At 47.7% G+C, this 64,577-nt stretch overlaps 1 protein-coding gene across 1 annotated transcript; it reads left to right on the top strand.

Annotated features, from left to right (window-relative positions):
* Positions 1–3,964: 3,964 nt before the first annotated feature.
* On the top strand, positions 3,965–54,054 carry LOC107107739 (uncharacterized protein K02A2.6-like). The gene is made up of 6 exons (XM_015408057.1): positions 3,965–4,246; positions 16,648–17,193; positions 17,323–17,762; positions 17,922–18,789; positions 18,886–19,113; positions 53,833–54,054. Exons 1-6 carry the CDS (start codon positions 3,965–3,967, stop codon positions 54,052–54,054), a joined length of 2,586 nt encoding a protein of 861 aa, XP_015263543.1.
* The last annotated feature ends 10,523 nt before the right edge of the window (positions 54,055–64,577 follow it).

Below are 64,577 nucleotides of genomic sequence, written 5' to 3'. Positions count from 1 at the left end.
TGAAGGTCGAGCGAGTGCAGGTCCACGGTGTGGATCGGCTCCATCTGGTGGCTGGACTTCCTGGGCTGCTGTTGGCGGCTGCGGCAGACCCTCGCGATGTGGCCCTGCTTATTGCAGGACCGGCAGACGGCGTCCCGGAAACGGCAGTTCCGGCGCTCATGCGCCTCTCCGCAGCTGGCACATGGTGGGGCTGGCTCTGATGTCCTCGTTTGCGGGGTGCCTCTCAAACGGTGCGGTTGCGAGGGTTTGTGGTGGATCTTAGGACCTCGTCGTCCTCGGAGTCGGCCAAGTCTGAGACGGTTCGGGTGCGATGGACCTGGTGTCCGCTGCGTCCCGGGTGCGCTTTTTCAAAAGCCGCCACGTCCTTTAAAGCCTGTGCCAGTGTGAGGTCGCCTCCTCAATTTTGCCTCTCAAAGGCCCACCAAGAACTGGTTGAGCAGTGTGTCTTCCAGGCTGGGAAAGGCGCACTGCGTGGCGGCCTTCCGAAGGCTGGCCAGGAAATCGGCAGCCTTCTCCTCCGGACCTTGGACTTTTGCGAAAAAGTCCATGTGCTCCGCCAACTTTGTGGGCTTCGGGGCGAGGTGAGCGGTGAGGGCCGCGATGATGTCATCAAAAGTCTCCCCTTCTACTTCCTTGGGTGAAATCAGGTCCTGCAGGAGAAGGAGGGTCTCCATTCCACAAAGGCGTATGAACTGAGACCTCTTCATACCCGCGTCGGTGACCCGTAAACATGCGAGGTAGTTTTTTAGGATCATCACCCAAGTGGTCCATCGCTCGGGGTGCGCCAGGTCGAAGGGAGTGATGCCCTCGTGAGAGGTTCTGACGAAGGCGGCGGCAGCTGCGGCACCCGAAGGAGCGGATGACGTGGAGGAGGAGGAGCCTGTTTCCGACATCTTGGCGTGTGCGCTAGGTCGCGGTTGCGCTTGGCGGGAAACGGGCCGTCGGCGAGGTGAGCTGACGAGGCGCAGCTGGCGAAGTTCGGCGAGGCTGCGAGGCGTGCTGTGGGGGACCGTCAAGGCTAGCGAAGAGACGAGGCGCAGGCTGGCTTAGGCGAGGAGCGTGGCGTGGCGAGATGAGATGCGGCCGAGCGGCTGATGCTCAACGAAGCGACGTGACTAGGCGAGGCGTGGTGCAGGGAGGCTCAAGCTGGCCCTGAGCTTGTGAGCGCGGCGTGGCGAGATGCCGGTGGTTATGGAGCGAGATGTTGTGCGAAGGAGCATTGATCTCCGGCGCCGGTGGCGGACTGCGGCGGTGGCGCGATCGGTGCTCGGTGCTGCTGGGTCTCCTCCGGGTCTGTTTAGGAAAGGTAAAATCCCATCCTCGTCGCCAGTGAAAAGTACTCAGAAACGTGGAGTGATTTCAGCAAGAGTACTTTATTCAATCAGGAACAAGACAAAGACAGCCGGCTCGCAGGCCGGTATATATGCCCAGAAAACCCACCACCAAAACACGCCCCTATTCACCCTATAGGTTATTTACAGTAGCCGAGAGTCTCATAGGCTCTCGGCTGCGGACCTGGCCCTCTGATTGGTGCAGGCTAGGATCCGCTTGGCTATTGTTCTAATTGAACGAAGCTAAAGGCTTGTGCTTGACCGCATGGTCCAACGGTCGCGCACGTGGTAATGGCGGATACATTACATTACTAATTCCCGATGCTTTTGTTAAAAGCATAATAGTAGGCCAGACTGGGTTTTTCTGGCCAGTTGGGTACCCTTCTCCACACAGAATTTGTCCCCCCCCCCCCTGTATATTATGTGAATGGAAGTGAAGACAAAATGAAATTAAGGACTTCAGCTCCTTCCAGGAGTTTGGAACACGTGGACACAGTAGTTAGAGTGTCAAACCAGGACCTGGTAGATCCAGGTTTGAATCCTCACTCAGCCACAGAAGGTCACTATGACCTTGGGCCGGTCATTCTCAACCCAGCCTACCTCACAGGGTTGTTGTGATGATGAAATGGAGAGGAACGCTGGAAACCAGTTTAGGTCCCCACTGGGGAGGCAAACAAGTAAATAATTTTCTTTTCTGGTGGTGGCCACAGAGAGATTGTGGAGCTTCATCTCTTTCCACTCCTCACCCCCCTCATAGTACTAGTTGCTAAGCAACACAGAGACAGTGTCCTCTTCCAGCAATGGTTGCTAGAAGATTATTAAATTATTCATTTTATTAATCTTAATAACAACCCTAATATTATTGCAAAATATTTTTGGTATGCAAGATATTTTATGGTGGATAAAGATATCCATTAAAAAAGAATAATTGCTATGTTCTGGAAGCACACTCACTACATTCCTGTCACACATATTGAATCCCCTGCAGGGTGGAATTTGAGGGAAACTGATTCTCCACCCGTGTAGGCAGACTACATGTGGACAGACTGGCACTTGTGGTGGCACCATGAGCCTGAACTGTCCTTGCAAAAGGACTTAGCTTGGGATGCATAATAGATCGCTCGGATCCTAGAATGGACCAGTAGGGAGACAGGGATCCTGGAGTAAACTAATTGGGAAACAATAGTGTGTATATAGCCTATCGTTGGGAGTGAGGTGTGTATTGGGTGTAACCCTTTTCAGGCATAAATACCTGGCTTCAGCCAGGGATAGCCAGTCTTCTTTCTCTTGCTGAATCAATAATAAACTATGAGCTGATCATTTCTATGTGTCTGAACCCAGTATATTTCACTGGCGACGAGGATGGGATCTCGATGAGCGAGCCTGACCCAGCCTCCAGTAGCGCACTGCAAAACAATCTCCAGGACTCCACGCATCGCATTGCTCTACAGGTCATGGCTGCCACTCCAGGAATCATTCTTGTGTTTGACCCCACTCACCCTGAGCTGTGGGAAGTGTGGGTGGAGCAACTGAAGTACTTGTTTGATTCCAAGGCATAGACGACATCGACAAGAAAAAATCGCTCCTGATCAGCACATGTGGTATCACCACACTACGCCTCGGCCAGGGCTTCATCGCTCCTAAAACCCTTGAAGAAGCCATGTACGATGAACTCATCAAGGCCCTCACCGGCCATTTCGCGCCTCAACCAACCAAGATGACAAAGCGCATGGACTTCTTGGTGCACCACCAAAAGTCCAGTGAAGTGGCCACCGACTTCATGGCTGATCTCCACAGGCTGGCCATAAACTGCAAGTTCCCAGATCTCGAGGACACCCTCTTAACACAGTTCGTCTGGGGCGTCTGTGAACAGAAACTCCGCCGCAAACTCATCGGTACAGACAAACTCAAACTGTACAAGGGACTACGCATGGCCACAGCTTTTGAAAAGGCACAACGGGATTGCCAGGGCCACTCCACGCATCAGGCCTCCACATCCCCAGTCTCCAATGCCTCGGACGAGGAAGAAATACTCCAGGTACGCTGGCCGGCTCACCAGGACTCACGCCCACCATCTGCGACCGCCCCGCAGCCCATGAAGACTATTGCTCAAGCGCCTTGCGTCAGTTGCGGTGAAGAGCACAAATGCCGTTCTTGCCATTTCTGTGACGCAATCTGCCGAACCTGTGGAAAACAAGGCCACATTGCATGAGCCTGCTGCTCCTGAGGAAACCGGCATCATCCAACTGCTCACCAGGAATCAGCAGAGCTCCACAATACAGCCGTCCACCAACACCAGGTATTACACTTGCCCTAGGACACTCCTGACAAAATTAAAGTAACCGTGTTAATAGAGGGGGGCCCCTTGGGAAATGGAGTTGGACACAGGGTCCTCCATCTCCATCATATCAGAAGAGACTCTCAGGAGGCTCTGCCCGCAAGGGGGTCCTCGCCTAAAACCCGCTGGCTTCACCCTCAGAGACTTCCAAAAGAACCCGGTGGCCATTAAAGGGTGGGGCAAGTTCCATGTGTAGTATAAGAACCCTGAAGGACTTTTGGATTTGTTGGTGGTGGAAGGGCAGCTTACTAGTTTACTGGGTCTGTCATGGTTTGCTCCCCTGGGGTTTGGGGTGATGGGAGTGCATCACGTGCAGCCTACAAACTTCAGCAACGTGTGCAACGAGTTCCCGGTCATTTTCAATGGGACGCTTGGTCACTACACCAGTCTGTCAGTCTCCCTAGACCTCGACCCTGCTGTACACGTCATCTATATGAAGTCCATGCACGTCCCATTTGCATTGCGTCCCAAGATAGATGAAGAGCTGGACCACCTGGTAGCACAGGGGGTTCTAGAGCCAGTGGCACATGCCGTCTGGGAGACCCCCATCGTCATCCCAGTGAAGCCCAATAGGGACGTCCATATCTGCATGGACTATAAGTGCACCATAAACAAGGCCCTACAGGACCACACTTATCCTGTTCCAGTAGTCAGCCATGCTTTGGCATCCTTGGTGGGTGCGAAGGTTTTCAGCAAATTGGCCCAGGCCTACCAGCAGCTTCCCATAGACAATGCCACTGCAGAGGCCCAGACAATCGTGATGCACAGAGTGTCAGCTATGCTGCCATAAGGATTGGGGGTGGGGTGCTTGCTTGCCCTGTGTACCAAGTACTGCTGCATTCCTTCTGTGCTTCTGTAACGTTTGCTTATCTTTGGCCTTGCAGGTGGTGTGTAGGGTCTGGGGTTCAGGGAACCGTGGGAGCACTTCCGGTTCTCAAGCTTCGGCTCTAACGGCCTGTGGCTCCTTCTCCTGTGCACGGGAATATGGCTAATTGCACACAACTTCTCCAGCGGCCCAGCCTGGGTCCTCGCCCAGGTTATCAGGGTGACTGGGCTTCTATCATATGAGGTATCCACAGAAAATGGCCAGAGGCTCCACAGGCACATAGACCAGCACATAGACCAGCTCCGTAGCTGTCTCCCCAACACTGAACCTGGGATACACACCAGAAGACAGTGACAAGCATCTGCTAAGACCAGAGGAGCCGGAGCCTGAAGAGAACATGCCCACCAGCAGCGCCCAGCCGGAAATCAACGGATAGCCTTCGGAGGCCACCAGTGGAATGCCAGTGCCAGCCGCCACTGGTGGCCCCAACAATGTCCCGGCACCACCACCCTCTCCCAGTCCGGCGGCAGGTCCGGCCCCCGACACGGTTCCTGAACCTGCAACCCCGTCAGCGGAACCCCACCACTCGAACCATGAGCGGCATCAACCCGCGTACTTAAAGGACTTTGTCAGTTGAAGAGGCTCTGAACTTTGGGGGGAGGGGTGTTATGTATTGAGCCTGAGCTGTCCTTGCAAAATTACTTAGCTTGGGATGCATAACAATAGATCGCTAGGATCCTAGAATGGACCAGTAGGGAGATAGGGATCCTAGAGTAAACCAGTTGGGAAACAATAGTGTGTAACTAGCCTATCGTTGAGAGTGGGGTGTCTTTTGGGTGTAACCCTTTTCAGGCATAAATACCCGGCTTCGGCCAGGGATAGCCAGTCTTCTTTCTTTTGCTGAATCACTAATAAACTATGAGCTGATCACTTCTACGCGTCTGAACCCAGTATATTTTATAGATCAAATCAATCCTGAACTGTCTCTACAAGCTAAAATGAGCAAACTGAGGCTATCGTACTATGGTCCCATTCTGAGAAGACATGAGTCATTGGAAAAGACAATAATGCTAGGAAAAGTTGAAGGCGGCAGGAAAAGAGGAAACCGAATGTGAGATGGATTGACTCCATCAAGGAAGCCACGGCCTGAGTAAGGCCTGTTAATGACAGGAGGTTCTGGAGATGATTAATTCATAGGATTGCCATAGGTCAGAAGTGACTTGAAGGCGCTTAACACACACTCACACACACACGGGCCCCACCTGGAAGATTGAAGTTTGGGAAAGGTTGGAGAAAATACAGGGAGACCCCAGAATGTGCACAAAGGCACCACAATGCTGTGAGGGGGTGGGGAACGTTTCCCAACAGGACAAACAACAGGTGTAGAAATGGAGCGTCACATTTGTTTACATTTACTTTATTGGTTAAAAGACTGATAACCAAATGATTAAAGATTTTTTAGCCAATGGTCACGGTTATAAAGTATCACTATGACTCCCATTTTACATACAGGGCCGAAAGGAACTTGTCCAACCATCCATCACAAAGCGAGGACTCGCTCTACTGTAGCAATCTCACTCTACTGATAGAAATCGCTTCTTTCAGCGGAAATGTAGGCTGATTTCGCATTAGAGCTGCCTCGATGTTGCACCGTCGTTGACCCCAATACTATTGTTCAATTTCACACCCGAAGCTGCGGGGCTGCATTTGACCTGCGGCTTCGCCCGATTTCCTCCGCAGTTTCGTGATACTCAAAAAACAGGATCACAAAACTGTGGGGGAAATCGGGCGAAGCCGCGAGTCAAAATGCAGCCCCGCAGCTTTGGGTGTGAAATTGACCAATAGTATCGGTGCAAACGGCGGCACAACATCGAGGCAGCTCTAGTGCGAAAGCAACCGTACTGTGGGATCCAAGCCACATATATAATATCTAGGTAGCACTCTTTAGTCTTCTGAGCATTATTATGCCAACCTTCTCCTAGTTTTTGTCCTCATGACAACCCTGTGAGGTAGGTTAGGGTAAGAGTATGTAAAGGATTCAAATCTGGGTCTCCCAGGTCTCCCAGATCCTAGCCTGACACTCTAATTGCTTCACTGCAAAGCAGAGGCCATGTAAAAAGCTTCCCCTTTGGCATCCCATTTTCACATTCATTGGTCTTAAGTGATCCAGCAGTTGGCACTCAGATGTCAACCAGCCAGTCCTGAGTGTGGGAGCAACTCTCTCCTGAAGGCCACCAAGAGAGTCTGATCTCAGCCAGTGACTTTGTCCTCTGGTTGTCAGAGTCCCACAGCACTCAGGCTCAACAATGTTCCTTAGAAGGATCAAGTTTATTGAGTTCAGTAGCAGCAGGTCATCTGTACATACATCCTGTGCAAAAGCTAATCCACCAGGCGGGAGGGGAAAAGATATACTACGTTCAAAGCGGGGTCTTCTGTTGGAGTTAAGCCAATCAGAGGTGCTAGCCTTACACGTGCAAAGAAATGACTACAGGTCCCCAGGGAAGGAGAGAGCGTGAAGCATCAAGGTCAGGAAACTGGATAAGGGCCATGAGTGAAGAGAAAGCTAACATTCCTGGACAGGAAGATGTTCACCCAGCAGACTCCCTTCCTCCCCTCCCTCACTATGGCAGTGTAGCTGACACTGGTATCCTTTTTCTGGCCCTAGCCCCAAACCTATGTAGGGTCAGACCTGGTTAGTTCTTGGAGACCACCAAGGAAGTCAGGGGTTGCTACACAGGGGCATGCAGTGGCAAACCACCTCTGCTCATCTCTTCCCTTGAATACCCTATGGGGGGGGTCACCATGTCAGCTGTGACTTGACAGCACTTTACACAGACATAATCCTTTCTCCAAACATCAGGCAAAATGCAGCCCATTCAGGCGTTGGGACAAGTGCAGCTTTCCTCACAAACGCAAACGGCCTTGCTGTATTGTTCCCTTCTCTCCTCCCCGGGTCCATTACGGCTCTCTACAAACTCACTCTGACCCAATCTCATCTTGTTCCACTTGCAATCCCAACAAGCCATCACAGGCTGCAAAGCGACATCATTTTCGTGAGCCAGAGCTGACAGAGGCCATGATTGCTTTTGCTTCCTTTTATTCATCCACAGGCGGGCGAAATGCCTCCCATGCCATCCGAGAACCCTGATAGCGACAGATTCCCTCCCTGTCTTGTTTGGAGGCCAATTTCATGCAGATAGCACTGCTTTCAGGAAGCGAGGAAAGAGAAAAGTACATTGAAGTTAAGGGGAAAGTTGAGGGCTCCATGGACAGAAGGTATAAATCAGGATGTGGTCCGAAGAGATATTTTATCCCCCATCTGTCAATAGAGGGGTGTGCTGGAGATGAAAGAGCTATTTCTTCACATGCACAAAAAGATACAACCGCCTCTTTTATTCCAAATATTGTCAAAAACAATTGCATATTTGGAGAACCTTTACACTGGAGCGATGCTCCAGTATGAGAGCTCTCAATGACCTTGCAGAGTGTAACAAGTACAGGGCAAAATTATGGGGGTAAAGCTCAGGTAGGCCAAGCTATTTCTGACCCAATCTGGACACTAGATTGTAGACAGCAGTCTTTGCTGGGACGTACAGACTGCTTGAAAGACCCAGAAGCAAACTGGACACAGTGACAGGGATGGAAAAAACAGAGACATGATCTCACGCCCTCAAAGCCATGTATGAAAGTCAGAGCAGTGTCTCTGAAACAGATCATATCTAGGTTGGCCTTTTGGTAAGAAATCTCAACAGATAAGGATGCAAAGGAGGCTGAAGATCAGTTGTAATTCTGGGGGATCTCCAGGCTCCACCTGGAGTGAGATATAATGCCATACAGTCGACCCATCAAAGCAGCCATTTCCCCCAGAGGAATTGATCTCTGGAGATCAGCAAGGGAGGCTGCTAGAATGGGATCTGCAGGGCTCATGACTGGAGGAAAAACACTTGGACCGATTTCCCACAAGCAGCTGCGCCGCCCTCGCTCTTCCCTTTCCCCTGATTGTATTCGTCAATTTCCCACTACTTGCTGCACAGCCACATTTTGACCCACAGCATCCCCCAATTTTGTCCCGTGTCTTCTAGATCCTTGTTTTTTGAGATTGACAAGATAAGGGGGAAACTACCATGCAGCAGGTAGTGGGAAATTGATGAATACAATCGGGGGAAGGGAAGAGCGAGGACAGTGCAGCTGCTTGTGGGAAATTGGACTTGGTAAACATCTGCCTCCCCCTTTGCTTTCTAGGCCATTTCCATTCAAGATGCATCACTGAAACCCAGTACATGTGTTACCGTGAACGCACGTACCTCCTAATATGTACATCTGTTTGTAAGAAAGAAGCAAAGTTTTTTGCCTGATGTTCGGAGAAAGGATTACATCAGTGTAAAGTGCTGTCAAGTCACAGCCGACTTATGGTGACCCCCATAGGGTGTTCAAGGGAAGAGATGAACAGAGGTGGTTTGCCCTGTAGCAGCCCTGGACTTCTTTGGTGGTCTCAGGACTGGCTGGTTGACATCTGCGTGCAACTGTTGGACCACTGAAGACCAATGAATGTGCAAATGGGATGCCAAAGAGGAGGCTTTTTACATGGCCTCTGATGGCATGCTTTGAAGTGATCAGAGTGTCGGGCTAGGATTTGGGGGACCCAGATTTGAATCCCTGCTCTGTCAAGAAAGCCTTCGGATTGGCCTTGGGCCAGTTTACAAATGAAACCAGGGACTGGTACCTGGGAAAATGTGGGGTCTCAATCAAAGTTTCACTGTGCATGCATTCACTGGAAGATGAGACTTGTTCAGCATGCATATAAGGAAGAATCAAGTGTACATTGTACACTAATTATATGTCCATTTACTGTATCTTGTGCACAAGGCCAGTGAGAGGTGAGTAGGAGCAGGGAATGCCTGCCATGGAGCCCACCCCAGTTCCCATTCAGCTGGCAGAAAGAGGTTCCTAGTCTTCCCTTAAGGAACAAGTTGGGGGAGAGGATGGAAACAAAATGGCTGCCTTAGCCCAAGCAATCTGAGGGAATTAAATGAATTTCCATGCCTCTCAAGAGTGGCGTGAGAGGAAGGCACCTGGAAGAGTCATTCCCTGGTATCTTCATCAGCATAGTTGGCCTCTGCACTGTCCAGGATCCGTACCTGAGCAGGGCCAAGCATGCAATGTTCCCTGTCAGACTTTTGTCATTTTGGAGACTAATTAGCTAGTGAGAGTAAAGGTCAGAGTCAAAAGGGAGAATCTTGCTTACGTCTATTGTCTGCCCTGTCAAAGAGAGGCCATTACCTTCAGGCATCCCCCCCCCCCCATACGCTTTAATTTTCTCCCATCTCTCAGACCTCTTTCTCCTTCCTCTCTTTCTTGTCTGAGGACAACACTCAGGCTGTTTTGGCATCCAGTTGCCAGCAGCATCTTGAAACTGTTCTCTCTGAAGATAGCCAAGCCAATTATTTTATTTCAGGAAAAGGGGGAAAACAAATTGATGAAATAAATTGCAAGGGACTTGTCCAGAGGAAAGCAGGTGCTTCTTCACATCCAGGCCCATGAGCAGAGCTTCAGAATTGCCCCTAATGAACTGTTTCAATCAGCCTCTCTACAGATTCTTCCCCAGGAAGACGGGGAAGGCGGCAGGCCGCTTTGCTGAAGCACAAGCCAGAACTTTCTATTTAGTGACAGCTCTTTGCCCCAGAAATATGGGGACGGTATCTTGCGCCCAAGCGGATTACTTCAGGTTTGAAAGGGCCTAGGGTTGCCAAGTCTGGTTTGGAAAATACCTGGATACTTTGGGGGTGGAGCCAGGAGAGGGCGGGGTTTGGGGAGGGGAAGGGCCTCAGCACAGTACAATGCCATTGAGTTCACCCTCCAAAGCAGCCATTTTCTCCAGGGGAGCTGATCTCTTTCGGCTGGGGATCAGTTGTAAAAGCGGGAGATCCCCAGGCCCCACCTGGAGGCTAGCAACTCTAAAAGGGCCGCAGGTATGCCATTTAAGAAATGAAGCAAAGTGTTTACCAAACAGGAGCCACTGGTCCAAGAAGAGGATGGCAGAAGCAGCGGGCAAGGCCAGAATCTGGCATCAAGCAGGCCAGTCCATTTTGGCCAGGTGAGTGCCCATTTGCTCGCCATTACACAGTTTACTTCTTTGTTTAGCTATGCCTCGCTTTTCTCCCCAACGTGGCTTACAACATCATCCTTCCCTCCTCTGTTTTACCCTCCCAACAACAACCGTGAGGTAGGTTAGGCTAAGAAAGAATGATTAAGCCCAAAGTCACCCAGCAAGCTTCCATGGTAAAATGGGAATTCAGATTTGGGTTTCCCAGATCCTAGAGTGGCACTGGATTGAAGCCACTGGGCTCCACTGGGCTCTGCCCTCAGAGAAGTAGGAAGTCTGTGATGGGATGGAGGAGGAGAGGATGGAGCCAGAGAAGCTTGTATAAGTGTTGTATCAGTGGTAAATGCGAAATAAAGGGGATGGGATGCTTGGGGGAAGGGGGCCAGAGACAGTGAGAATGAGGAGGAATGCTATGGCTATACAGTGATGCTAGAGACTCGGGTTCAAATTCCTACTTAGTAATACAGCTCAGTAGGTCACTGTGACAGAAACCCCTAAAATTTAGTATAACTAAAGACAGGTGGCTCAGTGGTTAAGACGCTGAACTTAAGACAGGAAAGTCGGTAGTTCAGCAGTTCGAGACCTGTGCTGCATGATGGAGTGAGCTCCCGTCTATGGTCCCAGCTCCTGCCCACGTAGCAGTTCGAAAGCAAGAAATTGCAGGCAGATAAATAGGTGCCACTTCGGTGGGAAGGTAACAACATTCCGTGTGCCTCAGCATCTAGTCATGCCGACCACATGACCACGGAAACGTCTTTGGACAGTGCTGACTCTTCGGCTTGGAAACAGAAATGAGCACTGTGCCCTAGAATCAGATTCGACTGGCTTTTGAGCAAGGGAAACCTTTACCTTTACCTTAAAGACAGGTGCTTAGAGTGCCTGGGATCTTGCCCCCCCTGGGGCTTTCATTAGTATAACTCATTCGTTCCCATTCCACATTAGACCACCTTGCCAAACAGAATCCTCTTTAGACAAAGGAAAATCAGTGTTGATGGGACCAACAGTTTGTCATGATCATTCAGAGTCATTAACTGCTACTCGATGGGAGAGACTATCATTTTGGTAATTTACTGATTGGTAATATTAGCCCCTGACATTAGAGGTGGGGTTTTTACTTGGACTGGCTAAAACAGCTAATCAGCCTTATAAAGAAGGCTGGCTTAGGTCAGATTCCACTACCCATAAATATGGGGTTGTCTGTTTTTGTCTCCATTGGAACCATGCAAATCTGATGACCACAGAGTGGTAGGCAGGGGTTAAAGACCCCTCCAATATTACTGCAAGAAAATCTGCACATGCTGTTAAGAAATCTACCACAGTCTAATTAGTGTGACTAGCTAAGTTAGACCAAATGTATTGCTTTTTATTTGAAAGTCTGTGTGCTGTGACATGGTTTGCACTGCTTTTTCCCCCCTCCCCCTTTCTCTGCCTTTTAAATCCAACCCTTTCTCTGCCTTTTAAATATAAAGACTATTTTTAGGCTTTATTTAGTACAGTATATGTCTCTGAGATATTTCTGCTAATCTCTTCCCTGCATGGTAGACTGCATGGACACAATTTTCTATAAGGTGTTCTCCAGGGTTTACACCCTGTTATTTCTGAATGGGCCTAGTACTGCACGAGAAAGAAATCTTCTCAGAGGGTCAGTCTAGAAGTTCTCTGGAGGTCTCTGAGAGGTGACAGCCTTTAACATGTTCTTTCCAGGGAGCCCTTCATCTAACGGAGTTTCCCAACAAGGAAAGTCACTTCTGTAGAGAAAGTAATAGGAAAACAGGAAATGTGCTCAGTGTCTGAAAGCGACGAAAGAGACTGTGGCCTAACCACAGGGTCTGGGGGGACTACAGAAATAACCTAACAGGATTGTAACACTGCCCTTCTCCGCCCAGGGGAGGGAGAAAGGGTGGTCGGGACCAGCCATGTTAGGATAAAAATAGTGACTCAAAGGACTGCCCTTGGAGAAGCTTGGATGATTGCTCATTATGCAACTTACTTCTCCACTTTATTTGAATAAAAGCTTTCATAAATTCTTTCACTGTTGTCCTGCATTGGAGTAATTCAGGTAACAGGGGTCTGATGTGTTCCAGACCCTGGGAATGATCTCAACACTTCCGTCACAGTGACTTTGGGCCAGTCATTCTCTAGCAGCCTAACCTACTTCACAAGATTGTTGTGGTGGAGGAGCAGGGTGGCCAGCTCTGGGTTGGGAAATACCTGGAGATTTGGGGGGGTGGCGCCTGGAAAGGGTGAGGTTTGGGGAGAGGGGGGCTGGAGCATATTGCCATAAAGTCTACCCTCTGAAGCTGCCATTTTCTCTAGGGGAACCAATCTCTGTAGCTTGGAGATCAGATGTAATTCTAGGAAATCTCCAGGCACCACCTGGAGGTTGGCAACCTTAGCAAAGAGTGTAAGCTACCCTGAGCTCTTTGGAGGAAGTGAGAGTTTCAGTTGCATTGTGGGAATATGTAGCAAACTCTTGGCCTGAAACATTACAAAACTCTTTGCTACTCATAAAAATTTTTATTCGGGGGGGGTGGGGGACAACACCACTGACAAAGATACTTACAAGTCTGGAAGTGCCATCAAGTTGCAGCCCGCTTAGGCACCAGTTTGTCCTCCTCTGCAGAGCCTTGGTCCTCCATCCAAGTACTGATTGTGCGTAGCTTCTGAGATCTGACAAGATCGGGCTATAATGTGGTGCCTTCCCTCCCTTACTAGTTTACAGTAAATACAAAAATAAACGGGCGTCTCATGGCTCTGACAAGTTTTTTACTTGTACATGGACCACAGCCCACTTTGTCAATCAGACGGATGCTTCTTCTGAAAGAAAAGCTTCTGGGAGCCACAAGACTGTCATTGGTGTTTGCAGCAGCCAGCGAACACAGAGACCCCTCTGGAGTGAATACAACACCCCTGTAATTGTGTCCTGTTGTTACCGCCAATGGCCTGCCTTGTTGTTTGGGGAAATTACCTATGAGGCAGGATAGGCCAGAGGGCTACAGGAATCACAGACCACTTGTATACTGAGCTCCGGCACACTAGGAAGGCTCCAGATTTGAAGAGTAAATTAAATAGGTTTTATTAAAGTAGGTCTCTAATTACAAGCACACTAAACATTCAAAAAGAGCAAGCGATACAGAACTAATACAGAACTATGAAAGCAGAGGTGATTGATAGTGAATAGAGGGGTCAGTTGTTGTTGTTGTTAATTAATTAAACTTTTATCCCGCCCTCCCGGCCGAGGCTGGCTTAGGGCAGCTTATAGCAGATAGAATACCCAAATATATAGGTAATAAATACAACATTAAAATACTATATTAAAACCAGGTATAATAATAAAATGCTAATCTTATGCGCCGGTACCGCTGGTCTGCTTTAGCTATCGTACCGCTGGTCTGCTTTAGATGTCCTAAGAAGGTACTTCAGATGTCATAAAAGGGGGGAATCAGCAGTTATTGGGGTCCCGTGGATCAGGGCTGTTCGCCATACTTTGTCAGTTGGCATCCCTGGTGGTAATAGTAGTGGGGGGGGGGGGCCCTCCAAAAGCCTGGCAGAAGAGCTTCATTTTACAGGCCCTGCAGAACTGTAAAAGGTCCCACAGGGGCCTGGTCTCCTCTGGGAGCTCATTCCACCAGAGTGGAGCCGCCACCAAAAAAGCCCTGGCCGTTGCCAGCCTGGCCTCCTTAATGCTCGGGAGGACCAGATGATTCTGGATCCCCGGTCACAGTGCTTTCTGGGGTACATATGGGGAAAGGCGGTCCCTCAGGTATGTAGGTCCTCGGCAGCCAGTGCAATGCCTTTAGTGCAGACTGAATGTGCTCCCGGTTAGGGAGTTCCATCAACAGCCTGGCCGCGGCATTTTACACCAGCTGAAGCTTCCAGATCTGCGACAAGGGCAGCCCCATGTAGAGGGCATTACAGTAATCCAATCTCGAGGTGACCATTGCATGGATCACTGTTGCCAAGTCACTGCGTTCAAGGAAGGGATCCAACTGAAGTTGAGCTACACTTTGTCCCGTGGGCGGGAAGGAATAACCGATGCAGCTGAGCTGGGAAAGGAAACCAGTCACACAGTTGATTAATATGAAGACATTACAACTAGACAAGTGGTACAAGGTTACAGATAACAGGAGAGGCAAGCAGGGAAAGGAATGTGGCACCCAGTCGTACACAGGTCAGGCGGGTGCCCCCCCCCAGTCCACAAAACCATATGGCAGCGTAGCGGACAGGCATAATTGCTCTGTTTTCTAGCATGTGTTTGAATGCACATTTCCCTACTAAAATTTAAAAAAATGGGAATAAAACAGAATCCACATCTTGCCTTTTTTTAAAAAAAACAAAACCTTGCCCTTTCTCCAGAGATCACAGCAGCATTCATGGCTCTCCTCCATTCTATCCCCACAAGAACCCTGTGGGCTAGGCTGACTGGTCCCAGGTATTCCAATGAGCTTCAAGGCAGAATGGAGATTTGAACCTGGGCCTTTCCATGCCTACTCCATGTTCAAACCACTTCCCAGTTTCCAGAAAAATCAAAAATTGCATTTTGAGTGCCCATCTGAAATCAATAAGAGAGCGACTAAGAATCGAAATGCCTTCTCAACTAAGTGCTTGTTCTAGGAGATTTTGGAAACTGAGACAGAAAGCTCTTGGTTTGCTCTCTGTTGCAGCCAGTGTGGTGTAGTGGTTAGAGTGTCAAACTAGGTGCTGGGAGACCAGATTTAAATCCCCAGTCTGCCATGGAAGCTTGTTGGGCAATCTTGGACCAATCACACACTCTCACCTACTTCACAGGGTTGTAGTGAGGACAAATTGGAGCAGAGGAGAACAATGTACCCCACTTCGAGTCCCCCAGTGGGGAGAAAGGCAGGGACAGGGTATAAATAAAGTACATAAAATAGTGTGTAAGTATTCAGAAAAGCTTCCAATTCTTTCCACTCACAGCCTGAACAAACAAGGTAGCTAAAATGAATAATGTATAAGTATGTAGGGAGGTCTCCAATTCTTTCTGCCTGTGGCCTGAACCAAGAAGGTACCTATTTTAGATTCACTCCAGATGAGTCAAAGAACAACTGCCATTCCTCCATGGTGTCAGACTTCCTGGAGAGATGTGCCAGTTACCCAACGCAGCATGTGTTATCCCAGACTGAGAAAAGAAACTCCCTCAGGGAGGCAGATTCTGGGAGGGCTGGCCAGTAGAGTGAAGGCTGCCTGAGCACAGCGTGTGCATGTTTGTGAGTTCCATGGCTCAGCTAGTGAGCAATTGTCCCCAGAGAGGAGCCTGTGAACTTGATAGGAAGCCCAGAGAAATGAGCATATACACCTGAGACTTGACCCACGAGCAGAATATGAAAGTCATGAGCAGTCACGCAGGCTTGGGCTTTGTTTGGTCTCAAGATGAAGGCCAAGGGGTCAAGCTAGCAACTCCACAACAGATGTCTTCATCCGCTCCAAGTTTTGACTGGTGTTGTGTCCACTGACCACCACCGGAGGTCAGCGCATATCCCTGAGCTTCAGTCCTGGACAACAATGGGGACTAGGATTCTAGTCCCTCCACTGGGGAACCAATGGGAACCTTGGCGGGAGATTCAAACCCTCCAATGGTGACCAGGGGTGTGTCCCCAGGTGTGTATATAGTTAGCCTGCCGGCCGTTTGCCGGCATGTCTTGTTGTGTACCTAATAAAGCGTGCTATGCACCACGTCGTTGTCCGTCGTCTTTCCATGCGGCTTCCCACTACATAACAGTGGCGACGAAGGTGGGATTTAGCCGCATTTGAGCCGGGCTGTCGCGAGGGACCAGGAGGACGCTAAGTTGCCGTGCCGATGAGCGAAGAACCGAACAGCTCGACCGCTCCTCCCGCAACCCCACCGACGCGCACAATGGCTACCGCTCCCAGGCTAGGGCTGCTTCCGCCCTTCGACATAGCCCACCCGCAAGACTGGGCTTCCTGGGTCAAGCCCAAGATAGATGCGGAACTGGACCGCCTTGTGGCGCAGGGCGTCCTAGAGCCCGTCTCCCACGCCGCTTGGGAGACACCCATCGTTGTAGTAAAGAAACCGAATGGGTCAGTCCGCATCTGCGCGGACTATAAATGTACTTTGAACAGGGCGCTACAGGACCACGCGTACCCGGTCCCTGTAGTCAGCCACGTTCTGGCCACCTTGGGCGGGGCAAAGATCTTTGGGAAACTAGATCTTGCCCAAGCATACCAGCAGTTGCCTGTTGACGAGGCAACTGCGGAAGCGCAGACCATAGTTACCCACCGGGGGGCATTCCGTGTTAAGCGCTTGAGTTTTGGAGTGAGCGTGGCGCCGGGACTATTTCAGCAATTGATGGACTCTCTTCTCAAAGGGATCCCTGGCGTCACGCCCTTCTTCGACGATGTATTGATCGCCGCTGCCACGCCCGCCGACTTCGCGACCCGCCTCCGCACCGTGCTCGGCCGTTTCCAGGACGCCGGGCTGAAGGTCAAGCTGGACAAGTGCCGCCTGGGGGTTCCGTCGGTGGATTTTTTAGGCTTCACAGTGGACCGGGAGGGCCTCCACCCGACGCGGGAAAAAGTAAAGGCTATCGTGGAAGCGCCGCCGCCCAAGTCCAAGGCGGAGCTGCAGGCTTTCCTCGGCATAGTGAACTTTTATCACGCCTTCCTCCCCCACAAGGCGGCGGTAGCGGAACCCCTCCACCGCTTGCTGGACAAAACGGCCCCTTGGCTGTGGGGCCCCCGGCAGGCCGCAGCCTTCAAGTCCGTCAAGGAACTTTTAATTTCTAACTCTGTGTTGGCCCACTTCGATGAGTCGCTGCCGGTGGTGCTGGCGTGCGACGCATCACCCTACGGAGTGGGCGCAGTGCTGGCACATCGCCTCCCCGACGGCCGGGAGGTCCCGGTCGCATACTACTCGCGAACCCTATCTGCGGCAGAGAGGAACTACGCCCAGATAGATCGCGAGGGTCTAGCTATCGTGGCCGGGGTCAAGAAGTTCCACGACTTCGTCTACGGCCGACCCTTCACGATCGCCACCGACCACCGACCGCTCCTCGGCCTGTTCGCACCGGACCGCAGAACACCCCAGGTCATCTCCCCGCGCGTCCTGCGTTGGACCATCTTTCTGGCGGCCTACGATTACAGCATCGTGCACCGTCCCGGGAAGGCCATGGGCCACGCTGACGCCCTCAGCCGCCTTCCCCTGCCAGACATCGTGGTGGACCCGGCCCCCGTCCATCGGATCCTCCAGGTGGAGGATCTCCCCGACGCTCCCCTCCAAGCAGCTGATGTCGCCCGCCGCACGGCCCGGGACCCCATCATATCCCGGGTGCTGAGCTGGGTGGTGAGGGGGTGGCCTACAGGGGTGGATGGGCCGGAGTTCGCTGCTTTCAAGGCCCGCCGAGAGGAACTGTCGGCTCACAAGGGCTGCCTACTATGGGGAGACCGGGTCGTGGTCCCTAGCGCCCTACGCCAGGGAGTCCTACGGGCGCTACACGAGGCACATCCGGGCATCGTACGAATGAAAGGACTGGCCAGAAGCTACGTCTGGTGGCCCGGCATTGACGCTGAGGTAGAGGCATGGGTGAAGCGGTGCCAGACCTGCCAAGCCGTGCGTCCCAGCCCGCCGGGGGCGCCGCACTCCTCGTGGGAATCCACCCGCACCCCATGGTCACGGCTGCACATTGATTTCGCCGGGCCATTCCATGGACTGTTGTTTCTGGTGACGGTGGATTCCTACACCAAATGGTTGGAAATCAGCCCCGTCTCCGCGACGTCCACCAAGGCGACCATCCGTGCCCTCAGGAAGATCTTTGCCACCCACGGTCTGCCAGACACCATCGTCTCAGACAACGGGACGGCGTTCACCTCCGAGGAGTTCCGGCAATTCCTCAGCGGCAACCTGATCCAGCACATCAGGACGGCACCCTTCCACCCGGCAACCAACGGCCAAGCCGAGCGTATGGTCCGGACGGCGAAGGAGGCCCTCAGCCGCCTATCGGAGGGGGACTGGGAATGCCGCATCGCCAGGTTCCTCCTAGCGCAGCGGACTACGCCGAACCCGGTAAGCGGCCGCTGCCCCGCCGAGCTGTTGATGGGCCGGAGGCCCACGATCCTGCTGGACCGCTTACACCCCGATCGGGCTCCGGGACAGCGGAACCCCACAGAGCAGAGGGAAGCGCCACGCGGGTTCTTTCCTGAGGAGCCCGTGTTCGCCCGGAACTTTGGCAGGGGACCGGAGTGGCTCGCGGGCCGCATCATCCGACCAACGGGCACCGTCATGTATGAGGTGTCCACTGAGTGCGGCCAGGTCCTCCGGAGGCACATCGACCAGCTCCGGCGGCGAATGCTCCCCGAGCACGAACCATCGGAAGTACCATCGGAAGCAGAGGACCCCATCGAGGCCCCTGAGCAAACCACGCCCGCGCCCGAGGACGCACTCAGAGACAGGCCGCCCCAGGCAGCAGAGGCGGGGGCCCCAGAGCCCGAACTGGCAGCTGCGGAAGCCCCAGCTCCACCACAGACGTCCACCCCGGAGGTCAGAACCCCGGTGGCCCCAGCACAGGGCCCCAGACGATCCACTAGGGTACGACAGCCCCCAGCGTACCTAAAAGACTATGTTACCTAGGGGAGGGTCCGGACTATGGGGGGAGGGGTGTTGTGTCCACTGACCACCACCGGAGGTCAGCGCATATCCCTGAGCTTCAGTCCTGGACAACAATGGGGACTAGGATTCTAGTCCCTCCACTGGGGAACCAATGGGAACCTTGGCGGGAGATTCAAACCCTCCAATGGTGACCAGGGGTGTGTCCCCAGGTGTGTATATAGTTAGCCTGCCGGCCGTTTGCCGGCATGTCTTGTTGTGTACCTAATAAAGCGTGCTATGCACCACGTCGTTGTCCGTCGTCTTTCCATGCGGCTTCCCACTACATAACAACTGGATATTGTTTTAACTGGCCTCTGTAACATCCCTCACCAGCACTGTTCCCTTTGCGTTGTCTGCGGCTCTAACTGTAAATACTTCTGTCTAATGGATGAACCTACCAGGGCAACTGAGGAAATGAGCTCTGACTCACAAAAACTTCTGCTGGAATAAATTTTGGTTAGTCTTTCAGGTGCCAATGGTAGGATTGCCAGCTGTGGGCTGTGGAATTTCCAGAGACTTGGGGAGTGGAGCCTGGAGAGGGTGGAGTTTGGGGAGGGGAGACCTCAGCAAGGTATAATGCCATAGAGTCCACCCTCCAAAGTAGCCATTTTCTTGACGGGGATTAATCTCTGTAGTCCTGAGATCAGTTGTAATTCCAGGAGCTCTCAAGGGCCCACTCGGAGGCTGGCAATCCTAGCCACCATGTGCTTATGTCTAAAAAAAACTGTCAAGTCGCAGCCAACTTATATCAACCCCAACAAGGGGCTTTCAAAGCAAGTGAGAAGCAGAGGGAGGTGGTTTGCCATGTTCTTCCTCTGTAGAATCTTCCTTGGTGGTCTCCCTTCCAAATACTGACCCTCCTTAGCTTCCAAGTTCTGATAATACCAGGCTATACCATGCTGCCTTCCCTCCCCTAGTTACCATACTTCATTTATTTTTTTTACAACAGAAGTGAATTTAAAGCTGGAGTTGGAAGGTGGATAACGAGGTGGCACTGGGTCGTGTTCTGGGTGGGCCTAAAGGCAGCAAAGGAGAACTGGTGAGGCCATTTCACAGAGCAAGAGACCTGCTGGTGGTAGTGTTGAAGGAGCAAACTCTTTAGTAAAGCTATACAGGGCCCGAGATATGGAACCAGGTGACACCCGAAAAAAATTGCCACAAAGACACAGTGTTATGTATCGAGCCTGAACTGTACTTGCAAAAGGACTTAGCTTGGGGATGCATAACAATAGCTTGCTAGGATCCTAGAATGGACCAGTAGGGTGACAGGGATCCTAGAGTTACCCAACTGGGAAACAATGTAGTGTAAATAGCCTATAGTTGGGAGTGGGGTGTGTTTTGGGTGTAACCTTTTTCAGGCATAAATACCCGGCTGGCCAGGGGTTTCTCAGTCTTCTTTCTCTTGCTGAATCACTAATAAACTATGAGCTAATCATTTGAACGAGTCTGAACCCAGTATATTTCACACAGTCTCCCACTTCCAATGACGCGCTTGTTTTTCTTCTCCACATCCTCCCTTTCCCCCCTCGTGCCTTCCAACTGCCTCTTTATCACTTGCCAGAGTTTGGTCCCCCAGACTCCCACATTCTGTCTGCAGCTTTTCTTGATACCTGCTCTCATTTCTTGCTTTCTGTTTTGTTAATTTCAGGCTCCTTTTGGAAGTTTAAGTGGGGGGGTTTGGTCCCCACAGCCCCTTCTGCCAGATCTTGACATTCTCCAAAGAACAAACGATGCCTTTTTCTTCCCCCTAATTTTTCCTTTCTTTGATGAAGGCACGCTTACCCAAATCAGACCCGGCAAGGCCTATAATTACCTGCCTGCTTCTGTGAGTTCTCCCTGCTCCTTTGTTTCCATCAAATTGTCTCTTTGGGGGGGTGGGGAAAGGAAAAAAGGGGGGAAATGCAGGGCATTCTTTCTCCTCCCCTTTTATATTTTCAAATCCATTATTGAGATGTCAGTGAACAATCTCCTGTGCTGTCCCCTTCCACTCCTCTAAACAAATTCATTGAGGCGGCCAGCACACACGCAGCCCTTTCTTCCTCCCGCACAGAAATCCCTGGGTAACCTATTTCAGTTACAATTCTTCAGCAGAGATTCTTAGGTCTCGTTCTTGGGTGAGATGCAGTTGGGGTTGGAAGTGGGGAAAGGCATTTGAAAACCTCATTGTTTCAGATGTTGCAATCCCACCCACCAGCTTAAAGGGTGGCGGGGGGAGATAGAATAGAGAGAGTACTAGATGATGAGAACTGGCAATGTACTCAATGTACTCAACATACGTACCCAGAAAGGAGATGTCTGGGCAAAGAAAGATTTGATTTCTCCTCTAGCACTCAAGCACAGACAACATTTAGAGTGGTGGGGCTGGTTCGGAAGAAGAGTCATTGTGTTCCATTCAGGCTTACACTTTCCTCCCCACAGGGTCAGGCTCTAAAGAAATAGTTCTGTAAGTTTGCAGCAGAAGTCATGCTTGGATTGGCCACTCAGGGGCTGGTGTTTGTAGATGCAAGGTTGTCCGCCTCTGGCAGCAGGGCCTTCTCAGTAGTTGCCCTGGGTTGCAGTGGCAAACTTAGGCTGTGATCATACGCACAATTAGACCCAACATAGGCACAAATGCCGGGTGGATTTAAAGGGTGCAATCTGACAACAACATCTGGGAAGCGTCCAACAACCGTCGGCAACCCGATCTGCTCCACCGCAGAAGTGGAGTTAAAAGACACTGGGGAAAATCCGGTAGTAAACGGGTTGCAACAGGCCACGGATGGACTTTCCCGTCTGATCGCTCCAGCGTGCTCTCATGCAGTCGGGATGGACTGATCAGGCCATCCCGACTCTGTGCCATTGTTTTTTTCCCCCTTTGCAGTATGCGCATCATTGCAAACTCCATAGGGAGCCCTCAGTGCGAAGACACGGTTCATCGATTCTTCATTTAAGCACATAGGAAACAAATGGCACAAAAAGCCCACAACTCATCCGCAGTTACGTCTGATCACACACTGACAGGCTGCACCCACAGCTTCAAAGGGGCGTGTGATGGTGCAACTGCGGGTCAAATTCCTCTGGAGGAAATAGCCTCGCTTTCCCCCCCCCCATTTTATCTGGCATGTGTGACCGCACCCTTACTCCCAAGAGGTCTTGCCTCCTGCTGGAAACAAGTGAAAAAATGCTTGTTCTGGCAGGACTTCAGAGACCTGGCCCTGGTTTCAATAAGTTGGAAATCTCTTCTGCTGCTGTTGATTTTCCATTGTCAATTGATTACTGCTTGAACTTCAACTGGAATGGACTTATCTGTTTATATTTTGTAAACTGCTTTGGAAACGTATTATAGGAAAGGATAGAAGGAATTCAGGAGGATAGATGCATCAGTGACTACCATCCATGATGACTAATTGAAACCTCCATGTTCAGAAGCAGTCAGTCTCTGAATCCTAGCTACCATGTGTCTTGGCATTCCCAGTGACAAGAGGCAACATTAAGGGAAGGCCTGGACTTCTGTGTCCTATTGCTGGCTCTCCACACAACTGGTTGGCTGCTGCATAAGACAGGGTGCTGGACTAGATGGGCCACTGGTCAGATCCAGCAGGGCTCTTCTTATGTTCTTATAACAACAATTAAGAATGTTTACCCCTGCTATAACTCCTCGCTGAGCTTACGGCTCAAGGTGAACCTCATCCCACCTCCAGCTTCCAACCGCTGTCAAATTCACCATCCAAGACAGAGCAGGAAGCAACCAGGCAAGGCAATCTTCCATTATGCATTGATCCAACTCAGTAAAGAATCCCAAAGAACATTTGGCTTGGGGGGGGAGTAGTGTATTCGCCTTCTGCTAAGCAGTGCAGGAGCATTTTGCTTCCAGTACTTAAGAATGTAAGAACATAAGAAGAGCCCTGCTGTATCAGACCAGAAGTCCACCTAGTCCAACATCCTGTATCACGCAGTGGACAGGCAGTTACTCTGGAAGGCCAATGACAGGGCATCCTTAAGCATTTGCCTTGAACGTTGATAGTCATTTATATGGGAATTGGCCAGTTCTTGGGAGTCATAGAATCATAGAATGTTAGAGTTGGGATCTTGCAGGTAATCTAGTCCAGCCCCATGCACTCTGCAGGAGCATAGCCTAAAGATAGCCCTACAGCATACCCAAAATATGGTCGTCCAGCCTCCGCTTGAAAACATCCAGCGAAGGAGCATCCACCACCTCCAAGGCAGTCTGTTCCACTGCTCAGCCATTCTTACAGTTAGTCAGCTGCATCATCTGCCCTCTGGGCCTCTGGAGCAGAAAAAGCCGTTCTGGAATCAAGATTTAGGTATGGGATCCTCATAGCCCTGGCCTGGTTGTGATGCAGGTTGTGATCCTTACCTGACAAAGCCATAAGTTGAAAGAATCAGATCCATCAGCCTTCTGCTACAAGCAGGGTCCATTCACCGTCCAAATATCCACTCCCCCAAATCCAGTTCACAAACAAGAAGCAGAAAGCTGATAGCTGAACAACTGATCTCTGGAATCTGGAGATGGGCTGTAATTCCGGGGGAACCCCAGGTCCCACCTGGAGGCTGGCATCCCTAGCCCCAGGTGAGACTAGCAAATAAGCCACACCCTGCAGAGGAAGGTGTGCCACATTACACCTGACTCTGTGGGTGCAGAAAACCCCTTCCCTGAACCTGGTTTTGCATGCCCCTTTTCTGTGCACCCGTTTCTTGTTGCCCCAGAAACATGATGATTCAGAGAGGCAGATGCTTCATCTCCACGTCATACCATCTCTTCTGCACATCCGTCTTGACAGCGCCAGCCCACAAAGGTCTGCCCGCAAACTCAGACCTAGAAGGAAACGCCAGCATCTCTCGAGTGCCGAAATATTTTCCTTCCCCCTGCTGATGGCTCAATTATCAGCATTCAGCTCCTGTTTGCCCGCAGATCCCATAATCAACGTCTGCGTGTGTATTCTGGCAAAATTAATCATAATTGCTGAAAGCGAGACACATCACACTTGTAACTTTGGTCCTTTAATTAGGATTCTGTAATTGGATACAGCACTCACTGTAAATCCAATTACTCAAGATTAGAAAAAGCGGCAGCCAGTCGGACACAAGCTAGCTGGGGATGGGCAAGTCACTGACTTGGAGGGCTTGGAACCCAGAAGCCAGAGGCCACAGCCAGAGACAGCCATCCCAGAACCCAGATCTGGAGTCTGCCTTCTCCAGGCCAAGCACCCTGCCTGTAGGAAGTGGATACTGCTCCTCTCTAGGCTCTTCTGTGCTTGAAATAGGCTCTGAAGTCTGAACCTCATAAAGGCCACCCCCGAGTGTCAGGCCACAAAGTCCCAACTAGAGTTGCCAGCTCTGCATTGGGAGATTCCTGGAGATTCAGAGGTGGTGCCTGGGGAGGGCTAGGTCTGGGAAGGGAACTCAGTGGGTTATAATGCCATGAAGTCCACACTCCAAAGCTACCATTTCCTTAGCTCTGGGTTGGAAAATACCTGGAGAGGGACCTTAGCAAGGTATAATGCCATAGAGTCCACCCTCCAAAGCAGCCATTTTCTCCAGGGGAACTGATCTTTGTCATCTGGAAACCAGTTGTTATTCCAGGAGATCTCCAGCCCCTACCTGGAGGTTGAAAGGAAGCAAACAACCGTGATGTATAGTGCCAAAAAAAAGGTTCTTCATGTCAGGTTTCCCAGTCAATCACACTCAACACCAGGTCTTCTGTAGATTCAGTTTATTGAGAGAGAAAGTACTTGAGACACCATGAACTCTTGTGTCAGGAATGGCGGGAGAAGCGAGGGCCTCTTGGGATATACCCCCTTTCAAAGAAGACCCCCTGATACTACGAAGCCAATAAGCAAGCTCTACCAAGCGCGGGCCAAAACACAGCTGTTAGATTCCCAGCGGGAAGAGCAGGAGAGAAGCGCTCACAGCCTCAAGGACACCTGGGGAGATAAGCACAGTAACAAGGGGAGGCGAAGGGAGGAAGGCGAGCGCCTACACATTCAAAGCCATGGCAGCGTTAGCTGACACTTCACCAACTTGTAAATTCTTTTTTCAGTATTCAGTGAATGGATTTGTGGAATGTGACTATGAGATATGACTAGAGTGTTTGCCAAATGGATTAACATTACATAGGTATTTCAATACTACCCACTTTGATAAAGGTATACACGAAACGAGATGTAATATGCATTCGTTGGTGTTGATGCTGTTTGAATTACTTCCAGTAAACTGAATACTGAAAAAAGAATTTACAAGTTGGTGAAGAACCTTTTTTTGGCACTATACATCACGGTTGTTTGCTTCCTTTCAACTTCCATCACGTAATCTCTCTCTTTGGTTTGCAACTACCTGGAGGTTGGCAACCTTACATTTCTTCAAGGGGAACTGTTCTCTATGGTCTGGAAATCAGTTGTGATTCTGGGAGATCTCCAGAACCCACCTGGAGGTTGGCAACCATAGCCACTATAGCCTTACATCCCCTGCTCCACACACATGGTCATGTAGGCTGGATCTGCCCTGCTCCCCGATAGAAGAAGAGGAGAAAAAGAAGAGGTTGGATTTATACCCTGCCCTTCACTTGGAGTCTCAGAGCAGCTTACAAACTCCTTTCCCTTCCCCTCCCCACAACAGACATCCTGTGAGGTAGGTGGGGCTGAGAGAACTCTGACAGTAACTGCTCTTTTTCAAGAACAGCTCTTGTCAGAACCACGGCTTGCCCTAGGTCATCCAGCAGGTGCAAGTGGAGGAGTGGGGGATCAAACCTGGTTCTCCCAGATTAGAGTCTGTGCACTTAACCACTACACCAAACTGGCTCTCACCCTCTCCTGGTTGCTGCAGCATTTGTTTTCCTGCTCCTGCTCACTCGCCCCTTTTTCCCCACAGGGGCTTCTGCCCCCATCTCCATCTCCCCACTGGCTCCACCCAGGCCCTAGGGCCTGCCTGATTTCCCCCAATCCCTCTGTGATTATGAGTTCTTGATTACCCTTCTGAGGCCTCACCACACAGCAATCCAAGAAGTCCATTCCTAGCATCTTCTCTGATTTACATGCCCTGAAGACAATTGCTTTCCAAATGGACACCTGGATTGCTTGCACTGGGGAATAGTTTAAAAGTTAAAGATCCAAATTGGGAAATCCCAACAATGAACCATTCTGCCTTAAAGCACCCACCCACACACGTAACTGTGGGTGAGAATTAGAATTACCGTGTCCTCCCTGGCCACCGGTGGAGGGATGAAACTGGTGAAACGGCTGTTGAAAAGATGGCAAATCAATGTATGTGAATACTACATAATTGATCAATTGGATTAATTCTACCTGGTTCCCATTTTGGCCCAATTCCCTGGCCCAGCGCACATGCTGCTAAGGTTTGCCAGGGCTTGTGGGAAGGTATCAACATTCCCAGTAATACAACAATGCTCCCACCCACCTATAAAAATTAAGCTGAGGTATTTTTCTAAGCCTATATGCTTTTTTTTAAACTACAATGAACAATCTTTTTTTAATACCCAAAGATAAAAACCATAATTGTTTTAAATGAGCGCTAGGTAATGTGGAGTATGTTATATGGGGTTTTGGACTATAAAGTCCTTCTCCTGCTGAAATCTCTTGGCAATGTGTTTCGAAGGCTGGTATGGGGTTGAGGGAGGGTTTGCTTTTATTTAAAGTTATGTTGGGAGACGGGAAGCATTTGCGTTCTTAATTTATAGCATCCAGAGGGTTTGTTTTGCTTGCTTTCAATTACTTCCCACTAATTTAAAAAGAGCAGAGAGAGGAAGCCAGTTCCATAAATGCCACACTTCTCAGAAACGGTGTCATGGGTTTCCAGGTTGAAGGCAGCATCTCAAAAGCAGGCGCTAATATTCTGCCAGTGTTTGGGAGCACGGTAAGAGCTGAGCTGCATCCAAGTTATTACAAGGTAAACTTTGCAAGACTCGAGCAACCTGATTAAATTTTGTATACCCATGTAGGGCAGTAGCCGAGCACACCCTCTTTCAGACAGTATGATGGACACGTTCTTTTAAAATCTCTGTTGAGCTCCAAAATTTGACTCCATCCAATATTTCAGGGCACTTCTAAAAAACAAAGTCAAATGTAATCCAGGTCAACTGTTGCGGCTGCCCTCGAATCCTGGGAGCTGTCATTTGGTGAAAGTACAAATGATGCAAGCCCCCCCCCCCTCTATCAGAGAACTAGTTTTCCTAATCCATGGCATTTCTATTTATGCATGGCCCTCCCCATCCCAAAGACTCCCTGCAGGTAACAAAAGAAAAAGCCTTTAAAGTTTACTTTAAAAAAGAAATCCTCAAAATTCTTCCCCTTAAATTACACCAGTTTAGATCCTAGCAACCTGTTTGCCTTCATCACATGAAAAGTGGACCTATGTAATTCAGGTTCTGAGTCGTTCATGTTCACACTGTTGAGGAATCCAAAAGGACCCTTGGGGATAGGCCAAGATAGTTGCAGGGGAATGCAGGCAAACAATAAGGCAGGGGTCCCCAACCTTTCTGAGCCTGCAGGCGCCTTTGAAATTCTGACACAGTATGGTGAGTGCAGCCACAAAATGGCTGCCACTGGAGGTGGAACAGCCACTAAATAGCTGCTGCAGCTTATTTTCAGTCACACATTGAAGATCCTTGTGCTGTGGCAGCACCTGGTGCCAAAGAAACATTTTTAAAAGCTGCACAGCCAATCAGATCTCCAATGGCCAATCAAAAATCCTGCTGGGCAAAAGTCCCACATGGCCACGCCGTAAGAAGGCCAGCCCCCAGGACCAGGTGGGTTTTCCACCATTTTGGGGGGGCTCCAATCCACCAGCTGGCCGGTGGAGGAAGCCCCACCCCCCAAGAGCAGACACCCACCCAACCACCCCTCTCCCTCCCCTCCTGCCAGATATAAAATGCTTCAGCTGCTCGGCAGGGACCACGAGGTCCACCAATCAGCTGGAGGGCCCTTTAAATCCAGTAGGAGGGAAGGAGACAGACAGTTGCAGGGCCACACACACAAGCAGGGTGAGGGTCACAGCGCATGGGGTGATTTTCCCCAGTCCCGTGCATGAGGCCCCCACCTCACTCGTGGCCAGGCGGGTGATCGCTCTTGGGGGCGGGGCTTGGGTGTCCCCCCCCACCCCTGGCACACACACCCAAATCCCCCCACCAGAGCGATGAGGGGACCTGGCAACCCTACGATGCCCACTTTCTAAAAACACTTCACAGGAACCAGGAAAGGTGTTGGCAGGTGCCACGGTGTCCATGGGAGCCACATTGGGGACACCTACACTATGGGATAGAGGAGCCCCTGGCTGCCTGCCTTCCTCTGTCTATGGCTGCTTACCTTATCCCCCTTTTAGTAGCTAAGCAGAGTGTAGCGTAGGCAGCCAGGGGCTGCTGCTTATGATTCCTTCCAGCTTTCTCTGCTAATCCTAGAGGGAGCATCAGAATCAAAGCCTGGCTTCTGCTTCTAGACCAATTAGTGGAACAGGTAGCCAAGCTCTTAGCCTTGAGACCCAAAGACCAGCCCAGTCAAGGAGTTCTTACCGTGTTTCAAAGACATGTTCTGCTTGGCAAGTCTGCAGAGTGCCTCAGTGCCATAATTTGGGCACATCTTCCAAGAGTGCTCTTCTTTTCAACAGGTTTGAATCTCTCAGGGGTCATTTCCTGCCTGAAAAGCGGCATTCTGGCAGTAACGAGCCCAGGCCCCGCCCCCTCCCGAGGAGGGAGAGTTAAATGCCCGGCCTCCCTGCGCGATCTGCGCAGAGAAAATCGTGCAGGCTGGAGACAGGAAGGGGAGCCGGTCAGACATGCCCTCCTTTTTCCCTGAGCCTCTCCGCTTTTGCGGAGAGACTCGGGGGGGGGGGTTAAACTGTGTTGGTCTGAAGCAGTAGAACAAAGTTGGAATCCAGTGGCATCTTTAAGACCAACAAAGACTTATTCAAAATATGAACTTCCGTGTGCATGCACGAATTTGCATCTGAGGAAGTGAGGAAGTGTGCATGCACACGAAAGCTCATGCCTTGAATAAAACTTGGTCTTAAGGGTGTATTGGACTCAAACTTTGTTTTAGATTAAACAAAGTCATGGAGGAGAGATCTATGGCTGCCCACAGGAACTACAGGGTGCCTCCAATTTCACAGGTGTTGTACCTCTGATTACCAAACAGCATTTATTTATTTTGTTCGATTTATATTCTGCCCTCCCCACATGGGCAGGCTCAGGGCAGTTTACAACAGATTAAAATACAATACGATAAAACATATATGCATTAAACAATGCAATAGTGTAAAATTCAGAAAAACAATCAGATTTATATATAAAGTGCTGTTGCATATAGATGGTGATAGCATAAGGTGGTACAATGTGGCCATACTGGTATCATTAGCTGTTCTTATTACTATTAACACATGAGCCTTAACAATTCAGTTGTTGGCCATTCAGATGTTGTCAATATATTAGTGGCAGCTACTAATCGAAAGCCTGGTGGAAGAGCTCCATTTTACAGGCTCTGAGGAACTGTAGGAGGTCCTGCAGGGCCCTCATGTCTTCTGGGAGCTCATTCCACCAGTGTGGAGCCACCACTGAGAAGGCCCTAGCCCTGGTCGATGCCAATCTGGCATCTTTCGGTCCAGGGAGTGTCAGACGGTTTTGCGACCCTGACCTCAGTGCTCTCTGGGGAACATGTGGGGAAAGGCAGTCCCTCAGGTAGGCAGGTCCCCGATAATAAAGAAGAAGAAGAAGAAGAAGAAGAAGAAGAAGAAGAAGAAGAAGAAGAAGAAGAAGAAGAAGAAGAAGAAGAAGAAGAAGAAGAAGAGGAGATTGGATTTATACCCTGCCCTTCATTACCCAAGGAGTCTCAGAGCAATTTACAAACTCCTTTCCCTTCCCCTCCCCACAACAAACACCCTGTGAGGTAGGTGGGGCTGAGAGACCTCTGACAAAAACTGCTCTTTTTCAAGGACAGCTCTTGTCAAAACTATGGCTTGCCCAAGGTCATCCAGCAGGTGCAAGTGGAGGAGGGAGGAATCAAACCCGGTTCTCCCAGATTAGAGTCCTCACACTTAACCACTACGCTTATTCCAGTAATCCCAGAAATAGATGCAGAGACCAAATCTTAATGAAATGGTTTCTTTACTGGGGAATATGCACACATACAAATAAACACAACCACGCACTCAATCAATACAGTACTAAGAAAAATAGACGGAAAGGGTACAGAGACATTCGCATTAGCAGGAGTTTGTTGGTTGGGCAATACTGACGTGTCCTGACGTGATGAAGCGATCCTTACAGCAGAAAAATAGGGGAGACTATAAGGGGAAAGGGGTCATATTCTGAACTGGCAGAACACGGGGAGAGACTCTGGGAAGCGCTTATAGCGAGAGTCAGCAAGATAGGATGGGGTCAGGTATAGAGGGAGAGAGAGAGAGAGAGCATGGCGGATCCTGCTCTCTTTATACATTATTTGGACTTGGAGGTGGGCTTCACTGGCCACCTCCCCTCCTCACGTCCCCAGGAAGTTGCTTAAGCAAAACTGGTTTCAGGAGGATGGGGGCTTAATGGTTGGGCAATATTGATTCCATTACTACTAACAGTGGCACCTTTAGGAGACAATAGCAGAAGTGGCCAGGGCCATTAGCGTTGATGGCCCGATGATTGCTCTGGGTGATGGGTTTGGCGGGTATGTGTCAGCCGGCTAATCCCTTTATGCAAGTAGTTCTTTTGTTATACTGAGCAGCATATGTGCAGTATCTGGCGAAGGTGGGGGGGGGGGAGATGTGCCTGCATGCTGACAGAGGTTTCTGTTCATGGAGTCTTTGTAGAGATGTTCAGGTTTCCCTTGCTTGGCGTTCCTCTACAGCATGCTTTTACTGGCTTCTGTGTGCTGTTTGTGGCCAGGGTGCTTGGCTAATCTCTGCTGCATTGCAGGTGAGAGGTGGCAGGTAACCCATGGATCCATCCTTGGTCTGGCACATCATCTCAGGAGGAGGCTTCTCTCATCTGGGCACGTGTTCACAGTCCAGGTAGTTGGCACCAGCTTGTGGTCACCATACATTCCATTTCCCTTGGCTTATTGCACAGCCCAGTTATTAAGTTGTAAGTCCATAAGAGAGTTATAAGCTCCTTGCAGGGCATCAGTTAAACCACAGGGATGGCTACAATTGTCATGCTCTGCTTCAAGCTTCTGAGAAGAGGCCCTAGCTCACAGGTAGTGTTTGTGATCTGAACACAGATCCAATTTGGATCCCTGGCATCTTCACTGTAAAGGATCATGGGCTACCCAACTGGGAAACACTTGGAGGGCCTCTGCCAGATGTAAGTGGGTCCTTGGAGGGCCTCTGCCAGATGTAAGTGGCCAAACATTCTCACTCAGTAGAAAGCATAAGAGCATTGGGCTACCACCTTTTGAGAAGAGAATGCTAGCGAGACAGCCTGCTCCATCTGCTTTCTCATGCAGTTAGAAAGCTCCAGCAAGTGAGCCAGGTTTCATCAGGCAAAAGGCCAAACAAGATCCCAGAAAAGCACAGAGCGCAGTCATTCCTTTTCCACAAGACCCTGCTAGAACATCTCAATTCCTCCCCTCCCAAGTTAGTCTCTCAGCAGGCCACTCTGTGTGTCCCCCCCCCCCACCGCTTCTCAAGCAGTTATGGCTGAGCTCTGCTACAGGATAATGATTTTGACATTTACATTTTAAAGGGAAGGACAGAAGCAGGGGCTGCCTTCTGCTCATGAAGGATTTGTTTCACATTTTCATGATGAGTCACCGCTGCCATTTACTGTCTCTGCAGAGGAACGTGGGGGGAGCTCCCTTCTCCTGCCCTGCAAAGCAATTATCTATGTGGAGTTGCCCCGGACAGGAAGAAAGACAAGGGGGAGAGGACTACCCTCCCCTGGCAGCATCTCCTTTCCCAATGTGCTTTTCTCCTCAGTCAGGCTCCCATACTGGCAGTGCCCTTGGCTGATGGAACAGTGCTTGGGGTAAAGAAGTGGCTGGGAAGAACGTGGTAATTCCAAGGAGACCAGAGCACTGCTCACTTTCACCTCTTCGGGTGATAGATCAAGATGGGTAAGCCGTGTTAGTCTGTCTGTAGCAGCAGAAAAGAGCACAAGACCACTAGCACCTTAAAGACTCACAAACTTTGTGGCAGGGGATGGGCTTTCATGCCTCACACAAGCTCATCCCCTGCCACAAAGTTTGTGAGTCTTTAAGGTGCTACTGGACTCGTGCTCTTTTCTACTGCCTCTTTTGGTGTTCAGGTCAGAGAGAGGCACCCCGGCTAAATATCTGAACCAGTGAGTTTCTGAGCATATACAGAGTAAACTGGCGACGTTTCTGGTGCATTTGCCCTGTGCAATGTGAAGAGGCAATGTTCTTGATGAACCTATTCTTGATCTGAGGGTGTGGAAGGCTATGGTATAGTCTGATCTTATCAGATCTCAGTAACTATGCAGGGTCGGTACTTGAATGGGGGACCACCAAGACAGACTGTGCAGAGAACAGCCTTGGCAAACCACCTCTGCTTCTCCCTTTCCTTGAAAGCCCTTTGCTGGGGTCTCCAGAAGTCAGCTGCAATCTGACAGCATGTAACATGCAATATTCTTGGTCTGAACAATGGGATGTGTCCAAATTCCAGTTTCCCTAGTCTAGGGCTGGGGTGGTGGTGGTCAGACCCATATGTCAACTTGGAAGGTGCAATCTCCATGTCTGCATTTCTGAAGCCAGCTGGGGAACCGGGAGGCTGAAAGGAAATGGGCAGAAGGCCAGAGTGGCTGACATCAGATGCCACCATCGGCAGCCATTCAGAGGCTTCTCCCCCTTCTACCAACCATAGGGGCCACACACACTTACCGGTTCTGGAGGCCTGACCTCACAGAGTCCCTGTAAGGAGAGCTCCCTTGGCCAGGGTCCAGCTTCAGACTCTGGACCACAAATCTAGGACCCTGGAAGCTGAGGGATGAACTCACATGTGATGCTGGGGATTGCTGAGACATGTAAAAGAAGCGGGGCAGGGGAGCAAGTAAAATAGTGCCCCTGCCCCATTCTCCCAATTACTATTTTTTTGGGGGGAAATCTCTTGCTAGGGGACAATGCAGGCCCCTGCCTTGTTTTCTTAACAGAGCTCAAAGCAAGGGGGGGGGATTTTCAATCAAGGAAATGGAGTGAAGGCTGGCCCCTCCTGTCCCAGCAGCATGGCCCCAATCCATGCCCCCCAGGAGCACCTGGATTTTGTGAACAAATTCCCATCACAGATGTCACCTGCAGTTTGCCCTACTGCACTGGCAGGCCTTTCCCTGGAACTATGTGAGGGCTGGCTGTGCTTTTACTCAGTTGCGACAGGAAGGCACTCTGAGCATACTCAGAGGTACTCTTCACTGCAGAAGACCCTTATCCTTAATGCACACAGAAGGACACTGCATTCTCTCTCACACACACAGAACCTGCTGCATGCCATCCATTCACCCACCCTCTGCCATTAGCCATCACAAGGAAGGGGCATTTTGCTCATTCACACCAAATGCCTTGAAACCTGGCTCAAAGTCATGGAAGTTACCTCTTCCTTCCCTCCCCCTCTGGCCTCTGCAGCATTTTGCGGTGGAGCAGACTGTTCAAACACACTTCCCCAGTGTTTCTGTCAACCACTGCCATAACACAGGGCACGTGCTATTGATCTAATGGCAACTATTACCTTCTGGAATTGATCTGGTGTTTTCATTAGGCTATACAAATTTTTAACACAGGTTCATACCCAATTAGCTCACCGGAGATCACCTTCCCTTCTTCCTCGTTGAAGGATGATTTACCCCAGAGCTAGGCAACTGACTGCTGGCAGGAGATGAGATGAGAGAGGCCCTGAACATGCCCAGCTACCTTCATGGGCTGGGCATGGGAGAGGACCTCACCCAGCAACCCAGAAGTCCTGCGAGAAAGGAAGGAGAAAAGATAGGCAGATGATGGATGAGGGAATCAATCCTACCTCCATAGTCTTCCCACCAGGTCCCCAACAAAGCTGCCTGATGCTAAGGAACCCCCTCTCCAGTAGAAAGAATGCCTGTATTACAGAGGAAATCCTAAATAAGTGTTGGTCCAACAATTAATGTTATAGTGACTAATGTGAATGTATTTTCAGAATCAATGAAAGTGTCAACTTGAATGTCAGATTGAATGCAAGATTCCTATACAGGGAATTTACTTATCAATTTCTGTACTCACTTTGTTTCATAGAGACTGATAAGCCAGTATAATTTCAATGTAACTGGATATTCTTTGTTTTCCAGTGATAACTGGAATTCTTTGTTTATAGATTGGTTCCTGAGGAAAGACCAGAGGTCTGAAACACTTAAATATCCGGAAAAGGTGTTGGAAGAGAGATACAGATTGATTGAATTTGGAGCAGACTGCTTTTGAGAATACAAGACTGTTAGAGGGAAGATAGAGAGTATGGAGCAGACTGCTATGTGAAATCTTATCGACTTTTGTATTTTTCTATGAAGGAATAAGTGGTTGTTTTTTATTACCAGACACTAAATGATGTTATGGCTTTAATCTAGTCTCTTTTGTTATTGTATTGTTCTGCGGGCATCTAGCACACATCTGTATAATTTTGCACCCCAGACAACCTCCAGGTAAGGCCTGGAGAGCTCCCAGAATTACAATTGATCTCCAGACTACCAAGATCAGTTCCCCTGAATAAAATGGCTGCTTTGGAGGGTGGACTTTTTGGCATTATATCCTGCTGAGATCCCTCCCCTCCCCAAACTCCACCTTCCCCAGGCTCTACCCCCAAAGTACCAAGAATTTCCCAGCCCAGAGTTAGCAACCCTACCAATAAACGACTGGTCTCCCCCCCCCTATAGTAAGGCACAGCAAATCAGTGAGAATTCACCCTGCATAGAGCCATTTCCCCAGGCCTGGATTCTGGTCTATACATTTTTAAAAATCAGGTGACAAAGCCTACTTGTACTACTACAGTTGTCAGGTGGGGGGGGAGGGAAGAGCAGGTTGCATGTCTGAACCTAGGATTAAATCTTCACTTATCTGTGAAGTTCACTGAGTGATTCTTTCTCTTTCAGGCTACCCTACCTCACATAGCTGTGAGAAGGCACCATCATGAGGGATGTGGCCACACACCCACTCCTCATCTACCAACAGTCAGAAATCTCTAGGGCTACCAACTGCCATCCCTGGGATGAGCCATTGCCACCCCTCCCCTAGCCACTGCAATCTTCTTTTGGCAAGGCGATTTTAATCAAGCAATCCTTGTTTATATTTTTATTTATTTACTTTATTAATAACCAGCCTTTCTCCCTAGTGGAGACCCAAAACGGTTTACATCATTCTCCTCTCCTCCATCCTGTCCTCACAACAACCCTATGAGGTAGGTTAGAGTCCTAAAGAAGCCACCCTTGTCCTTTCTAGTCATGGTGCACACCTGGATTGAAAGGTTGTTTGGGGCAGTGCTTTGGCGGGGGGGGGGGGGTTTCTGTCTCTTGCTCAGTGCAGGTGACTGTGGGTTTGCCTGGTCAGACAAAGGGGCTCAATCTCTCCTCACCTGGTCCCTGGGGTTGATATCAGCCTGTTTGCTTGGCACACCTTGCAGTCTCTCACCCCCTCTGTCCCGGTATATGGCACCCTCAGGAGCCAAGCCACACCACCTGCCTGCTCCTTCATGGGTGCCATTTGGCCTGCGTGCCTCAGGGAGTTACCTATACCTGCATTGCACAGTGAACAAGAACAGAAGAATCTGGAGTGAGGGTATTCCTCTGGACATTTTGTTTTGAAGAGGTAATCACAGATGCCTAAACTAGCATCCAAAGTAGTGCTATTCAGCAGCGCCAGGTACATCCTAAGAGGAGGCTGGCTGGCCATGAATTTCCATCCAAGGAAGGGATAACAGTGCGTGGAGGGAGCAGGACAAGGGAAATCTGCTCTGAGATCCATGTCCACCAGCAGGAAGGTCGGTTACAAGCAGCAGCCAGTGGTCAGATGGCTCTGCCTCTCCTCCCCAAGGCTGGGGAGCCATGAGATCCCCTTCCCACCTCATACAACTCATCTCCAGGAAAGAAAAGAATTAGCAGGTGCCCTATTGACATCCCATTTACCTGCTCCAATTCTAATCTAATTACTGTGCAGGTCTCCTTGCCAGGCATTGAGCACAGTTCAATAACAGGCCGCTCCTTGGGCGCTGTCCAAGGTGCTAATTAAATGCGGAATGTCCTCAGCAGTGGACCAGGCGCTGAGAGGGTCACCACCTCTCAGGTGTGGGGGAACAACAAAGGCCAAAGGGCTGCCAGGTCCTAATCCAAGGATGATGCTTGCAGCTCAGAGGGCTCTTGGACTGGCAAATGCAGGCTGAAGTTGACAGCAGCCCCACAGGTGCAAAAGTAAAACCCTCCTAACCAGAACGCAATCTGCATAAGACCTTTTATTGGGACCAACCAAATGACACACGTAACAGTGTGCCAGCTTTCAGGAGTATCACAACTCCCCATCAGGCTGGATGTTACAAAAAGAAAATTTAAAAAAACCTAAAGGTCTTTGTCTCCAAGGGCTGGGCGGAGGCGCAAGGAGACTTCCCCTTTAGGGCTGGCTTCCTTCCTTCCTTCCTTCCTTCCTTGCTGATAGATTCTTTATTACTTTTCTGATACACGCAACATACAGCAATGAACAGGGCCACAAAGAAAACATAAAACAGGTTCCCACCCACCAACTACACAATTTAATACAAATTTCCTCAATTTATATAGCGGTTGTTTCCTATTTACAGTGTATTTTATAAAATCACATATTGGAAATTAATTATTTTTCTGCATCCACTCATAAAATCTTGACCACACATCTTGGAAAGTATTTTCTTCTCGTCCTTGGAGTCGCATTGTTAGATTGTCCATTTCGGCTATATCCAATACTTTACTAAGTATGTCCTGTTTTGAAGGTAATTCTTCGCTTTCCCACTCACTGGCAAATACAATTCTAGAAGCGGTTACAATATGGGTAATCAAATAAGAATCTAATTTCTGGAACTGTTTAGGAATTATATTTAGCAAAAACATTTCAGGATTAAAGGGCACATAGACCCCCAATATTTGTGATAACAGGCCGTGGACCTCTACCCCAAAAAATTAGACTTATCACAGATCCACCATAAGTGATAGAAGGAACCAACTTTACATTTGGATTTCCAGCATTTGTTAGACATACTAGGGTAGAATTTGGCCAATCTATCAGGTGGCAAATGCCACCTGTAAAACATTTTATATAAATTTTCTTTAAGAAAAACAGCTTTAGTATATTTCATGTTAGTTTGTCAGACTCTGGCCCGCATATCTAGTTCAATATTGTGACCAAAATTTTTAGCCCAAGAAATCATAGGAGCCTTAACTTGCTCATCATGGGGGGTGTGGTGACGCCAGGGAAGATGGCAGTCACTTGATCCTTGAGCTCTGTCTCCCGCTTCCCTTCCGCCTATCCTACAAGCTGACAAATCGACTCTTCGACTCCAGATTATGGGCAGAAATCATGGGAAACCTTCCTCTAGCGTTAAACCGACTTTCAGATCGTCTCACACTTTTGCCCTGCCGAAAAACACTAAGACAGACAACAAGAACTCTGACACTGGCGTGACAAAAATGGTGGGAACTCAGGACTTGCCTCAGCAAAGAGACATGAACAAAATGATGGCCGACTTACCAACACTGCTGGAAAATATGGAGCGCAGACTCACTGACCAACTCCATATTACAATCCAGCCAGTGAGAGAACGACTAGAAAGCATACAAGCCTCCCTTAACAAAACCTCACAAACAGCGGAGTCGGCTCTAAATCTAGAACTTTAACTTAAAGACGACGTAAGGGAGCTGTATACACGAGAATCATTTTACAATTCCTTGTTCTGGAATTGCAGATTAGACAACTTAACTTGAAGCTAAGGGGCCTTCCGGAGGGAGCAAAGGAAGGTAAAGATTTAATTGATTTTGTCTCCGAATGGCTTGCCTCTGTCACTACTAGAGCTCAGGGAATGGCGCCGGCCATTTTAAAAGCTTACCGACTTGGCGCGCTGAATAATCCCAGAAGAACGGGACCCAGGGACATCATAATACAGTTTGCAGACTGGCGGACCAAAAAAAACGAACCTAGATGAGGCCAGATCGAGGGGACATATACTTTTCAATAATACACAGATCTTGGTGTTCCCAGATGTCTCCAAAGAAGCTCTTAACATACTGAAGCCAATTTCAACACGGTTGCAAGCTGCCAATATCTGTTACAAATGGCTTGACATGGGAAAAATGCAGGTCTCCCACAAAGGCACTCAGTTTCTGGTATCAGACGAAGAGACGGGAATGAACCTCCTGGAGTCTCTCAGATTGTTAGACGGGCATGAAAGCACATGCCACCTTAACTCGCTCACCAACTCTGTCCGATGGGTAAAAAAAACCCACAACCGCACCATGATGGGTCACCAATGTCTGCAGATGAAGCCGCCGCCTGATGCAAAGCACGCTAAGTTACTCAAACTTTAAAGAACAATTTCTGGGCTCTTTAAATAACTCAATACTGTTACGACAGAGGGAAACCCAACATCAAGTGTATTATCGTCAAGCTCATAATTAATTACATTGATTATTTACTGATTTAGCTAATAAGAGTTCTATGGAATCAACTTGGCAGGGGAGAAAGGGTTTTTTTTGGTTTATCTTGCCTCTTAGTTGTTAGTGACAACTTGTGGAAGTTTGCTCATGTAGTCAAGGAAGCTATTAACTTTCATTTTGCCTTCAGTTCTACAGCACCGAAGCCGGTCCAGTTATAACTTGAAGTTATAGTGGGTTAAGTTGTTTTCATTGCATATATTTAAGACACAATACCCACGTACAAGGCTTATAGATAAATACATTATTTGTTGTTTGTAAGAGTCCAACTCTATTTTTGCATTGTATTATAGAGTACTTTTCTTGAGAATTTTATTATTCTAAGAAGGGGGGAAATTAATTTTTAAATTATTTCTGAACATAAATGATTTACTACAATTTATAACTTCACATATAAATCTAATTCATATCTATCCCAATATAATATTAAAATCTATTCATAAGAACATAAGAAACGCCAATGTTGGATCTATACCTTGTGGCTAATAGCCACTGATGGACCTCTGCTCCATATGCTTATCTAATTCCCTTTTGAAGCCGTCCATGCTTGTAGCACCCACCACTTCCTGTGGCAGTGAATTCCATGTGTTAATCACTCTTTGGGTGAAGAAGTACTTCCTTTTATCCGTTCTAACCCGACCGCTCAGCAATTTCATGGAGTGCCCACGGGTTCTTGTATTGTGAGAAAGGGAGAAAAGTACCTCTTTCTCTACCTGCTCTTTCCCATGCATAATCTTATAAACCTCGATCATGTCACCCCTCAGTCGTCTTTTCTCCAAGCTAAAGAGCCCTAAGCGCCTTAACCGTTCCTCATAGGGAAAGTGTTCCAACCCTTTTATCATTCGAGTTGCTCTTTTCTGCACTTTTTCCAAAGCTATAATATCCTTTTTAAGGTGTGGTGACCAGAATTGCACACAGTATTCCAGATGAGGTCGCACCATTGATTTATATAGGGGCATTATTATATTGGCTGATCTGTTTTCAATACCCTTCCTAATAATCCCCAGCATAGCATTGGCCTTCTTTATTGCAGTCACACACTGTCTCGACATTTTCAGTGAGTTATCTACTACAACTCCAAGATCTCTCTCTTGATCTGTCTCTGCCAGTTCAGACCCCATCAATGTGTATTTATATTTAGGATTTTTGGCTCCAATGTGCATCACCTTGCACTTGGCCACATTGAACCCCATTTGCCATGTTGACGCCCACTCGCCCATCTTTGACAGATCCCTTTGGAGTGCCTCACAATCCTCACTGGTTTTCACCACCCTGAACAACTTCGTATCATCCGCAGATTTAGCCACTTCACTGCTTACTCCCAACTCCAAATCATTAATGAACAAGTTAAAAAGCAGTGGACCAAGTACTGATCCCTGTGGTACCCCACTGCTTACCCCCCTCCACTGGGAGAACTGCCCATTTATACTCACTCTCTGTTTTCTATTAATTAGCCAGTTTTTGATCCATAAAAGGACTTGTCCTTTTATCCCATGATTTTTGAGCTTGCTTAGGAGCCTTTGATGAGGAACTTTATCAAAAGCTTTCTGGAAGTCAAGGTAAACAATATCTATTGGATCCCCCTTGTCCACATGTTTGTTCACCCCCTCAAAGAACACTAACAGGTTAGTGAGACAAGATCTTCCCTTACAGAACCCATGCTGAGTCTGCCTCAATAAGTTTTGTTCATAATTTTGCACACCACTGGAAGCATGCTATAGGGAGTAGGAAAATTGTTATTCACCTAATTGATTTTTATATTTAACTTTAGGAAAATTTGACACCACTGTTTCATAAATAGTTCTCATATTGTTTACAATAATGAATTTTCTACATTGAAAGTTATACCATATCTAATGTTTACTGCTTGTCTGTTTTTTTAATCTTGATTAATTGACTGTTTCTGATTGTTGATTTTAGCCTAGCATTTAATACATCAATCAACTGAACTAATAATTTGATCATAATTTCTTTTATTAATTTGATAGGAGTAGCAGTTAACAGGAAAGTTTGGTAATTATTCAAAACTAGAAAATAATGTTAATCTAATAGCCAGGTAATATACTCAATGCACAGTTGCCTGTTTGAACCCATATTGGTCATGGATAACTTAAAAATAAGCTCAGTCAACATCCAAGGTCTAGGCAATTTAATCAAGAAGAAACAAGTGCTGCAATATGTGAAATCACTTCACACGTCTACTTTATTTCTTCAAGAAACACACACAAGATCTGACACAGTTCCAATACTGAAAACTCCGCTGTTTCCAATACAACTTCAATCCCGGGGAGTGGCCATCTTGATTTCGAAGACTCTCAATTTTGTTTTGAAAAACATAAGAGTGGACTCCATGGGCAGATTTTTATTTGCAAAGGGAACAATTGCTGGTCAAATGATGACGTTGGCGTCGGTGTATGCTCCAAATCAAAACCAACTTACTTTTCTACAAGAGACCTTCACTTCTCTAAAATCATTCATAGAGGGCGAATTAATTGTTGCTGGAAACGTAAATCTTGCCGCAGACAACACAATAGACAGATCCAACACATCTTCAAGACACTCAGGTTCACCTCGCACGACAACCCACCTCTTTATTCTGTTTGACAACTTTCAATTATGTGATACCTGGAGGATACTTCATCCCACAGAAAGGGACTTTTCTTTTTTCTCTGCAAAACACAACAACTTTTTGAGAATAGATTATCTCTTAATCTCAAAGCCGCTTCTTCCACTGTTGATTTCAGCAAACATTGGCTCACGCCATCTCACAGACCATGCATGAATAGAGTGTACCTTCTGGAAAAACCCAGAAACTCACACAGACAGGCAATGGTCACTGGATACAAATCTTTTATTGAAAGAAACAGTGAGATCTAAAATAGAAGATGTTAAACATTTTTTTGAAGAGAATCCCGTCTCGGACACGACACCTGCCAATACCTGGGACACAACGAAAGGTGTAATCCAGGGTTCAATAATTTCGCTAGCATCACACCTGAAAAAAGAACAAGAAAAGGTTAAGTAGGAACATCTCAACACACTGCCGTCTTAGAAACAGAGCATAAACACACGGGAAATAAGAAAACTTATGCCAAATTATTAGCTGAACTAAAGATATTAGAATCCATGGAAATCAGGCAAATCAAGTGAAATCTTTTATACACAAAACAGCGCTACTGGCAAGTCTCTGAAGAACGTACATCTTCTGGCTTGGAGAGTAAAAGGGGGGAAGATCATTAGCAGTGGGTACTCTAAAACATCAATCAGGGAAAATCCTCACCACACCCAATGACATCACTCAGGATTTTGCAAGATTTTACGAACTATACCAAACCCAATACCCTGACACGAAGAGCATCTCAACTTACCCTGAGTTGGTCAGCCTTTCCTCAGTGCACTCTGAGGTTATGGATAGTCCAGTCACAGCTCAAGAACTGCAAGATGCCATTAAACATCTGAAAGTCAACAAGTCTCTGGGAACAGATGGCCTTCCGGCTGAATTTTATAAATCTTTTCATAATATTTTGACCCCATCTCTCCTCCAAGTCTGCAGCAAAGTACTCAGTAAAGGCCAAATGCCTGCTTCCTGGCTAGAATCCTCCATCATTGTGCTTTCTAAGGACAAAAAGGACCTTTCGAATCCAGCCTCATATCACCCAATTGTGTTAATCAACAATGACGCAAAGATCCGTACTACACTACTGGCAAATCGTCTGAAGACCATTAAATCGGTTCATCCCGACCAGACAACTGACTGACAACATCTGGCGCACACTTAACATCATCACATCTGGGGAAAAACACTCTTCTGACTCTCTAATTCTTGCACTAGACTTTGAGAAGGCCTTTGATTCTATAGAACCGGCATTTATGTCAGAATTATTTCAAAGGATGGGTTTTGGTCCCAGGTTTATGACAGTTCTGCACCTTATATGGTCTCACCCCTCGGCTAGAATTAGAGTCAACGGACACAACTCACACTTCTTTCACCCCTCGTGAGGAACACGACAAGGCTGCCCGCTTTCCCCTCTGATCTTTGCAATGGTGCTTCATAAGGCAAAAGATTTCTTGGGACTTCACATTAATGGAACAGAACACAAAATGACAGTGTATTCAGATGATCTTATGTTATATGTCTCCAGCCCTCAAAAATCAATACCAATCATTTGCCAAATTTTGGAGAGATTTGAAAAAGTCTCAGGTCTTCGGGTCAACACACAAAAATCAGAAATATATCCTATTTCCATACCTTCACAGATGAAAATCGCTCTGAAAAAAGAGTTCAACTTCCCATTGGTACAATCCTCCTGGAGGCATCTTGGCATTCAGATACCACTGGATCTCAAATACTTAATATCCTGCAACTTCTACAAGCTAAATAACGACACCCAAAAGCATTTAAAAGATTGGAATGCCCTCACACTTACACTACCGGACAGACTGCATCTGGTTCAAAGTTTTATTTTTCCCAGTTTCTTGTTCCTATTTAGAGCACTGCCCATCAAGATCCCAGATGCCGATTTGAAATCATGGCAAGATACTTTAACCATGTTCATATGGGCTTTCAAAAAAATCGAGGCTTGACCGTCGCATCCCAACCTATACACAAGGGAGGTCTTAAGTTGCCAAACTTGAGGTGTTATTATCAAGCAACAGCCATCTCTAACGCTATGCAGATGATGCAAGATACATCACAGACTAACTGGATGTCTATAGAACAAGGCAATATTGCTCCTCTCAGCGACCCAATAAAGTCATTAATAACCCTTACTTAGCACATACTCTACAGATCTGGGATGAGCAGAGGCAACACCTTGTACCCTCCATCTCACCTCTTTCCACTTTTACACATCAGGGATGGTTCCTCCAGGTCAAGAACCAAGTGCATTTCAGGATTGGACAAAAGTGGGTTTTAACTCCCTCTAGGATCTTGTTCATCGTGGAAGAATCATGCAAAAATCACAGTTTGAGGACAAGATTAATAAACAGATTCCTGGCTCTGCTATTACCAGTTGAAAAGTCTTATAGATCATTTGTCGGACACTGGAGTTTTCGAGAGAACCAAGTCAAACTTTGAAGTACTCTTGGAAACTTACTCAGAACACTCAAAACATCTGCTCTCAAAGATATATAAACTTCTCATAGATTTATACAGCACATCAAAATTGAAATACCAAACTGCTTGGCATAAAGACATGGGTAAACACTTGACAGAACGCTGATTTGGTCAACTGCGGCTAACAGATCTAAGATATTCAAAGTCAGATTCCAGTTTTTTAAAATATATACAAGATGGTACTACACCCCGAGTCGCTTACACCACATAAATAACACCTACTCTTCATTGTGCTGGAAGAATTGTGGAGCAGTGAGAGACTACATGCACTCCTGGTGGAGTTGTCCCCATTTACAAACCTAGGAGAACGTGGTTGATGAAATAACCAAGATTACCTCACAAGCGCTTCCGATGACACCAGAAACTATTCTACATCTTAGAGATCCAGCAAAAGGTGAAGAATCTCTCCAGCATTTAACAACATACCTACTTGCAGCAGCGGAAATCACCTAAACCTCCAACGATGGAAGAATGGAGAAATAAAGTGTGGGAACAGTTCATCATGGATAAAATCAATGACACCCTGATCAACTCTCACTCAAGATCCTCCATGATGCAATCCAAATTTGTGCGCACCTGGTTCCCATACTTACAATTCATGACGGAAAATGATCTTCTGCCACAAAATCCAAGCTTTGAGTCATGGCTCCACTTTTGATCCACCAATGCCTATGATACCTCGGTATCCCAATAGCTCAATTAGCCTCATTATCCATGCCAGTAGACGGTACTCTCAGGCAACCTCCAAGTGGTGTGTTTTTATACAAATCCTTTGAATTGTATATTTTCATGCATACAGTAGTAGTTCATTATAAGTGTGCTCTCAGCTCCTTGACAAGGCTCTTACGTAACCTCCTTGATTTCATTATTGGTTATTGTTCCACCACATGATGTTATGATGTTACGCTTTTTATATGTTACTTGTTCAAGCTTAAATAAACGAAAATTAATTTTAAAAACCTTGCTTATCATACATCTTTTTTTAAAATAATTTTTATTAAAAAGAGCAAAACAGCATAACAGCAGTTTCATACATGTCATAAAAATCTATCATTACAGTAAGTGATAAGCCGAACAAAAGCTTATAAACACCACTGAACCCAACAAGTTTACACAATAATAACCTTTCTTGCAACTCTCTAATCTACGAACTAGTGAATGATACAATAAAACCAGCTTCTATAATGGTGATCGAGCTAATGTACTGTATCCTATGAGCTTGGTTAGAAATAAAACTAAAAGCGTATCCAAGGGACATAAGCGGCCTTTGAAGGAAGTATGTTCTTTTCTGACATATACTGAAGCACCCTAGACCAAACTGCAACAAATCGCCCATATGCCTTTGATGTATCTGCTGCTGTAACATGAGTGATCTGTGTCAGCTTATCTAAGATAAATAGATCCGATGTTTTGTCGTACCATGTTTGTATCTGGGGAGGAGAGCTGGCTTTCCATCCAGCCGCTATGGTTAGATGTGCTGCTGCCAAAAGTTTATATATAAGATCTTTCTGGGCCCTAGTAGCCGTGACTGCCTCCATTCTATCAAAGAGCACCAGTTTGGGACAAGCTGGTAGATCTAGCGATGTAATATCACTTATTATTCCCAGAACTTCTTCCCAAAATGCATGAATGACGGGGCACTCCCACCAACAGTGGAAATACGAGCCTGTGTTTCCACATTTCTTTCAACATTTTGGATTCAATGCTGGGTTTATTTTATCCAATTTTTCTGGTGTGAAGTACCACCAGGTGATCAATTTAAAGAATTGTAATCGGACGTTAAAATTTCTCGTGCAGTTAGCAGGCGAATTCCAAATGTAAGTAAGAACTTATATAATTTTTCAATGAGTTTAACATCTGTGTTAATTAAAATTTTATCAAGTTCCCTCTGCTTGTCATAAAAACCCATAGGCCTATCTTTTGCAAATCGAAATGGTAGTTGAATTCTTTCCCACGTTAGACTTATATCCTGCTTCTGCAACCTTTCCTGTGTTTTCAATTCATTCTTACTATCTAAAAAGTCTTCATATCTTCCAAATCGGTTTATATCTAACATGTTAGGATTACTGAAGGCTTCCAAAGGCGCTATCCATTTTGGAATTTTAGTGTAGAAGATTGTTTTTATATCATTCCACATCTTCAATAGGGTGGCTCTAATGATATGATGTTTGAAGTATCTTGTTTAGCATACCACAGGAAGGCATGCCAACCCAGTAATAACTTGTGTCCTTCTAGTTTCAAAATTCTTGTATCCTGTAGTAGAATCCAGTCTCTAATCCACAACAAGGAAGCTGCCTGATAATATAAATGCCAGTTTGGTAAGGCTAGACCTCCATGTTCTTTTCTATCCTGAAGCACTTTTAATTTAATTCGCGGTCTTTTTTGCTGCCAAATGAATTTATGCACTAGTTTATCCAAATCTCTGAAAAATTCTTGGTTTTTAATTATAGGTATGGTTTGGAAAAATAACAAAACTCTTGTTAATACAGTCATCTTTATCACTGAAATTCTCCCCAATAAAGAGAACTGCATATCTTTCCAGTTTTCAAATTCTCTCTTAATGTCAGAAAGGAGTTTTTAATAGTTGTCTTGAAATATTTTTATTTTATTTATTTTTTTGCACTTATATCCTGCCCATCCTGTAAATGGGTTCAGTTCGGGTTACAACAATCTAATAAATACAATAAAATTTAAAACAGATTAAAACATATAAAAACAGTAATCATGCTTGCCGTAGGGAGAATCCAGCCCACAGATGTAACTAGCTGGTTACCAGTAAGTGGGAGATTACAACCTCGGGGGGGGGGGCAATATGTGGACGCCCGCTGCCTCAGCCAAAGGCCTGGCAGAACAGCTCTGTCTTGTGGGCCCTGCAGAATTGAATAAGATCCCACAGGGCCTTGAGCATGTTCCACCAGGTGGGGGCCAGGGCAGAGAAAGCCCTGGCCCTGGTTGAGGCTAGGTGGACCTCCTATGGGCCAGGGATCACCAGGAGATGTTGACTCTCAGAGCATAATGCTCTGTTTGTAATAGGTACACAAAATATTTTATCTTTTTCTGAATTTCAAATCCTGATACTTCTTGTAGTTTTTGATTTTCTGCTTGTGTACAGTTTTTAGTCATCATTTTGGTTCTCTTGGGACTGATTTTAAAACCGGCCAGCTGTCTAAATTCCTGAAAAGAGTTTAGCAAATTCATCAAGGACTGCAACGGTTCTTGTAATATAATTGCCAGGTCATCAGCGAAGGCTTGGATTTTGTATTCCTTTCCCTTTATTTTCAGACCTTTAATTCTGTTGTCGTTTCTTATCATTTCGCATAAAATCTTGAGGGTAAAAATGAAAAGTAATGGCGACAATGGACAACCTTGTCGACTACCTTTAAAAATGTCAATTACTTGGGATGAGTCCCCATTTATCAACAATCTAGCATTCTGTTTGGTATATATGGCTCTAACAATGGTGGTAAAATTCTTGCCACATTTTTAAATGTTCTAACATAAAAGTCCCAACAAATGTTATCAAAAGCCTTCTCCGCATCAAGAAACACAATCCCCATCTGTTTATCTGGATAGGCCTCAAAGTATTCAAGGGTATTTAAAATAGTCCTTAAGTTATGACAAACTTGTCTTCTAGGTAAAAAAAACTGCCTGGTCTTGGTGTATTACCTGCCCCAGAACTTGCTTAAAATGAGAGGCCAAGATAGATGCAAACATTTTATAGTTAACATTTAACAGGGATATCGGGCGGTAGTTCTTAATCTCTTTATCATCAGTACCTTGTTTATGTATAAGTGAGATCAGTGCACCATTCCATGAATCTGGTATAGCATCCCTACAGATGATGTTTTGCAAACTCTGTTTAAATGGAAGGATTATTTCTTCTTCAAAGACTTGATAAAATTCCGCAGGTTGTCCATCCAGCCCTGAAGTTTTATTTTTCTTTTGCCTTTTAATTGCCTCTGAGATTTCAAAAATCATAATAGGTTCATTAAGTATTTTCCTTTGAGTCTCATTAAGTATCTTAACATTCACATTGTCTTTGAAAAAAAATTAGAATTTTCTTGGCCGACCTGTTTCCCATATAGATTTTCATAAAATCTTTTCACAATATCTTTTTCTCCTTGATCATCTCTCAGGGTTTTTATACATCTTTTCTTTTTTTCTTGTCTTAGCTACCTCGATGGTTTATTCGCAGTTTCAAAAAATATCTGTTTCGTATAATCTTTTTTGCAATCTCCTGAGTAAGCAATTCAATTGGTGTTGTAAGTCTTTCATCTTTAATCTTAAATGGTCTGAAAGTCCCTGTTTCATTTTTTCCTCCTGCTCTTTGACTTTTTTTTTTTTTGGAGCTGTATAAAATTTTGGCTATTTTGTTTCTTCATCTTTGCATTTTGATGAATAAGTATTCCTCTAGCAAATGCCTTGAAAGTGTTCCAAACTATATCTATTGCAGTCTTGGCCTGTATATTGTAGTGGAAAAATTCTTGGAATTCTTTTTTAGCGTCAAGTACAAATTTTCTATTTTGCAGCAACATAGTATTCATTGTCCATCTGGTTCTTTTAGGCGTATCTTGAAATGTTAACAGCAATGGATTGTGGTCTGCAAAGGTTGCAGGTAAAATCTCCACATTCCATAAATCATTAACAAACGCCTCCATAATCCAAGCCATATCTAATCTCGGCCATATCTAGTGTCATGCTGGGTAGTAGGTATAATCCAATTTCTTTTGGTTTCTAGTCCTCCATGCATCTATCAGCTTCATTTCATCTGCCATTTTTAAGAATACATTAGGAAGTTCATTACCTTGTTTTTGCTGCCCCAGCTGCTTTTTCGTATCTGTAGCTCTATCAAAAACTCTGTTTATAATCACCAATAACACACAGTTCATCAAAATTTTGTTGAGCTAATATATTTCTCAGAGATTCAAAGAATTTTTCTTGTCCTTGGTTAAGTGCATATATGTTGGCTATCAGCATTGTTTTTACATGTCTCTGAATTTGTACTAATAAAATCCTTTCACCGTCTGAATCGTATATCAATTCAGGATGTAATGATTCTTTGACATATGTTGTCAATCCTTTTTTCTTCTTCTGTTTGTCTACAGAAATGAAAGTTTTACCAAGCTATTTATTTATGAGACTTTTACCCCGCCCTCCCGCCAATTTCCTATCTGGTCATTTAATATGTGTTTCCTGTAAACAGACCACATCCAACTTCATTTTTTGGATTTGATGGAAAATTTGTCTTCGTTTTTGTGGAGCATTAAGACCATTTACATTTATTGAAATTATTTTAAGTTTACTACTCTCCATCCTTTGTTTCTTTGGGGGTCTCAGTCTTTGAACGTTGCTGAAGTCTGGTACATACTTGCAATGTGATAGCATTACCTTTAAATCTTTCTTTTCATCCTTAGGTATGTTAGACGCGCCTCGTTCTTGATTTCCGTCTTCCTCTTCTTCATCCTCTGTTACACCTTCTTCTTGGAAGCATAGCTCTTCTCCGTGTTTTTAAAGAAAGTTCTCCAACTTAAAAATTGAATTAATTTCCTGCCTTCTAGCCTTATAAGTGAAGAGCACCCCGTTCCACTAAAAGCCATCTGTAGCTAATTCTATTTTCCTTTACACTGTTAACTAGCTTTGAATATTTTTTCTTTTATCTTGCACCCTCCAGGGAATGTCCTTCAAAATTTTAATTTCTGTCCCACGAAACATTAAGGGCTTCTGGGCTGCTGTTTTCAAAATCTTTTCAGGTAGAGGTTTCCTGTAAAATTTTACATGGACCTCTCTAGTTAATTTATTCCTTTTTGCAAAGGCTGAGTTCATTCTGAAGGCCACCTCCATACCTTCATATACTTCTTTAGTGTTTTCTGATTCGATGAATTCTGATATTAATTGTGCCATGTCTTGTTTAAGGTCTTCATCGTCCTTTTCCGGAACATTCTGAAACCTTAGCATATAGGCAGCTCTCTCTAGTTCCATTTTAATCAAGGCGTCTTCCAATGCCTGAATTTGTTGCTCCATATAATCAGATTTACTTTGTAATCTACCTGTTATCGTAGTTAACAATTTTTTGTCTATTTTTGAATTTCTTCTGTTCGGGCTGTAAGTTGCTGTGAAAGATTTTCTAACTTCACATGAATCGGTTCTAATGCCCTTTCCACCACCAAGGGTAAAGCTGATTCTACTGCTGAAGTCACGATGGGTGGTAGTACTGAGGCAATAGTCAGGCAATCCACTGCCTGATTAACTGTGGTGGTAACCGCCTCTTGAATTAAATTTTGCAATTCTTTTAAATTAGAGAAATTACGGTTTCAGGAAAGACAACCCCCGGGGCGCAGCTTCTCTCAGCCGCCTATCGGGAATATGTATATTTTGCCCCTCCTCTACCTGTGTCCGGTCTACCCCAGTGTGTAACAGCAAAGTTCCTTTCAGTGCAAGGGGGGAGTAAGCTATATCTTGGTCCATTTAACCCAAAAAAGAAGAAGGGGAAAAAAGGAAAAACCACAATTCCATGTGGTTGGAGGGCCCTGCTCCAGATGACTTCAACGAAGCTTCAAGTCAGTCTTGAAGTGCTCTTCTGGCCCAGGTAACAAGGCGATTGGGTTGCCGCCAAGGGTTGCCACCCATGTCGATTCTCTACGGGAGGCTCAGTGGGGTCTAGGGCGGACTGGGATGGTAGATGGTAGAAACCCCCCTACAGACCAGAAGAGTCGGTGGTAACGGAGTGGCTCCCCGCTACTGACTGATTGCGTCGTGTCACACACCAGAAGTCCTTTCTTTTTTTTTCTTTTTTTATGCTCCACTTGCCCTGACTTAGAGGGCCCAGGCTAGCCTGATCCTGTCATATCTCAGAACAAAGCTAAGTAGGGTCAGCCACCCTGGTTAGTATTTGGATGGGCAACTATAAAGAAATGTGTTTTCTCCTGGGAGGCTGGCAAGGAGCAAAGCCTCCATTTTGCGTTTTAACAGGGTTTTTTCTTTAGGCAGAGGAGGGAGTCAGTTCACTTGTACCTCAGTCCACCTTCATACAAATGCTAATAGGTCTAGACAAAAGGGATAGTCATGCTTCCCCCTTCTCTCCCCCCCCTTCCCCAGGCAGGGAACAGAGTTTGGAGGACTGTAGGCTAGAACAGCTCCAGGGATAATCTCCAGGAAGGGACTGGAGGAAATGCTTATCTGACCTGGGCTGACTGGGGTCAAGTGGGTGGAGTACCAGAGATGATAAAATTTCCTTGCAGGAGGACGGTGGTCTCTTTTCCTTGGGTACTATGACTAGGAATGCACACAGAGCTCTCCTCTGAAGCAGGCAGCCATTTTGACCATGTGCTCACCTGGAGAGCTGAAGGGAACTTCAAGATAATGATAACTTTGTAGAGCACTAGAGCTTCTTAAAGTTAAACAGCCTGTCCTATATTTTAACGATAGGGCATGTATAGAGAAAAGGACAGCAGATTTGCAATGTTACCATATTTTTTTTTTATTCCTTGCTCAATCTGGTGCTGGGCTAAAAGTATGCTTGTAAACGTTTTCATAGTCATAAATACTTTATAATTTTTGATGCTGGGAGCAGTTCTTTGTACTGCATAGACCTCCACTGTCTCGAACACACTATCTGAAGTGGGGAGCCAGGGGGAAGGCAGGCAGTTGGCAAGCAGCTATTTCTCCAAGGGTGCCCAGGGCATTAATCTTTCCTCACAGTGACCAGGCACTGGGCAGTGGGAGACACTGAGGCAAGGCCTCTGAACTTGGAAGGGAGGCTGGGAGTCCTGATCCTCCCAGTGGGAAACCTCAATAATGATCAGGTGGTGGTGGCAGGGTGGAATAGGGCCTGCAGACCAGAGCAGGCACATTCTGCCACAGAGACCACCAAGGAAGTCTGGGGTTGCCGTGCAGAAGCAGGCAATTGCAAACCACCTCTGTTTACCTCTTGCCTTCAAAATCCTATGGGGTTACCACGAACTTGAATGGGAGATCTCCAAGGAATACCAGGGTTGTGATTCAGAGGCAGGCAATGGTAAACCACCTCTGTTCATCTCTTGCCTTGAAAACCCTACAGATGTCACCATAAATCAGCTGCGACATGAAGGCACTTTCTACCACTTTGCCTTACCTTGTTGCTTTTCTACAGCAAACCAACAGGCATAAATCTTACAGGTAAAGCTTTATCTGAATGAAAAAGATGACATGGGGCAGTGTTCCCTCTAAGCTGAGTTAGTGTGAGCTGGCTCACAGTTTTTTAGCCTTCAGCTCACACATTTTTATCTTAGCTCAGGAAGGATGACTCCAGAGCAAACTAATTTATGCAGTAGCCAAATCACTTGCTCACAACTTTAATGCTGGTAACTCAGAAAGTAGAATTTTTGCTCTCAGGACTCCACAGCTTAGAGGGAGTATGGACGTGGGGGAAAGCAGGGCATGAAAACAGGCATTCTAGTCCCAGGATGGGAGACACAGCCAGGAGGGAAACATAGATGCATTTACCTGTAATGAAGCTTCATTGAACGGAGCACAGTGCACTGGGAAATGAGCCAATAACTTTGAAGCTCCAGTGGAAGAAGCTTTCGTCTTGCATAGGAGGCTCTTCCTCCACCTGGAGAGCTTTCCCCCCCAGAGGAAGACCCCACACTGAGGTGCATCTAGTGTTAGGATGCAATCTTGTACCTGCACAATTAAGGCTGTCTGAAACACAGATTTCTACAGATGTTTTCTCCCACATTCCTTTTAGCTCCAGCCAATCCTGTTTCCTTGCTGTGATGGGTGTCACCTGGCACAGCCTCCACCAAGCATGTTTCCTTCTATGTACGTGCCATTAACTGACTCATGGCAAATCTAGCAAAGGGCTTTCAAGGCAACTGAGGAGCACAGGTGGTTTGTCACTGCATTCCCCCACAGGGCTTTCCTTGGTGGTCTCCTGTCCAAGCACCAGCCCTGCTTAGCTTCCAAGAGCTGACAAGATTGGGCTACACAGTGCCGCCTTCTCTTCCATGTTTCCTTCTACTGCGAATGCAATCTTCTATAAAGCACAAGCAGCTGCAGTGAAGAGGGATGAGTCTTGGACAGCCAGCTAGGAGATCTTAATGGGTATTTGGGGCAAAGAATGAGGATGGGAGCTAAGACTGCAGGCCTGTTAGCCTGAGCATACACAGTGCCTTAAAGAGAATCCCCCAGGATGGGATTTCTCCTTGGCGTGAACTGTCGCTTTAAGAATCAGTCTTGTCACTGTTAACAAACTCCAGAGCCCCTTCTCACTCAAAGGCTGCCACATCCACACAGCATTGGATATTGTGCTACAGCAATCATTCACAACTGATTTGTCTTGTCCACACAGGAAAATCCAATTACAAATGATTGCTGTAGTCCGGTGATAGTGTAATATCCAACAATATCCTCTGGAGCAGCTGAGAAAAAACCTTTGACCTCTTCCATGTGACAGCCCTTCAAGGTGTCTCAAGAGCACAATCTTGCATCTCCTCCGCTGCAGGCTAAACATGCCCACTTCCTTCCGCCTTCCCTCACAGGACGTGTTTTCCAGACACCTGTCTGCCTTGGTTGCCTTCCTTTGAAGCCTTTTCCATTTGTCTGCATTCTTCTTAAACTGTGATACCTAGAAGAGGACAGAGGACTCCAGATGTGGTCTCATGCTTCCCATGACTTGGGCACGATGCTTCTATTAATGCAGCCTCAAATCAAGTTAGGCCAAGTGCAGGAAAGAGAATGAGAAATTTAATATATATATTATACTAGTAGCAAAGCCATTGTAAAAGGAATACAACGAATACTAGCAAGATCTCGGCCTCACCCTCCTCCTTGGTCGCGTTCTCATCTATGGTGCCAGTCCTCATCTGCACACAGCCTGCCCTGCCACCTGCAGCCATCTGCAGGTGGTGACGACCGGTACGGTGTTGGCATGGTCGGCCTCAGCCTCCTTACCCTGCGGCTGCCGGATTGTTGGGCTTGTCCATCACCTCACAGCACACCGAGGGCGAGAGGCTGGGCGCCACTTCCATGGACCTGCCGCCCAGCCAGCTCCCTGCACCCTGATGCAGCCGACGACGACCACTGCGGCAGCGCCATGTTCGGCCTCGGCCTCTGAAGCCTCTGCCCGCCAGAGCATTAGAGGACAGCCCTCACCAGAGGCACCCGCATGGAACTCTTTGTGCCCAGGGAAGCGGCAGTGGGTGAAATTTGACCCTCCCATATTGGTCTGCCTCATCTTCGGCAGACTCAACTTTCAGACTTATCTCCCTGTGACATTGAAGGGTCTCCATGGCCAGATGGCCATCTCCCTCCCTCCCTGGCCACTTTCCCTCACTAAAACCACAAGTCTTAATTGGCTAATGCTGCTGGCTTTCCATTGCTATGAGAGCTGTTTGTGGACAGGAACTGAGAGGATCCATCCCGTTCGCTGGCTCCCTCCAGACTGAGCTGGCCACCGGCTCTGTGGGTGGGACTGAGGAAACACAGCAAGGCAATGCAGCCAGGGGATTGGCACATCTCCTGAGAGACAGCTCAGGGACCCAATTGATTTGGGAGCATGTGGAACGTTCAGGAAAGTGTTACCCCAAAACAGAATTATACATAAGGAGAGATATACACACACATACACGCACACTGCAGAAAAGGAGCCACCAAAACAACTTTATTTTAGTCTGCACAGCCCATCAGATTTCCAGTGGCCCACCAGAAGCCTTGCTGGGCAAACCCCCACCTGGCCCCACCCACTTGGCAAGCACCAGGAAAGATCTTGGCAAATGCCCTTTTGCCCATGGGTACCACGTTGGGGACCCCTGCTCTAACCACTATACCATACTTACTTCAATAGTAGCCAAACACAGAAATTAAGCAACACCGTTCCCTGCCATTTATACCTGGGATAGAAGAGCTGTGAGTCTGATTGCAGTTTAACGTGTAAGAGTAAGGACCAGTTTTTAAAAAAATAAAGATGACCTGCTGTAAAAAGCTTGCCCTCCGATGCCCCAGAAAAGGCTTCAAGGCCCAGGCTGGCCCAAGTTCTATTGAACATAGGTCAACACCATGATGCCTTGACATTCTAATATCTCTGAGAGAGATTTCAAGTTGGCAGGAGTTTCAGGAAAGTAGCCATGTTGGTTTGCAGTAGAAGAGCCAGATTCGAGTCCAGCAGCACCTAAAAGACCAACAAGATTTCCAGGGTATAATCTTTCAAGAGTCAACTCTGGTATCTAACAACGGGAGCTTTGACTCTCAAAAGCTTATACCCTGGGAAATAAACAGGTTGCTCTGTGCAGTCACACCCATGTGATTATGTGCCTGTGCTGATCCAAATCGGTGGTATGCAGAGCTCACAAAGGGATTTTTGCGCCTCTCTCCCAGGCATGCGTGGGAACCGCGCATGCCCAAGGAGAAGGGGCGCGGACATCCCACTAGTTCCTTCTGACCGCTGTCATGTCAATAACCAGAGAAAAGTACTGAAGCAACAGCAGTGGAGAAGGACGGGAGGGTGGTGTGACTGCACAGATGACCACTCGAAGATCATCAGTTACAGGTAAGCAACCTGTTTAGCTTCTTCATGGTCTCTGTGCATCACACCCATGGGAGACTGAAAAGCAGTGGCTCACCTAGAGGTGGGAGCTGTCGCAAATTCAATGCTCTGTCGACGAAAGGACTAGATGACCAAGGTCCACTCTGTGGCACTCACGAACATCAACAGTATAGTGCTTGATGAAGGTGTTCAGAGTAGACCATGTCACAGCCCCACAGATCGCCGACAGGGAAGCACCCTTCAAGAAAGCTGTGGATGTAGCCACGGATCTTGTGGAGTGTGCTCACACAGGCAAAGGTAATGGGTGCTTAGCCAGCAGGTAGCACAGCTTTATAGTCTCGACAAACCATTTGGAGAGATGTTGTGCTGAGATCTTTAGCCCTGCGGAGTGACTGCAGTAGGAGACAAATAAATGATTGTCCCTCCTACTTGAACGTGTCCTATTTAGGTAAAAAAGCAGTGCTCTCCTTACATCTAGAGTGTGGAGGAGTCACTGTTGTCCATCTTCTGGGTTAGGGAAGAAATTAGGCAATAAGATCTCCGAGGCTAGGTGAAATTTGGAGACCACCTTAGGCAGAAAGAATATGTCAGGCACCAGTCTCACACCGTCTGGTAGGAAACCAAGGAAAGGTGGGTCATGACGCAGGGCCACGAGTTTGCCCACCCTCCTGGCCGAGGTGATGGCGACGAAAAAGGCAGTTTTCCATGCTGCATGCTTTAGCTCGCAAGTCGCCATGGGCTCAAAGGGCCACCCCATGAGACACCGGAGCACCAGTGGTAAATCCCACAAGGGTACCAGTGAATGGATCGGTGGATACAAGTGGAGGAGACCCTTCATAAATCTCTTTGAGACCGGGTGAGAAAAAACGGAAAAGCTGTCGAAGCTCGGATGGGTGGCAGAAATGGCTGACAAATACACTCTGAGTGAGGAGTGTGAGAGCCCCTTCTCTGCCAGCAAGAGCAGAAAAATCTAAGACCTGGTCAATCCTGACAGAAGCTGGGGGCATGTCAGAGGGCTGTATGGAGGCCAAGAAGCGAGCCCACTTCCCACTGTAGGAATGTCTCGTAGAATCCTTCCTGGCACTGAGTAGCACAGTGGTGATTCTATCCGAGAATGTTAATTGTCCACAAGATAAGCTGTTAGCTTGAGCTTATATACCTCGTGGAATAGCAGAGCTCCTCCCTCCACCAGGAGCAGATCTGGCACCTGTGGGAGGGGATGGCGCGCCTTGGCTAGTGAGAGGAGATTGGTGAACCAAGGTTGCCTTGGCCACCAGGGGGCGATCAGGATGCACCTTGTATGGATCCTCATGAGTTTTTGGACCATCCTCAGCAGCAGAGACAAAGGCGGGAACATATATAGGATGTTGTTGTCCCATGGGTACAGGAGTCTGTCTCCCAAAGCCTTGGGATCCTGAGCCGCCCTGTAGCAAAACAGGTTGCACTTCAAGTTGCACCCGGTGGCGAAGATGTCGATGTGAGGCGTACCCCACCTTTGAAACACAGGATGTAGGTAAGTCCAGTTCAGCTCCCAGTTGTGACACTGCTTAGCAGGTCCGCATGCACATTGGCCTTGCCAGTGATGTGGGAGGCAATGGGAAAGATGTGCAGAGGCATGCACCAGGCCCAAAGGTCTAGAGCCAGGAGGCAGAGACTGCGGGAGACCGTTCCACCCTGCCTGTTGACGTAACTGAGGGCCGTCGTATTGTCGGTTAAGACAGTCACGCATTGTCCTGTGAGAAGAGGTTGGAAACATTGAAAGGCCAGTTTGATTGCCAAAAGTTCCAGAAAGTTTATGTGTTTCCTTGAGGTCACAGCATCCCACCTGTGACCTACAGAGAGGCCGTTGAGGTGGGCTCCCCAGCCCCACAGCGAGGCATCAGTTGTAACTGTGAGACTAGGAGTGAGAGGATGGAAAGGGATCCCCTTCATCAGGTTGTCCGATTGTGTCCACCATAGAAGGGAGTCGTGTGCCTCTTGTGGTGGGGCTTGAAGTGCCAGATGAACCAAAGCTGGAGTGGTCGCATTCACAGCTTTGCAAAGCGAAGTACTGCAGTTGTAGCCGCCATTAGGCCCAGAAGGCGTTGAATCTGGAAGGCAAAGGAGGTGTTTCATAGTCGAACCTGTTCTGCCAGAACGGTCAGGGTTAGTGCCCTGTCCTGGGGCAGGAAAGCTGCGCCCTCTTTGGAGTCGAGTATCCCCCCTATGAACTGCACTCTTTGAGAAGGGGCTAGGTGTGACTTTTTGTGGTTGACTCTGAGGCTAAGACAACGAAGGAGATTGAGGACCTGGGCTATATGACGAATGAGAAGGTCCCTGGAAGGGGTGACCAGAAGCCAGTCGTCCAGCTACGGGAACACCGTCAGGCCAAAGAGGCAGAGATGTACCACAATGACCACCATCGTCTTGGTAAAGATCCACGGGGCCGTGCTGAGGCCAAATGGTAGACTCCTGTATTGGTAGTGGCTGCCTCCTATTGTGAATCAGAGGTATTTGCGATGGGCGGGGTGGATAGTTAAATGGAAATAGGCCTCCTCGAGATCGAGGGTGGCCACCCAGCATCCCTGGGACAGACGAAGCAGAATGACTGGTAGGGATGTCATTTTGAATTTTCGGTACTATACATAGGCGTTGAGGCTGCGAAGGTCTAAGGTCGGACTCCACCCATCATCCCTTTTGGGAACCACTAAGTACCGGGAATAAAACCCGAGTCCCTGGTGATCTAGAGGCATGGGTTCTATAGCACCCTTTGACAGAAGTGCGGCGATCTCTTCGAGGAGAAATGACGACGGGGGAGTGGTGACGACTACAGGAAGAGGTGGGAGTTCCATGAATTCGATGGAGTAGCCCTTGGCTAAGATGGAAAGGATCCATTGGTCCAACGTAATGGTGGCCCAGGCCTGTAAATAGGGATGGAGGCAGGTAGGGTCGGAAGAGGTAGACAGGCAGAAGTCAAAGGCCCTGCTTGCCGGGTTTGGGTTGTTTCGGTCTGACAAATTGCTGTCCAGAGCCGTATCTTTGTCTGGTCTGGTACTGCTATCTGTTTGCAGATGGGGACCGACTTGGCCTGTAGCCCTCATCCAGTGACGGCTTAGCGTATTGAAGTCTGGAGCCATAATGAGACCAAGAGCGAGGACGAAAGGGCTTAGAGGGGGCAGAGACTCCCAGCGACCTTGAGGTCTTAATGCTCTTATCCATGTTCTGGAGCTTTGAATCAGTGGACACATGAAAGAGCCCCTAGCCATCGAAAGTAAGTCCTCTATGTACACCCTGGTGTCAGCAGGGAGCGCAGTGGTTCTAAGCTAGGAATGCCTACGGAGGGCAACTGCAGATGACATTGTTTTGGAAAACTTGTCCAAAGTATGTTTGGAGGAATTGATGATTTGTTTAGAGAGCAGCAAGCCTTCGTTTTGCAGCTTCCTGGCCTCTTGACGTTTGTCCTCAGGCACCGAGGTCAATAGGTCAGTAAAACGCTCCCAGAGTGAGTATTGGTAACGGCCCATGCACGCAACATAATTAGATGTCTTAATGCCAAGGGCTCCCGCCGAGTGAAAATGATGACCAATGGAATCTAACTTCTTGCTCTCCTTATCGGAAGGGGTAGCAAGGGTACGTTTACTCTTTGAGGCAGACGACATGACCATGGAGTTGGGTTTGGGGTGGATATGGAGAAATTCAGTCTCCATCTCTTGGACCTGATACATATGATCCAGACGTCTGGACGACACTGGAGCAGAGGAAGACTTGTCCCACGGGGCCTTAGCCGCCTGTAAGAGGACGGTTGACATCGGGAGAGCGATCAACGTAGAGGTATCGATCTGCACGACATCGAAGACAGCGTCCAACACCGAGGGTTGGACGATCGAAAGACCCAGGGAATGTGCCATCCTCTTGACCAAATCTCCGTATGAAGAAAGATCCTCCGAAGGAGAGATCAGTAGATTGTCCGACACCGTAGGTCTTGGTGAAGGATCCTCAGGCAACTCGGGGCTACCCGAATCATCGGTGCCTGTATCGGAGATGGAGGATCTGGAAGGCAATACTGGTGCTGCAGGGGTATCCGGTATCGGAGCGACCTTTGGTGGTAAACCAGGGGCAGAATGGAGAGGAGAGGGTGGGCGACAAGGTTCCTCTGGGGCTTTGGATTGCGACGCGGAGGGCTTAGATTTATGGTGGGGAGAGTGTGAACGACGTGATCCACGGTCCCAGTCCGACTGTGGCCTAGGTGTCAGCCATGGCATTGATGTCGACATCAGATACGATGTGAACCAACAAGGCATGTGCCCCCTACAGTCCCACGGTACAGGTGGGTCGAAGTAGGTCGGGGAATGCGGTCTCAATTCCTGTCTGGGTGAGTACGAGAGCATAGGCCTGGAATGACGGTACTCTGTGCACTACTCAGGTCAATATCGATACTCCTCCCATCTGGGCGATCGGGATCGACTGTGTCGAGAGCCCGGTACCGATCAATCACTTTCCCAGGAAAACACCGACTGAGAACAGTTTATGAGGCTGATGCTGGACCATTTCCTCGACTCCAAATGGCAAGGCCGAAATTGGTCCGAAGTTGACAGAAGCCTCCGATACTGGGGGATTCAGGTGCCGGATGGGTGAGGCCAATAACTCAATTGTAGGCAGCTCTGGTACCAGAGTATCAATGATGTTGGGTTGTGCCCACTGAAGAGGGGGTAATGCAGAGCCCATTTGCACTTTCTCGCCGCTCAGATTCTGAGACTTACGCATAGTGCCGGTGAGAGAAGACTTAGCTTTCTTGTGCTTCTCTTTTTTCTTCTTTCTGGCTGGCGTAGAGGTGGAAGAGGCCTTGTTCGACACCAAGCGCTTAGAAGACTGTCCCCCATCCAATGCTGACTTTCCACGGTGTGGGAGATTCGATGCTGAGGTACCTCCTGATGTCAACATGGTCGTCGTTGGTTGGGAGATCGAAGGAGTCTCGGCCGACATATCTCCGACAGGCACGGGGGTCAATGCCGATTCCCAAAGCGCTACTCGAAGCCTCGCGGCTCTGTTCTTGCGAGTCTGGTTCGAGAACTTCGCGCAGTGACGGCAAGCATCTGGGTGATGAGTCTCCCCGAGGCAAATAATGCAGAGTGTGTGGCCGTCACGAGGGGCAAGTTTGCTGCCACAGCCAACACACAGTTTGAAACAGCCCCCTTTTGGCCATAAAAGAGTAAAATGGTCGAAAAGAAAAAAGTCCTTCAATGAGGTGAAATAAATTTTACCTCAGGAGGGGGGGGGGGAGACGGGAAGCTTAAAAAAGTTTAAATATATATATATTTCTAAAGAGCAAAGTAAAATAAACGCTGAAAGCGAAAAAAGTACGATTTCAATAATCCCTCGTGAGAGGAAAAAACGCGTCTTCACCGACCGGCAGAAAACGAACTGTTAACAGCGCGGCGGTCAGAAGAGACCTGGTGGGATGTCCGCGCTCCTCCTCCTTGGGCGTGTGCAGTGGGGTTCCCGCACATGCCTGGGAGAGAGGCGCGAAAATCCCTTTGTGAGCTTTGCATACCACCGATTTGGATCAGCGCAGGCGCATAATCCCATGGGTGTGATGCACAGAGACCACGAAGAAGATCCTGTTGGTCTTTATGGTTTTACTGGACTCAAAACTGAAGAGTTTCTTTTCTGTTAGTTAAGCTGACTTTGTATGTAAAAATGGGGCACAGGAAAGGCAAAGGGAGACTGGAGGATTCCAGGTGAATGGAGGGCCAGTTCCCCTGCCCAGGCACTCATGTGGCTGCTTGAGGAAACACAGTGAGCAGGATGGTGATGCACCCCTGGGTCATCCCTCTGCTCAACTCCTCCCTCTTCCCCCTCCCCTTCCCTAAAAATGAGGAAGATGATTTTCTTCTTTCCCATAGTATCTGAAGAAGTGAGCTCAGACTTGCAAAAGCTCATACAGGAATGAATATTGTTCATCTTTTAAAGGTGCCACTGGACTTGTTTTGCTTTGCTATGACACACTGACGTGGCTACCACACTAGAATAATCAGCTCCCTCCCAGTCATCAGGGCATAGCAGGAGCGAAGCATCCCCTCCTAGGCCCATGTTGCCACCAAGAAGGACTCTTGCCCAACCAGAGAGATTCGGGTCATTTCCAGGGCATTCTGCACGGTTCACTGAATCGTTTCCAGTGAAGTTTAGATTGGCTTCAGTTTCTTGCCAGGTCAGTGAGATTATTCTGATCACGTCCACACAGACCAAGAAATTTATTGACCAGTCTCTTTTCCATCACAATCCAGGCAGAGTTTCTCCCTGAGCTTCTCAGCACAAAAGTGGCAGGGAAGAAGAGAGACGAGGCAAAAGGGGGAGCGAGAGAAAGAGACACCTTCAACTGTCTCATAATTGTCTGAAATTGGCCCTGAGTCTGTGCGGCATAAATGGGAGCATTGGAGGGCAAGGGAAGGAATGGATTTTGTGCAGGTTTTGCTGGAGGCTGCATATGGTGAGCAGACCTCTTGTAACACACCACCTGCTTCTTGTCTCTAGGATGGTTATCAAAGGGCATAGCAGCATCAATCAGGGGGCAGATTTGGCCCTGTGGATTACATTGCTGATCCCTGCACAGACCACTGCACCGAGGTTCAGATATTCCCCAAGAGCACCTAGACAGGAATCATTTACCTTACAGATTCTGCTTCCCGCAGAGATTGACCCAATCTGGAGCCTCCAGCAGGAAAGCTACAAAATATTTCTGTCTGGCAGACAGGGTGAAGTTTTTAACTGTGCCAAGGTTACATTTCATTTGGCTTGATGTGGACTGTGTGTTTTAACAGCAATTAACTGCTGAGAGCAGACCCACCTGAAAGCCGCAGTCCTTTTACCTGAAAAAGTTGTCCCCTAATCTCACACACTGGGGCAGGTTGGTGGTGGAGGTTATCCAATGCTCCAAGCTGTGGAGTCTTGTGAGCAAAAATTCTGCTTTGTGAGCTACTGGCATTAAAGTTGTGAGTGAGCGATTTGGCTACTGCATAAATTAGTTTGCTCTGGAGCCATCCTTCCCGAGCTAAGACAAAAATGTGTGAGCCAGAGGCTAAAAAAACTGAGCTAGCTCACACTAACTCAGCTTAGAGGGAACACTAGTTATTACATCCTGGAGGAATTGCATTTGTTTCTCCTCTTACTAGAGATGGTGCATGTGGCTTTCTCAAATGGAAAGGACTTTCCTTTGCACGTGTATCTCTATGCCTGAGATATAGGTCCTTTTCACGCATCTCCAGCTATAAGAATGCAGACAGGGAAGGCCTTGGATCCCTGCTACCAGCCAGAGTAGACAGTAGCTTGTTCAATGGACCAAGCTCTCAGCGGAAGGCAGCCATCAAAGGCCCTCTGGGGAACATCACAGTTCAACGAGAAGTCGCTTGCTTTGCACATACTCTGTTCAGGTTCAACCCCTGGTTTTAAAGGACCTCAGTAAGCAGGGCTGAGAAACAGAAATGCACCCACGTAGCCCATAGGCCTTTTAGAGAGCAAGCGCTACCAGGCAAAACATGACCCAAGAATCAATATAACTTATATCCTTACAGTGTCCCATGCTGAAGAATTGAGCTGACTTCGCTATCTGCCAGGCTCTCAGCACTGGAAACCCCAAGTGAGTTGCTGGCACTGATCGTTCTCCCCCCCCCCCTTTTCTTCCTGCTTCACAGCTCCAGGAGTTTAGCCCCAGGATTTCCAGGGCTTAAGCACCGTGCTCAAATTAAGTAGCATAAATAAACCTTTCTGGATGGCTATGTGCAGAGAGACCCAAATAGGCTTCTCTCTCTCTGCCCACCCTCTGCAACAATCACAAATGCAGAGTTATCTTTCCGTCAGGCACCAGCCAGTTGGATTTTCAAGGAAACAAGATTCAAGGACTCGCTTTGGATGCCAGGCTAAGAACGATGAGCTCTTTATACTGGAGAATTCACCCTCTACAAATCCCCCTGGCATTGCTTTGACATTTTGGGCCTTGGAACAGGGGAGAGTGGGGGAAAGCCTGGCTGGTACACCTTAAAACGTTTGCATTCCTGCCCTACACCCACCACCCACCCACCCACACACACACACACACACACACACACAGAGAGAGTGCTCTAGATTTGCAAGCCATTTCACATGCAATAGACAGTTTACTGGAGCTGTGCTGCCCCCTGCTGCTCTGCAAGGAGAAAGGCACAAGGCTCTCCAAAAAGAACCACCAAATCCTAGGCACCTAGGTAAAAATCATGAAAGCTGCTCCTTCAATAACTCTGTTTACCTTTACAGTACCACAAGATTCCTCGTGGTTGCTGCAAGAGACGAACACAGCCCGTACTGCTGGGATCTGTGGACTTCAGCAGCAAGAATGCTACAGTGAGCAATAACTGCCGCCGCCGCCACCACCAGCACGGCCCACAATTTGGGTTGGTTCTCTTCAGGTACACTCGCTCACTTCACCAAGGTTTTGGGGACTCTCATGATAAACCTGTTCCCATTAAGTCCCATGGGAGAAAGCCCGCTAGGAAGCTCTCCCCTGCAGAAGCTCCAGTGGATCGCATCTGCCTGTCTTCCACAAGTGCTTCCCCCTCGAGGCACATGGTCAGGACTGCATCGGGGGTTCCGGGGAAACCCAGCAAGGACCTGGGGCCATGGGAGGTCCTCCCGCACAGGTCCCCTTTGAAACGAACCACCAGAGCATTTCAGATTATGTCCTTAACTGAGAATGATGCCTTTCTGTCTGCAGCCACAGCCCACCCTCTCCAATGGCATTAATCACAAATACATTTTCCTTCATGGCAGCTGCCAGATGCATTAACATAATTAATTATATTAGGGGCTGGTGGATTAGTTCATTATGAATGTGCCAATGTTTTGATTTTCCTTTAATTAATTTGTTTTGTTTACAATGCAGCAACATCTGCCTTGGGGCCCTACTGGACTGTATCAGGAATAAGACAGAATGTGTCCCGGGGGGAATGGGGAATTCTTCTACAAGAAGAAATCATCTATTAAATCCGTCTTTCTTTTCTTCTTTTCCCATCTGACTGGTGTTTAAATACAGTTTTGGAGGGACCAAGAAGCTCAGGGATACACAACAAGCTCTCTCTTCCACCCAT

The sequence above is a fragment of the Gekko japonicus genome, unplaced genomic scaffold (assembly GCF_001447785.1).
Source record: "Gekko japonicus isolate JY-2015 unplaced genomic scaffold, Gekko_japonicus_V1.1 scaffold36, whole genome shotgun sequence".
In the NCBI taxonomy this organism is placed as follows: domain Eukaryota; kingdom Metazoa; phylum Chordata; class Lepidosauria; order Squamata; family Gekkonidae; genus Gekko; species Gekko japonicus.
This window is presented reverse-complemented; position numbering and strand designations above follow the sequence as displayed.

Bases quoted from the DNA above. Each gene is read 5' to 3' on its own strand.
- LOC107107739 (XM_015408057.1), top strand. From the start codon at position 3,965: ATGGGAGTGCATCACGTGCAGCCTACAAACTTCAGCAACGTGTGCAAC. The intron at 4,247-16,647 runs GTCCATATCTGC...GTTGTAGTAAAG, and splicing joins CAGTGAAGCCCAATAGGGAC to AAACCGAATGGGTCAGTCCG. The intron at 17,194-17,322 runs GCGGAGCTGCAG...GGCCCCCGGCAG, and splicing joins CGCCGCCGCCCAAGTCCAAG to GCCGCAGCCTTCAAGTCCGT.